Source organism: Patella vulgata, chromosome 6 (assembly GCF_932274485.2).
Source record: "Patella vulgata chromosome 6, xgPatVulg1.2, whole genome shotgun sequence".
NCBI lineage: Eukaryota > Metazoa > Mollusca > Gastropoda > Patellidae > Patella > Patella vulgata.
Genome location: NC_065884.2, coordinates 8,190,514 through 8,242,232, shown reverse-complemented (window position 1 = coordinate 8,242,232; position 51,719 = coordinate 8,190,514). Strand labels below are relative to the sequence as shown.

Genomic DNA, 51,719 nt, shown 5'->3' with positions numbered 1-51,719 from the left:
CTTAAAGGAGCTAAGTCGCTAATATTTGGGACCTAGAAATTGACACAAATGAGTCGCAACGCATACAATAATGTAATATGAATGTATATAAACTGATTTACATTCAATCGTTCTGTTTTTACTGTAATTTCTAATCAGTTAGGTTCGGCGACATACGCCAGTATTCTCAATCGAATTTCAATCTCTAGCTTCTGGTTATTCCAGTCTACGCCGAAAGTAAATATTGAGCATGCTCTCCAGATAAGAATATAGCGTCACCGGTTGACATGACTTGTGGAATATGCCTAGCATCGTTTTTCGGGTCCCCTATTACACATAGCGCTGAAACGCATTATGGTACACGATTCGTGTACCAATTGTAAAATGTTTATTTTGTCTTAAATATTGGATATCACAAAAGGCCATCTTTTCCCGGTAAGATCACAACATCAATGTTGATTTAAACCGACAAATAAATCGTGTTTTCAATGTCGAAGATTTTGGATGATATTGAGTTAGAGACTTAGCTACTTTAAGCATTTCTGAAAATGATAGTTCAAATTATATAGGCCTATCCGTACGGGAATACGTGTTTATTTTATCATAAATTTCAGTTCAAGAGCCCTTCACCAATGACCGAGAACATTTTGTTTTATCTTATAGTGTTTACGAATCTGAAAGTAATGATGTATTGCTTCCGTGTTGGATATAAACACGATAACCTTATACATGTGCTGGTACACACTGGTATGTAGGTAATTCCATGTAAAGCCACTTATAGTCTTAAAAATAATCTGGTTATTTCTCTATCTTACGTTAGCGACTCCTACAGTAGCCCACCTTCGACCACAATTAAAGATCAGACAGAGAGAGAGAGAACTGGGGTTTAACGTCCACTCGACACAAACTAGGTAATTTCGGGACTAACATGTGGTTCAATTTTATTTACATAATTCGCTTGCGCATAGGGGTCTTTAGCAGTGGGAGGAAATCGGAGGACCCGGAGAAAACCCACGAGGTTGGACAGGTAACCCTACTCCTTGTCACGTACAACTGGGGAATCGAAACCCCGCCAGTTGACTCAATGACAGACTTTATGATACAGCGCGCACGTACTAACCATTCAGACATCCAACCCCCCAAGATCAGATAGCGAAAATCCATTACTAGCCAAATTAAAATTTTCCTCGTCATTTAAACAAGATTTTTAATTTATTTTGACCCCTCCCCTGGAGACAACGACATTAAATACACCTAACTTCGTGGTTCTTCAGTTATATAAACAATATACCATAACGGAAACTTCAGAACTTGAAGGTGAAATGGGTGAAATGGTCAGCCATTAATTTTTAGATTTGTTTATTATCGAAAACATTAAAGAGCACACGAATGAACATTTGTGGTGTTTTGTCGTTTATGGTTGCGTTATAGACTGGATTTCATTCGAGTGAGATAATTATTATCCGGGATAACATATCATTTACATGTGCTCCAAATATTCTTTTCTATTGTCCAAAAACAGTAATTTCTGTGATGTAATTGATCGCACGTACAAACTGTGTGCTTTGATGATATATTTGGTTAAATAGAGAATCTCCTACGAGTCATTTATCAACATTCGTTGATGAAGTAAAAAAACCGTGGCTAACACAAGTTGATAAAGTAACAAAAACGAGGCTCTGTCGAGTTTATGTTTTACTTTATCAACGAGTCTTGATTTTATTTATCACCCAATCCACGTGCACAAATAAATACTGAACCTGATTACATTACGGCGTAGTAATAAATCATTTGTTGACAGCAATTCAACCATTGCAAAGTCCTTTATATTGACCCAGCGTTTCCATCAAAGTTACTTTTTGTCTCTTTAATGTACTCATTGACCTTGTTTACTGCCATAGATTGTTTACTGATAATCCAGACTGAAATAAATGCATTAAATTTAACAAGATGTTCTGATTGTCAATTATAAAGCCATGAGTGATGTGCATATGACTGTCGGGAAATCATGCTGTATGTGAGTTTTAGTTTGAGGTAGGGTATTTAAGAAGGTATTCTGAATTTGTACATACATGTACAATAATAAAAGGCTAGTTATTTTTCAATTTTCTAGTTTGTCGATTATCAACAGAAAGCTGGAATATGTAAAAAAAAGTGGGCACAATTGAAATGCTCAGGTGACTTTTATTGCAAATTTCTATAAAATAATGGCAGTGGATATTATGTCAAAATTTTGGGATTAATACTGATTTTTAAGATAGCCGTACACGGTTAAATTCATCTCATGTACGGTCAAATAATCCAGGAACTGACACTTGATGACGTCACTATATTCCAGCCAATCAGAAACGATGTACGGTAAAATAGCGGAAGTAGATACTTTGCCGTATACGGTTAAATATCCACTCCGTAAAATAATAGGTAGGGCTATTGAGATTATTTAAATATGAAATAGACTACTGTAGCCCTGCACTCAAGCAGGAGTTATGAACTGTATACCGGTACCCATATTGACAAACTTTAAAAGTGAAGTTTTAGACAAAGTCAACATTCTATTTCTATACATTACAATATCTGCTGCTCACAGAGTGACACTCGTTAGAAGTCAAATAACTTGAATAAATTAACATAATGTCAACCGTATTTCCCATTTGAGCGGCACAGCTATTACTTATTAATATTACCAATGATTTGACCAACATTATTATCAATAGATCTATTTCCGATTGCAGATTTATAAATTATACACTAAAACGAAAAATATAAACTGTACCATGAAATATATACAGGCAACCAGTTTTCAATACGTGAAACCATTTTTACTAAATTGAGCTTGCCCTAAGGGCAACAATCTGCAAAATTTAACTTTCAGTCTGATTACTTCTTACTTCAAAAAGCCTTATCTTTTATTTTATTTCAGCTCTCCGTAAAAACAGGGAGAATTTGCATAAAACTGGTGGGGGCGAGGAGCCGTCCTGTCAGATGCCTAAACAGTAGTTTTGGAGTTTTTGGTTATCAAAAATAGCTCACAGATAACTGGTGTCAGTGGGGGGTGTGTGGGTAGATATTTTCAGTTGTACTGAAACTATTTCCCAGTCTGCTGCATTAGGTGAGTTTATTTTATGTTTCTTGATAAATTTGCTTTGTAAATATTAACAATGAATGAAGTAATTTGACTGAAATTTTCAACATATTCCATTTTCATTTTCTATTTTTTAAACTATTATACATGTAGCGATAACTGTCAACTCTTTAAATTTAATTTGATAGGAAGCCACATGTATGATACTGTCATAGTACCAAGCTGCACTTCTGCTGATCAAAATTTCAACAATGTAGATAATATTCTGGACTTAAATGAAGGTATGTACATGTACGACTAAACTGGTCTAAATAAAATTTTAGATCGTTTCAAGAGCCATTTTCTGATTAAAATTTTACAATTACAATGCAATGTATTATTTGTAGTTACTTATAATCACTATCAGATATAATAATTTTGATATAAGCATACATATACATATTTCCCACACTTTAAATGCTGAAACCAACAAGAGAGGTATATTATATTATATTTAATATTGACTGTGTACATGTGCAAACTACAACATCGTGAACGTTGAATCTCTATTAGCGAATATTAGTCCAAAAAGGATTCAATTCCGTTCAGTTACAAAGATGTGATAATTGAAATATGACGCAATGGAACTTTAAAGGGTGACAATGTTTTGTTCATAGAGAAGCAAATTAAACAAAATGCATGCTTTTTGTCATGAATTTTAAACTTAATATATGTTTTAAATAACATTGCTATTTTTTAGTTTAAACTGAAGAAAATATCCTGCATAGGCCAATCTGTAATGTGATATATTGTTTCATATCTTTTGCTATTTTACTTTCTCGGTATTTTTTATTTATATTGTATAATTCATTTACTTACAGAAGAAAAGCCTACATCCAGCAGTTCAAATGCTTTGAAGAAAAAAAAGAGCTTTCTCTACATCCTCAACACAATAAACAGTGGATGAAGGAGGAAATAGAGCTTATAAAATTAAACTTTTAGAGAAAAAATTAATGTCAGTTTGACTTCAAAATTATACACTTTACAGTTTTAATGTTCACAAAAAGAAGCAGCCTATTAATTTCCGATAATTACTGACAGAGTTATGGCTCTTGATCAATTTGAAAAGTCTTGTGGATGCTCAAGGGGCTAAAGTTATCAAATTAAAAAAATATGCAAGTATCTCATAAACCTGTAATTAGTTGTTTTCTTTTTTCTGTCCGTTTAAAGATATGTTCCTTCAAAGAAAATTAGGTCAGGTTATTCAATGTATTTAGTTAAATATAAGTTTTTTGATGTGATTGAAACATTCATACTTTTAGTTAAAAATAAGGTTTGGATGTGATAAGAAACATTCATACTTTTAGATGCCCTTATTAACCTTGAAGGAACATATCAAAATGGTTTAATGAAAATACTGCTTTACAAAATACTGGCGAGTAGCCAATCCAGCTGGGGCATCATTCTCCTGGGGTAACTCAGTTTGATTGTCAGGATCCACCTCCATGAAAGGTGCGTAATTATCCCCTTTCTCAATAGCAATTTTATGGAGAGCTGCACAGGCTAGGATTACAACAATTGCTCTCTCTGGAGTCATTCTCAAGGGAATGAGTAAAGCTCTGTAAAATAAAATGTAAATGGTTAATAGTGCGATTCCAAAGAATGCACAGTACATGGATGTATAGACTGTCCTTTGGCGCAATACAACCCGGATGGAGCTGATGTAGCATAAAACCACATTTCATTTATAGACTGTCCACATATTGATTGTTGATCAATCATGATGGGAAGAGAGTATCACCATAGCTTATCTAAATCTTACATTATGCATCTGTGTGTGGCCGAATGGTTAATGCGTGAAAGTTGGATCAATAGGTCATTGAGTCAAGTGGCATGGTTTGGATTCCCTGCTTGTACATAACATGGAGTATGGTCGCCTATCCAACCTCGTGGGTTTTCTCTGGGTCCACCGGTTTCCTCCCACCACTAAAAGCCCCTACCTGCAAACGAATTATTGAAATAAAATTAAACCGTATGACATTGTGCATTTAATGACTTTATTTAGCTTACCCAAATATATTCTTTTAAATCACGAAGCTCTGCTCAATCCGGACTCTTGTCCTGCAATGACTGGAATTGTATCGTTGTTGAGGTTCATTCTGAGGATTCAAAAATGGTGTGAGTAAGTAGCGGCGGTTACCATAGCCTAAATCCCCTAGCAATACACCATGGTCTCCTGTCAATAACAATAAATAGAATATAATTGTTTAATAGAATTTATTATAGCAATATAAACATCTGAAATGGTGCCGTGTTCTAGATATAGTAAATTAGTATAAAAATGGGTAGTTATTATTGTCCTCCGCCTTTCGAAGAAAGCAGGGGACTATTAAAATGGGTTCGTCCGTCTGTCTGTCTGTCCGTCACACTTTTTGGGACACAATAACTCTCTTCCTAATTGAGCTAGAATGTTCAAACTTGGTGTATGTGTTTATTAGGTCAATGCCTTGATGGAGTTCGAAGATGAGCATTTTCCGCTTAGGGTAAGCAGAGATAAGCAATTTGATTGGTTGATGCTTTGGGACACGATAACTCTCTTCCTAATTGGGCTAGAATGTTCAAACTTGGTGTATGTGTTGATTAGGTCAATGCCTTGATGGAGTTCGAAGATGAGCATTTTCCGCTTAGGGTAAGCAGAGATAAGCAATTTGATTGGTTGATGCTTTGGGACACGATAACTTTTAATTGAGCTAGAATGTTCAAACTTGGTGTATGTGTTTATTAGGTCAATGCCTTGATGGAGTTCGAAGATGAGCATTTTCCGCTTAGGGTAAGCAGAGATAAGCAATTTGATTGGTTGATACTTTGGGGCACGATAACTCTCTTCCTAATTGAGCTAGAATGTTCAAACTTGGTGTATGTGTTGATTAGGGCAATGCCTTGATGGAGTTCGAAGATGAGCATTTTCCGCTTAGTCTATTTCAGTTTCTGAGACATCACCATCAACTGATTCTACCGAGGGCGCCGAGGCCATATCCGGATCAGTGTCTGGGATAATTTCCAACTCTTGGGACAAGGATTTGGTGGCCATTTTCTAATTGTATTATTGTCCCCCGCCTTTCGAAGAAAACAGGGGACTATTAAAATGGGTCTGTCTGTCCGTCACACTTTTTGGGACACAATAACTCTCCTCCTAATTGACCTAGAATGTTCAAACTTGGTGTAGGTGTTTATTAGGTCAATGCCTTGATGGAGTTCGAAGATGAGCATTTTCGGCTTAGGGTAAGCAGAGATAAGCAATTTAAATGGTTGATGCTTTGGGACACGATAACTTTAGTTCTAATTAAGTGAGAAAGATGAAACTTGGTGTATAGTTTCATTACATCAATACCTTGACTAAGTTCGATAATGAGCATTTTCTGCTCAGGGTAAGCAGAGCGATAAGCAATTTGATTGGCCGAGACTTTGGAACACAATAACCCTCCTTCTAATTGAGCTAGAATGTTCAAACTTGGTGTAGGTGTTTATTAGGTCAATGCCTTGATGGAGTGTGAAGATAAGCATTTTCTGCTTAGGTAAGCAAAGATAAGCAATTTGATTGGTTGATGCTTTGGGACACAATAACTTTAGTTCCAATTAAGTGAGAATGATGAAACTTGGTGTATAGTTTCATTACATCAATACCTTGACTAAGTTCGATGATGAGCATTATCTGCTCAGGGTAAGCAGAGCGATAAGCAATTTGATTGGCCGAGACTTTGGAACACAATAACCCTCCTTCTAATTGAGCTAGAATGTTCAAACTTGGTGTAGGTGTTTATTAGGTCAATGTCTTGATGGAGTGTGAAGATAAGCATTTTCTGCTTAGGGTAAGCAGAGATAAGCAATTTGATTGGTTGATGCTTTGGGACACGATAACTTTAGTTCCACTGACGTGAGAGTGATGAAACTTGGTGTATAGTTTCATTACATCAATATCTTGACTAAGTTCGATGATGAGCATTTTCTTCTAATTGAGGTAGAATGTTTAAACTTGAAGTAGAGTTCAATGATTAACATATTGAGCTAAAGCTAAGCAGAGATAAGCAATTTCCTGCTTTGAGACAAGATAACTTTGATTCTATCTGATAGAGAGTGATGAAACTTAGTGTATAGTTGATAATCAGTTTGAATGCTTGATACTTTGGAAAAAAAAAATAGATGTGCGATTAATTAATATGTGTCATCTATTTATTTGGGGATTTCGGCGGGGGACATCAGCCTCGCTGTTGGCTTGTTCACATTAATTACAGGTGTTGGAAGTTAAATAATAAATTTTACTATTCTAATAAAATAAAACCCAAGTACGAACAATCCAAACCATTGGACAAAACCAAACCATTAGACAAAAATAGTGTACAAAGAATTATTGGATGTTTTAAAATTTACAGTGAATTTCAAACCACTTTTATATTGGGCTGTATTTAGGAGGTACATGCTTATATTCAACATATCATTTTCCATATCAATTTTCACTGAGGATTCATTGAATACCCTAGAATCGAGGCAACTGCCAGGCCACTTCACTATTATGCTCGAAAAACAATGGTCCGGTAGACAGGTAAACTGTAATAAAATAAATCATTTGTGTTACTCTTGATCAACAACCAGTCTTTTTCCATGGTAATTAGCTACATGCTGTACTCGTAATCTCTTGCAAATTTAAACAATTTCAAATTTTAATTACACAGGCACTTAACTATAGCCTAAATTAGTTCCATGATTAGCATTTTAATACCTGGGTATTCAGTGCAGGATTACCTTTACGACAAATGCATTCATTCGTATTCAACGGTTTTTTTTTAATTTTGATCAAACAGCCATCGATACACCCGATTACATTTGGAAAACCTAAAACAGAAAAGTTATTTTTTTAAATAAGAGTTGAAGGGATTTATTTAAGCCTATTACTGAATTAAAACCAAATTATTTCAATATTTTTTTTATTAGGCTACATTAATCTATTAATAAAAGCAGCCTTTATAATTTTTTTTTTCAAGTAGTTATTTAGAATAACACTATATAGAATTTTAAACATCATTTTGCAAATGACCACAATAATAAATGCTTAGCCGAAAAGTCTTTCATGAAAGACGAAATTGTTAATTTGTCCGAATTGTCTTCTTGCCGATTTGTAACAAAATGAGTGGTCTCCCGTTAGGAAGTATTATCATGTAAAGTTCAAGGTAATGTCAATAAACGTCAAAGACTTTGGGAAGTTTGGCGGTCGTAACAATTCGTTTTGCGATTTTGTATTTATAAAGACAGTTTTGTGTGATTTATGATTATCTTCTCGTTAAACACACTACTAAGACATATAACTTAATAAAGTTTATCTGACTGTATGACTTCACAACTTACCTCCAACGTTGAAAAAACGCCGAGAAACGTCTGCCTCTTCTCGTTCGGTTGGGAATTATATAAAACGGTTGGAAATTTGTTTAAGGGCATTTGCCACCCTGCGGACGGTCCGGCTTACAGTTGGTTGTGAGATATGCAGTGTGTCCGAAACAACAAGCTGATAACTGCCAGTGGCAAAATATCTGAGGGCTACCAAAAGTTGTAGTAACACCGGCAGGGGCGACGACCGCTTAGTTGGTCTAATTAAATTATTATATAAAATCCGAACCAAGTAGAGGGTGGTTTCAGGAAAAAACGATAGCGAGAGCGTATTTCTGCAGGATTTAGTAATTCTAATGGATTTGTTCGATCTCTTATAATTCTTTCCGGTCTAGCAAACAACTGACGTCTGATAAAGTTGGCAGCCATTTTGTTGTGATTTTAAGTTAAGACAGGGTATTAGCTGACTTAACTTAAAATCGATTGTAACTTAAAATCTTTGCAAAATGAGTTTGGTGAATATGACTTATCTTAAGTTAAGGTAGCGATGCTAAACGCCGCTAGGCTGAAATTGAACCATGTGGAATTAAAGGGAGGTAACTCGTGGTTGATCAGGGTTCAGACCATAATTACCCCCCCCCCCCCCCCACAGACTTCAGTGTAAAAAAAATGATGTTAGATTTGGACAGGGTTTTTTATTATATTGAATGTTACTAAAGCTACCAACCAAACTTTAGCCAGACATTTCACTAACAAAGGATAAAAATTGTGAATGTTGTTGACCACCTTGGATTTTTTTTTTCAGGAACTGTAGCTGAATAAGTAAGCTACATAATATATACTCATCCAAATCCAAACATAGCCAAAGGCGATCCCTGATATTACTTGGTACAACATAAAATAGACAAATGATGATGATATATAGGCCTACTCATACAATTTGCATGAGGACTATAAAAAGGGGGGCTTGAAACTGACTGTTTCTCAGCATTCTCAAGAAAGTCCATAATTATTATAAATTTGGTATGAATCATAGAAGTTAGTTTAATTTATTGTTTGAAATCAGTGTTAGTAATCTTATTTTTGTTATTTCAATATTTGTGATAATATTTATTTTATTTTTAACATTTTCTACCTGAAAGCAGTGGCCTGATGCGTCAAATGTTTTTGTTTATTTTGAAAAATATCGCATATGAATAATGTGATTATTTTATATTGTTATTATTGTTTGTTTTTGTAAGATACATGTATTAGAAATCTTATATTTGTTGATAAATGTGATAATGGTTTCTTTTTTTTATCATTTATTTTAAACCGGTGGGTGAACATTTTTAATTTCATATTAAAAAGTAACAGATATGAATTTTGATCTTATTGTGATTTTGTTTTTAATATTTTTATATTTTTATGACATAGATAATGTCTCGGCAAGATGTATCACCATCTGAATGTTTATATCCCAACTTTGAACCTCTGTAACATAAAAAGTATATACTAGAATATTATAGCGACACTTTGGCTTTATCAAGTACATCTAGATCTTTAATTAGTGCAATTTTCATAGACCTATCTTGTATAGTTACTGAGATATTGGCTTCGGTCACTTTTTTGCGGTTTTTTAAAAAAAGACGTTTTTTAGCGCCTCTGGTTTGCCTTCTTTAAAACGCTATAACTTTTTTAATTTTCAATATTTTTTCGAAATTTTTTCAGATTATTCATTCTAGATAGCTCACAATTGCAGTATCGTTGTCATTTTTGAGTCAATGGTTGTATCTGAAAACCCGTTGGCAATGCTAGTTAAGGTCAAATTTTAAGTTACAATCGATTTTAAGAGATTTAAGTTTTCGTGAATAAGGGCAAATTTTAAGTTACAATCGATTTTAAGAGATTTAAGTTTTCGTGAATAAGGGCCCAGGTCACAAATAAAACTTAAAGCGAAGTTGTTTGAAGGTATTAAGGCCCCTGAAACTATTGAAAGTGTAAGCCGTGCAGAGATTCAACATGGTCAAAAAATTGATGTTACATTAAATAAAGTAGGAGATAAGGTCAATACGGGTGAAAGCAAGACCACGGGTAATAATGTAGTTTTCTTTGAAACCCGTAATAACCTAATATAATATCGTATATTTCAGTCACCATCTTTAAAAGTTAGTCAGCTTATAGTGCCTGGAGAGTATCGTAATAGGGTGTTACAACTTGCTCATGAATCGATGTTTGGTGGTCATTTAGGCTTTCGAAAAACGGCAGATCGAATTCTAACAAAGTTCTATTGGCCAGCTTTGCAAAGTGATGTTAGGTGTTTTTGTCGCTCTTGCGATGTGTGTCAACGGACCGTTCCTAGAGGTAAAGTGATTAAGGTACCGTTGGGCGAAATGCCTATAATTGATATCCCGTTTAAACGTATAGCCATTGATTTAGTTGGTCCTATTAAACCAGTGACGGAGAAAGGTAAGAGGTATATTTTAACAGTAGTGGATTATGCAACCCGTTATCCAGAGGCGGTAGCTTTACCTAGAATCGAGGCTGAAAGGGTGGCGGAGGCTTTAGTTGATATTTTTTGGAGAGTTGGAGTACCAGAAGAAATATTGTCTGATAGAGGTTCACAATTTACGTCTGAGTTAATGAGAAAGGTAAATCGTATGTTATCTATCAAACAGTTAGATACAACCCCGTACCATCCAGCATGTAACGGACTTGTGGAACGATTTAATGGCACTCTCAAATCAATGTTAAAGAAAATGTGTGCAGAAAAACCTAAAGACTGGGATCGCTTATCATCGATCTTATTTGCTTATCGAGAAGCTACTCAGGAAAGTTTAGGTTTTAGTCCTTTTGAGTTGTTATATGGTAGGAATGTTAGAGGCCCAATGCAGATCTTGCATGGACTGGGGGAACGTATCGTGTAGTGTTTGTGCTATTCGCTTTACTAGAAATTAAATAGTGTTTGTGTTATTCGCTTTACCAGAAATCCAGTAGTGATTTGTGCTTTTTTGTATGGTGGTTAATCGCGTCAATAACAGAGCCAACAGTGAAACTTGTCTGCATACAGTGGTTCCTGGTGATAAACTTTGTCGACACGGGGGTTGAAAGATAAATTGTTTGTATTTTGTATCTGTATATATGTTTTGTTTTGTTACCGGTAATTAAACTCTGTTATCTGTTTGTTTTTGTGGCTACAGAGGTGGCCGTTCGTCCGTCTTGTGACATGGTTTTAATTTCCCCCGCAAAAAAAGAAAAAAAATACTATCTATTTTTAGTTTGATGAAAAGATAATCAACAGACTTGAAGTGTCAATTTCTATAGACGATAATGATTTATCCAACTACAGAATGGAAATAATAAAAACTATTTTCGAAAATAGAGGTAAGTTTTGGATCAAATCTCTGAACTGGTTAGTCTTGATTGTAATTCCCTTTCATTATTTTATTTTAATACTTTACTGATATGGTTCTACCCCGAGATCTGGATTTTATTTCTAGATGTGGAAACATCACACTAAACCATATGCTAGTTCCGAAATGAGCTACTTTGCGTCAAGTGGATGTTAACTCGCTCCCCTCCCCACCCTCTCTCTTCTCCCGTAGAATATTTGTGTGAATGTGGAAAGCGGTAATTTTCTTCCCGCAAAAAAAATAATTTGAGAAGGATTTCAAGCAAACTTTGGATATATAGATTAGTTTGAATATGAGATCAATTCACACGGTTTGTACGCGGAAAGGTTGTAAAATTTGTTATTATGTTTCTTTTATTGATAGATTGGCTGTGGTGAATGCATGGTGTTTTGGATTCACTATAAATGTATAAAAACAATCCAGAAGTTCTCAAAAATGTCGACCGCGGCATATGTATGCTTTTTATGTACAGACACGTCATAAACTCTAGTTCTAAGCCATTGAACATTGTATGATTAAACATCAATTTATTCATTACTGTATGTGAAGCAGGTTATATTTTATGTGATGATTAAACTATTAAGAAAGCATGTGTATACTAAGGATATCAAAATGTAATCTGTGAATAATATAGAAATATATGTATATATATTAAACAAAGCCTGTCTGCACATAATATAGTAATTGTATACCGATTTTATATATATTATTTCCCCAGATTTACCAACTACACCAGAAGCTACAGAATGAATTCACAGGAAAAGATTACCAATCTCTTCATACCATTACCAGTTCCGCAAATCCTGCTAAAGATAAGATCAAAAACCACCAACATAAGAAATTTGAACATCTAAAAGAAAGCAAAATGTCCACCAATAACCTCAGGAAGAACATAAACTCCAAGAATGACTTCCTAACCAACCTTAAAACAGATACTCAAGGCAAATGGGGAAACTACCACCGACCAACCCAATTCAACCCAAAGGAGAAGTCTACAAAGTTGATTGTTCCTGCGACAGGTCATACATTGGAGAAACGAAAAGACTACTAGACAAACGTATCGCAGAACACAAGTCTAGAGCCACAAACCAGACTGGAACAACGTCCAAACCCTCTACAAACACCAGAAGAAAAAGAGGAAAATCCTAGAAGCCATCCAAATCAAACGTCACAGCCCAGAATTAAACAGAGATACAGGGTTATACATTCCAAGGGCCTACGATGAACTCATAAAGATGGAGAAATGATATTAATTGCCCCCGAACTGGTAGACCACAAGGCGACAAGACAGCCATGTTGTGCGACAGCACGTGCAGAATCCCTTAACACAGGCATCTGGGAGAGCACGTCAGACAGTGGGAACACACGAAAAACCCATCAGTACCGATCCAGTGCGCCGACGTCTCACCAGAGAGAACATCCCTTACCGTGGACCGATCCTCACCCCTTGACATCGACGTCTACAGTTTGCACAACAACAGCAGAACCGGCGACACAGGCAATGAAGAACTGTTCTGTTCACAGGTGAGAGTCGGTATTGCGTATCAACTGCAGATGGCAGGACCAGATCGACGTGGCCAGATTTATTTTGACCATTGTGTGACTCATGGGGAGTTCAAAGCATAATGGTTTGGGATGAAATCGGCCTGAACCAGAGAGTGGGTCTTGTCGTTGTCCACGCCGCCATTGTTACTCGGGACTTTCTACAGCAGAACAGTGTCAAAGTTATGCACTGGCCAATCCTTAGTCCGCACTTGAACTCGATTGAACATATTTGGGATGAAATTCAGAGGAGACTTAATAACATCCTACAGGGACCAAAACACATCCGATGGATTGCGCCAGGCTTTTCTGAGAGTGTGGTTCCAGGTGCCAATGGCGTTCATCAATCGTCTGGTCCACTCCATGTACAGACGCTGCGCTGCTGTTATTGGAACTCGTTGTGGACACACCAGATACTGATGTACAGACTCTAAACCTCCTCGTAATTTCTTGGAGTTGTGATGAATTTATCACGAATGTGTCAACATACTGTTCACAAAAAATGGCTTTGATCCATTTCATAAGTCGTTTTCTAGAATGATTTAATTAAAGTGCCTCTCTGATTTTGAAATTGTACTGACGTTTTTGTTTTTTTGTTTTTGCTGTATAGTTTACTACCATTTTCTGTGTTGACAGATCGTCAAGCCTAATACGATGATATGAATAAACGTATATAAAGTATAAAACAGTTGCTAGCCGATAACAGTGCAATAGAAAAGATTATGTTGTAGTATATGGTCACATGTAATTATAACCGTGGACATCATTGCAACAGTTGTTGACACAACCTAGCCGTGTTGTGAACTTCTGTTATAGGCAGGGACGGGCGGGCGGTCCCCACTGACAATATAAAATTATACTATTATGACTAATTAAACTTACAGGGGTCAATGTAGTGGCACAACTATCGCCTAACTCCAAATATTCGCGTTTAAATTAATGAAGCGTTGATTTTATCCGACATACACCGTCATACATCTCCCGTTAAACAATGGCGTTCCTAGTAACGGCTTAATGCGTCGGTTTTATATACTATAATTTATACCCGTCTCAGGTAGGATTATGCTTAATTGTAGTTGGATGTGGCAGACATATTATAAATAACAACAATCAATCGTTGTTTTGATAAAAAGTATTGTCAATTTTGCTTTCTGAGGCCCTATGTGATTTGCGTTGGGCTTTGCTAAGTGGAACTATATATCACCATCTGTTATCTCGAAACACGGAGGGTTGAAAGATGAGGTTTGTTATCTAGGTCGCCAACAGTCTATTTAGACAAAAACAAATGACCAGGTTTTAAGCTAAGACTCGTTTATTGTTACGTTACGGTTACATCAATAGACATTAAAACGATGGCAAAATAGCAAATAAATTAAAATTGTGAAAGTAGAAATACAGAACATTCCAGTATCATGATTACATGTTTGTCAAGTTAATAATACTAATAATAATAATCTACTGACTAATATAGTATATGTGGTACATTGGTCTTTGAAAACTGAATTATAAGCGTCGTTTTCTTTTTTTTATTTGTAGTGTCCGCAAAGAATCTGACCTCTGACCTTTATGTTTGTGTAATATCTAATCGATAGGAAATGAATAGGCTACATGGTCGGAAGGGAATTGCAAATCAAGTGGACCTTCTTTAAAACTCTTTTTAGGAAAGTTTCGTGTATATTATTATTATTATTATTATTTATGACTTTTCTATACTGGACATATTCACTAAAGTGTTCAGAGTCGCTTTACAATAACTTTATAGGCTATTTATCCGATTGTTAAAATAATAACACCCCTATTATGTGGCACTGAACGTTTAGACGAAATATGTTTCTAAGTGCATGAAAGCTCAAGAGAAATTGTCAGTTAACGGGCTGTGTTACATATGCTACAGTGTGGATTTGGTATTTAGAGGGATGCCATTGCGTAAAATACATGTCCTGAGATTGTTCATTAGAACAAAATAATTATTCCAGGAAATGTCTGTTGCACACTAACACCCCTCTAACTACGAAAAAGGGAACGTGTATCTGTTAATGAAAATGTTTCTATCATATATTTAACCGGAAAGGAATAATTAAATATTACGCATTTTATTAAAGCATAGAAAGTCCTGAAGGAATGGCCTACTTTAATTATGTCCAAACATTTCTTCAGAACTTTTAAATCTTCATTGTTATAATCAACAAAAGAAGCTTTAATATGGTAACAAACTTTTCATTTTCTTTTCCATATCAGTTAGATTATTTTGTCCTTCTAGTATTTTATTCGCCATCTTCGAAAATTTTCTGGCCAATTCATGTGGTTCATCGTTGTATAAATCTATTGAATTAGATATAATAGTTAACACATCCATGGGCAAACTTATGGCTTTGACGACATTGCCACCCATTTTAATGCCTGCAGAAAATTTAGTTAGAATGTTTCCGCAAAATTTCGCAAGACCTGCCGAAACATTAAAACTGCCGAGCACTGATAGGACAGTTTTAGCAACACCTTCGATTTGTTTCGATGTTTTAAGCACCGCGTCTAATTCTTTAACAATACCCTCTAAATCCTCAATTACTTTTTTCAGCAAATTTTGGTCTTTATCCATACGCATCTCAAATTCTTCACGTGTGTTACCAGAAATAATGTAGTTTGCAATGGTCGCACCCAACCCGGTTGCAGCACCCGCTGCACTGATGTAAGACCCTGCTGCTGCAACGGTTAAAGAAGCACCACCAGTGACGGGTGCCGCCACTGTGCCACCTACCACCATGACACTCCCCACAACACCAGCCACACTACCAGACATTTTTTCCCATCTTATTCAATTTTTCGGCTTCGCTTTTGAGCGGTCACACCAAGCGCGTTCTACCCTGATTTAGTTTCTTTACATCAAAAACGAAGGACTCAATTCTGCAAATATATAAATATGAATGGAAATAAAGAGACGTGATGAAAGTATAGAAGGTCATAGAACGTATTTCCAACGCCAATAACTAGAGACTGATGTCGCTTTAAGTAAAACTTGCTTTCAACATCAATACATCAATGTATGTATATCTGCCGGGTTTCTGGTGGTGGGTGTGGTATTCCACGCCCTAAATGCCATGACCCCAAACTAGGCTAGATTAGCTCAAAAGTGTACCAAATGAAAATCGTACAGCAGTGTACCGTACATCTTCAGGTATTATAAAAACACTCTGACAGACATGTCTAGTGGTGTGGTACCCCTGACAGAGCTATGTAATTGCCAGACATTTGTAGTTGTGGAGTATCCCTGACAAGAGTTATCTAATATTTAGACCAAAGCTAGGCTAGATTGGCTGAAATCTGTACCACCTAAAACAGCTTTGGAGTTGTTCAGTACCACTACAGGAGTCATGAATGACCACTGCCAGACAGTTTGTACGGTGGGTTACCCCTAACAGACACGCCCCAAAATGCCACGCCCCAATCTAGGCTAGCTTCGCAGACACTGTTCCCGTATTCTAAAAAATTACATTTTTAGCCAGGATGCGTAGGATACTAATACCTAGCACGTATGGAAGAGGCGATAAACTGCGATTGCAAGAAATTGATTTTGGGGCAAAAACATTTTATAGGGCTAAAAATGCGTTTTTTGAAAAATAAAATTGTTCCTACAACCGCAGTTTATCGCCTCTACCGTATGTGCTAGGTATTAGTATTCTACGCATCCTGGCACAATTTTTAATATTTTGGACCACAGGAACAGTGCCGACTAATCTATCCTAGTTGGGGGTCGTGTTATTTTGGGCGTGTCTGTTAGGGGCAACCCACCACACAAACTGTCTGGCAGTGGTCATTCATGATTCCTGTGGTGGTACTGAACAACTCCAAAACTGTTTTAAGTGGTACAGATTTGAGCTAATTTAGCCTAGCTTTGGTCTGGAAATTAGATAACTCTTGTCAGGGATACTCCATCACTACAAATGTCTGGCAATTACATAGCTCTGTTATGAGTACCCCACCACTAGAAATGTCTGTCAGAGTGTTTTTGTAATACCTGAAGATGTACGGTACATTACTGTGCGATTTTCATGTGCTACACTTTTGAGCTAATCTAGACTTGTTGGGGGTCATGGCATTTTACTCTTGGAATACCACACCCACCACCAGAAACCCGACAGACTTACATTCTGATGATACCAGATATACATACATTGATACCATATAGGAGAAAACTGGTACACTTTTCAGCTAGGTTAACCCCCTGGGCTCCTGCTCTAACAGAGCGCAAATGTAAAATGTAATGAGAGAAATGTAAAATGTTGACACGTCAAAAAACAGCATTTTCCAATAACACATTTTGTTATTTGACACGTTACATTTAACATTGGCCTTCGAGGTATTTTGACTTCATCATTACCGGTATTAGGACTTTGTACATTTTATTTTACATACCGGTAATATAATCAATCGACAAGACATTTTAGCAGAGCATTTATTTAATATTGGCAACGATACCCTTTCATAAACCTATGACTTGGAAACGATTTTTTTTTTTTTTTTTTTTTTTTTTTTGCAAAAAAAGTGTGTGTTCAAGGCGGGGAGAAAGAGAGAGAGAGAGATGGAGAGAGAGAGAAAGATCTGGATCCAACATACAACGCTTAGACGTGTCAATAGGAATTCTAAATAGCGAGATTCAAACGAAAATGATGCCTAATAAAGTATGCCAGTTAGCTTATTAAACTAGAAGGTAAACATGTAAACGTGTAATAACTTTACTATTCTCATGAGGTGCAGAAACCGTGAAAATGTGCATATTGGATTTAAGATTCGGCAGCGCACTGTTAAAGAGCGTATCCCGGATAACAGTATTCGTTAGATTTACGTAAAGATTACGTCATTTTGCTTAGCGTCCAATAATGGTAGAATTTTACTATTAGTTTTATGCCAGAATGTTTATGGGTTACTTTAAATTTAGAATACTTGTCGATTTAATAACGGTACTAGTGTATGTACATTCTAACAATTAATAAATGTTTGGAATTCAAACATAATGACATATGTATTAATGCTTATTTGTAAAATAGTCGTACATTAGTACTCTATGTTTTGCCCGCTCGATATATCGGTCGGGCCATTGTCCAGGTAATCCTTTTTAATGAATTGGTATATAAGTAAACAACGGAGCTTTGTGTACAATGAGCTCTTATGATCGATAATGATTAATGATAAAAACCCACTGTCAGTTCTCGACTTTTGATCTGGACATTAACTTTTTTTATGACCACGCGATGTCCTTCGGGCATCATGATGTTGCAAACTGATCAGGTACCTATATAAGGTCAGAGATAAGACATACCTGACAGTACCGAGCTTCATACCTAGGTATTCGTGTGTAGCAGACAACCAGACTAAATAAGAGAGCTGACGGATAAGAGGACTAACTGATATATATATTGCACAACGTGAAGGATTGATATTACGGTGGTGGACTTTGTAACTTGAGAAGACCTATTAAAAGATATATTCTATATCCTAAAAGAACCTGGCTTATCTTTATTTGCCCTCTACCGTACTACATATTATTGGATGTTAATCTGATAATAACAGACAGCTTTATGGGTAACATTCACTAGGTTTGTTAACTGCAACGTTTCAATAAGGACACTCTCACAGTTATCAAGCAATAAACGTTGCAGTTAATAAACCTAGTGAATGTTATCCATAAAGCTAAGCTTTCTATTATTATATATCGCTTTCACTAAATGCCTTTTAAAGATTTTAATCTTACGTGAGAGAGAGAGAGAGAGAGAGAGAGAGAGAGAGAGAGAGAGAAATGGAGTTTAACGTCCACTCGACACAAACTAGGTCATTTCGGGACTAACACATGGTTCAATTTTATTTCTATAATTCGCTTGTGCGTAGGGGTCTTTAGCAGTGGGAGGAAACCGGAGAAAACCCAAGAGGTTGGACAGGCGACCCTACTCCGTGCCACGTACAACCGGGGATTCGAAACCACGCCAGTTGACTCAATGACAGACCTTATGAATATGATACAACAAGCACGTGCTAACCATTCAGCCATCCAACCCCCCTCAATCTAATTTTGTCGTCAGACTTCTAACCGTTAGTTTATAGTCAGTCTTCTAACGTAAATCTAACGTTAGTTTTATGTCAAGATCCTAACCGTTAATTTAACGCTAGTTTTCTGAGATTTAAGTAAGTCTTGCAATAGTTTTCTAACGTAAAACAAAGGTCAGGAAACCAATGATTAAATTACTGTTAGTTTATAAAGTTATTTAAAGATACATTATGGGAGATTTTTATAGAGAGTTGGCCATTCTTGCTATAACAGTTCAAAGTAGATGATGAAAGAAGAATATATTGAAAATTTCAGTCAAATTACTTTATTCTGAACATAGTTATCATCGTTGTAATATTTGACTAGAAATGGTAGCGAAATGCGTCTTCACCTTGGCAGATCGGTTGATTGACAGGCGTTAACTCCACCTACATATCTCGATTATCAAGTAAAATGGCATACGGAAACGTAGTCTCTGTCATCCAGAAAAATATTCTACGAATATTAGTCTGGACAGGTTGTCAACATTTGAGAAAAATTGGCTAGATAATCCGGTCTTTCACATTATCATAAACAATGTCTAAGGGAGGTAACTCCTCTTAAAACAAGATGTTTACGCCCATGAAATTAATTTAAGAATGTCATTTCAAAAAATCCATTTGATTGCATGCGAGTTCAATATCTAACACTCTTAATTTTTATTGTAAAATTTCTCTCTTCATGGGCCATATCTATGCTTTTAAAATTAATCCTTATTCGTCTCACGATTCATGTTTGTTTATATTAATGCAAGAATTATGGGATTTATTGTGGGAAGGGGCGCAACTCTTACTTGACTTGGCTAAAGAGACTGGATAATCAACCACATTAAAAACCAAACTCCCGGTTACGCATGGGCAATGGACTTTACGTCAAATATTGACAACCTTCCCAGACCCTCCGTATGTTGAAGAATAGGAGGTTCTGGGTGACCGAGACTAACGGAAACGCTCTACAGCGGCCTCGCTAAGTACACTCTATCATTAAGCCTCGATCTAACTGACGTATTTTGATCAGGTTGCCCCATATTTGATTTAATCAATTAGTGAAATCCTATTTAAATCCGAGCTGTAGCCGAGCCATCCGTGGGGCTACAGAGTTGATTTTGGGCTTGTTGTTTAAATAAAGATCTAATTTATAATTTCTATAACATCTGAAGCCTAAATTAAGACTTGCAATAATCAGATTTAGCTCTTGCATAATGTATGTTTAAGGACTCTTCCAATTAATTCATTTAAAAGTGCATTATGTAAGATTTAGATAAAGAGCTGGCCGTTCTCGCTATAATATTTTAAAAATAGCTAATAGATACTTTATTTTAAGCTAAGTGTCCAATGGTTGTAGTTTTGGCAAGATGTGTGTATTGATCGTAACCTCTTTAATGGTCATTCTAGTCTTAGTCGCGCTTCTCCAATTTTAAATATAATCATTAAATGACCGAACCGTTCTAATCTACTTGAAATTGGAGCCATCTAATAGCATCAAAGGTTGATTATGGTCTTGGCATATTAATAAATGTCTAATAATTTATATAACATTTAAGGCCCCAAAAAAGACCTGCAATCGGCAGATTTAGCTCTTGTTCATAGGTTTTCGCAAGAAGCTGGTGTACATACTTCTCACAGTGTTTCGTTTGATCAGGCCTGATCCCACTTAAACACTGCCATATTTAGTGCATATTTCTGTCCCAAAGTATGAATGGTTAACAGTCCGATCAACAACCAGTATTAGTACGTAACAAAACCAATCGGGATTAACCAGAGTTCTAAATATGTTACAAATATGATCATAACTTTGCAGGATGTGTTTTAAGTCCTACATTTTTTAATATTTATATCAATGATTTAAACCAATACTTAGACAATTCTACAGACAGTGATAATTATCCTATATTAAATACTACTGGTCTATCCCATCTGCTCTTTGCTGACGATCTCAATAAAGATAAAAGCAGAGTTATGATCTTTAAAAACAAAAAGAAAAAAAAACAACAAAAAAATTTGTCTTTGGCCACGTCAATTTAGATATTGTAAAATCTTATCTTTACCTAGGCATTTTCATAAATGATAACGGGTCTTTTAAATCAGCTATTGTGAACTTGGAAAAGAAGGCTAGGAGAGCCTGGTTTAGCTTAAGACATAAAGTCTTTACATCTAATCGCCTTCCAACACATGTTCTGATAAAACTTTATGAATCAGTCGTGAAACAAATAGCTTTATATGGTTCAGAGGTTTGGGGGGATAATTTAGTGTTCAGTAAGAACTTTGAGATAGAAAATTGGGATAAAATAAATACGAATAAAATGACCATTAAAATATGTAAATCTATCCTTACACAGCCATTAAAAGCATCAAATATAGGCTGCCTGGCTGAATTAGGAATTTTTCCTGTTAATATCGATATACTCCAAAGAATGGCTATGTACTATAAAAGACTAAACGAAAATAGCAATAACTTAAGTAACTCATTACTGAATTCTGCATACCAGGAAGACATAAAAATTTCGCAATCAAACCCAAAACTCTCCTGGTATGCGGCTATCCAAAATATCTTCAAAAAATATGACATTTCTCCAACAACAATTTCGAGACAGAATATTAAAAGTTCAATAGAAAGTATGTTTAACGATCCCCTTGCTGAATCTTGCGGGTCGAACCATAAACTCAGAACCTTCGGAGTATTCAAAAAGAAATTCAATAACACTCCAAAATATCTAGAGGTTGTTAAAGATGGGTTCCCGCGTACAAACTTGGTGATTTAATGGTATATATGGACCAAAAACATATTCAAATTAATTAATTTGTCATAATTATGCTTCAAATCCTTCTCAAACATTGTAATTGCGAAGGAATGCCCTGCTATTAAAATTCGATCAAACCAGGCCATGTTTACGTCACGTTCTTGGAGTCAGAGGAGAATTCATTGCATACATAAGACGATATTGTCTTTAATCGCTTACTATTTATTACAAATATCGAATCCTAATTAAATTCTCGGATTATCCACTACCCGCGCCTTTTTTCTTCATTTTTATCTCAGAAAGTATTGTACGTCTAACCCTTCATAAAGTTTATCAACTTGTACATCAAGCGCTCAATGTTCGCTTGTGACCTTTGACATCACGCGTGCAGAAGTTCTTAATCGTCGGGCTGTTGATTAGGGGAACCCTTACATTTTTGTCCTGTATACGCTCCATGAATGTTTTTCGGGGAATCCAGTATTTTTCTAGTAAGATTGGATATCTCTACTTTCCATATATACCAAAATTGCCATACTTTTATTGGAAATAACCACCCGATAAATACTTTTCTGGGAACCCATCTTTAATAAGAAGAAGTTCAAAATTGCGATGTCTACCCTACGATTAAGTACTCACCAGCTTGCCATTGAAAGGGGTAGATATCTTAAGATACCACCCCAGGATCGCTTCTGTAAAAAATGCAATGCAAGCAAAATTGAATCTGAACAACATTTTCTTATGGAATGCCAAAAATATGAAGATTTAAGAAAACAATATATATATATATCAAACTCTTGACAATACTGGTCTAACCTTTTTATTTGAAAATCTATTCGACCCACCGAGTATTATAGCCACTTAAGTGTCGCAGACTTTGTCTACCTCTCTTTTCTTAGGAGAGACATCTGAACTGTTAAATATGCATGATATTTTATTTTCTTTTATGTGCGCACGCTTTGTTTTGTATTTTGATATGTTATGTACCTATACTGTCGAGTTATGTGATTTAATACTTTGTACGTTTTGTTTCATATGTAGGTTTCATACTGTTTATTTATGAGTGCTCTGAATTTATGTCCGTCCATATTTTTGTATCCGTCCAATTTTTTGCACCTGTATATTTTGTATATTGTATGTTGTCCTCAAGGGAGGTTCCGATGCACCTGTACTTAATATTTTGTATATTGTATGTTGTCCTCAAGGGAGGTTCCGATGCAATACTGTGTGTCTTATGTTATAATTGTCATATTGTTATAATTTTATGTACATGTTTATATTGTATGCTGTCCTAAATGGATGTTTCGATGCAATAAAATCTTATCTTATCTTATCATTTATCATTATCTCAAAATGCTAGGTTTAGGGTTACCGGTACCATGAAATGAAAAGAAACGCAGTTTAACGTCCCACCCCACCTACTTCTGCACCAATGACAAGTTGAAACCGTGCAGGAAAATCCCCATGAACTTTATCAGCCATCACCGGGATCGAACACCTGGTTCAACGTCTTACTCACTGAGCTACCACACCTCTCTTTCATAGTCCAAGAAAAACAGTATATGTTTTCCATGATTATGTGTTCTAGTTTATTGCTATCCAGTCATAAATGCCTCTAAAATAATATATGCAGATATGAAAACCCAGCTTTTATTTTGCTGCCAGCAAGTAAAGAGAATAAATAAATACGGTTGAGGGTTAAGTTAATAATATTAAAGTTTTATTAAAATCAAACAAGGATGATAAGTCAATAATTAATTACTATATATATAAACAAATTCTACACATTATCTCAAATATTATGACATTATCAATATTTTTTCAAAAAAAACAGAGAAACAAACATAGAAATGGGCAAAGAGACATCAGCAGCACCTTGGAGATTGTTGTCAGTCTGAAGAATATTTTTGGATTTAACGCGATTCGAATATACAGTTATAATAAATGTCTCAAAACATTTTGCGCACGCTTTGAGCGAGGCTTGCAAATTAATCATTGAGATAACCTTATGACCATTTTCAGACTCTGTGCAGCACCTTGAGGTTCTTTGTCGATCGGTAATTTAATAATTTCAGATTTGCAGTGATTTGAGTATCCAGGGACGTTCTGATTTGATTACCTGAAAACTTTGAGGTTGATCTAGTTACAGCGGCTTTTAAGACTCTGTACAAACATAAGCATTGTAACCTATAGTGGTTGTCGACAGTTCATGTTGTCGACAGTTCATTTTTTTCCTCATAGCACACTGCATAGCCCACTGCCCTATTTCATTTCATTGGACTGTCGTGAACAATGCTCTGATATTTTTGTTCTAGTTCAAGGTTCTGAAGCCTCTTTAAATATGTGAAACAGTAAAATAAATTAATAGATTAAAGCTAGGGTGATAAGTTACACTATATGATGTGAAACAATACTCTAACAGTGTTATACATGAGCAATTAAAACAAAACAGATGTATTCATAATACAGTAGAACTTGCTCGGGCGTGCACTCCTAATCAGCGAACACTTGCTTCAACGAGCACCCTGGCCCCGGTTTTACAAATCATCAATCTGATTAAAAGACAGATCTATATTTCGTTTCGTTTTTTTTTTATACTTTCGATGGCCTACACTACATGAAGATCTGACTGGTTGTAGTGAAAGGTCGTGTCAGAGGTCGTACATTAGGTTTTTGACCCTATGACGTCAAACATTGATTAATCAATCAGCCTTGACGTTTCTGGTGGATTACCCACAGTTCCCTAGATCGCATGCCAAGAAGTCGCCGTAACAGATGGTTTCGTTGGCTAATCCCTCATGCCATCCAGAAAGCAGGTTATATACCAACTGTTCGAGATCCTACAGACAAATAAATCGAATTTAAATCTATAAAAAACGAAACAAAATTGGTTCTGTGTTCTAAACAGATTGACAAAACATTCTCAGACTTAATTTAAGAATTTACACAAAATTGTTCGCCTTTTTTATCTAACATATAGCCCTTTATAAAACTTTTTTTTTTATTGTATCAAATACATCAATGAGAAACTATGTGCAAAGGTTTGTGTTTCTAGATCAAAGATATTTCTCATAAACAGCGATCGAAAGTTAAGTAAATTCTTAACTTAAGTCTGAGAATTCTTTTTGAAACCTGGGCCAGGTCGTAGACAGGTAAACAGTATATAAAAAGGGTATTTATAACATTAAAGCACACAGGTATAAAGCAACAAACGTGTCAATTAAACACTGTTATCTTCAAAATTACACTACAATATATACAAAATAACACTAAATATATTCACAGTAAATGAAATTGGATTATTTCTACGAATTTAATGATTTACTTAACATAAAATTACAGTTAATATATACACACACAATTTAATGATTTAAAGAACATAGAATAATGCATAATAGCTAAAACAACTGATAAACAAAAGCTATCCATTTTGTTCTGGTCTAAAATACCTTTTATGGTTCAAACCTCTCAATAAGGCATTAACACTTTGGTGATTTCCGAACTGAATACAAATTTACATCGGTTTGTTTACAAAATCTGAAATAAGTCAAACCACCGCCGAGATAGTAGAAGAGCCTAAAATGTTAATTTTCGGATCGTACAAATTTCTAGTGGTTTTCACGGAGTTTAACTAACATTTGTTAAAAATACCTGACTTTTAGTAAGGCAAGGAATTGGTTTTTTTTTCTGTTATGAATAATGATATCGTATACAATTATTAACAGTCATTGTCGTGTTCAGAGTGACAAGGACAAAGTTAGCCTTCCACGCAATACAAGGGTTAAATCTATTTGTTAAAGCCAGCTCAATTTTTGTCTAGGTCGCTGAGATGTAAATAAGGTTAGGGCATGTGATCATAATGTCGAGATTGTAGTTTAGTGTTAGTGTAAGCATTGGGGTTAGGGTTAGGGTTGGGATTAGCGCTAGCCCTGTTTACATCTTGTGACCTATGACGAAAAGTTGAGCTGGCCTTATCATTTAGCATTATCCCAATAAAAGGTATTTAAGTCAATTTCTATCTATTATTATATTTCATCTGTAAAACTATTAATCTGTGGCCTCTACTTGGTACAAGTATATTATAAGGTTATTTTAAAATGATGTGAATATTTCTCTATTAAAATTAAAGTTTATCCTACTTTATGGTCACAAATTTTGGCACAATTAATACCCGATTCCATTTTGAATGTATTCAGAAACGGTCCATTTTTTAAACCAAATTATGTATGAAGCAACGAGTGTTTGAATCGCGAAACGACATTCAGAAGACAAACTTCAGCCGATTTTATATCTTTGGATATTGTTAAACTGGTTTAGCTATTGTACCGTCAAGAATAAGACGTGTATATGAATGAAATAGCTTTATTTAACATCTGCTTATACCAAAGGCATGAAAATAAACAAGATTAAATATGACTGTTTGCTGCTTGTCTCCACAGGAGATTATTGATCCCTAAAATAATTTTTTTTGTCAACTGAAACCGACTGACAGCTGTCGGATTTTAAGAAATCATCTTCACACTCTATCAGAACAGACTGTTTATAATTCTAACTTTTTTTTTCAAATTTTGACACTGGTTACCAAATACATGATAATTCGTTGATGAGAATATAAAGATATTTTAGTAGAAAAAGATTATTTACATATTAAAAAAAAAACCATTACAAATCTGGTTACGAGGTGGTTTTCTTGCTGCCATGAAATTTAGTTTAAAAAACAAAAATGGGTGGTTTTAAAATGATTCCGCCTACTGTTACCCTTGATATATATTCATATAATCTTAAAACTAAAATATTTTCAAGAATGCCCTCTTTTGATTGGTTTAAAGCTGAAATATTTTAAGAATGCTCCCTTTTGACTGGTTAAATGCTAAGTTAAATTCTCAACCAATGAAAATGCCGAATTATTAAAATATTTTAGTTTACGTTAAATATTCGTGAATAAGAGCCCTATAGACTTAGACTAAAATATTTTCAAGAATGCCCTCTTTTGATTGGTTTAAAGCTGAAATATTTTAAGAATGCTCCCTTTTGACTGGTTAAATGCTAAGTTAAATTCTCAACCAATGAAAATGCCGAATTATTAAAATATTTTAGTTTACGTTAAATATTCGTGAATAAGAGCCCTATAGACTTAGACTTTTATTTCAACCAATCACTGACGGCCACTTGTTATAAACCAACCAGTAGATAAACATGACATATTGAATACAAAACAGCATTAATACATTTAAATAAATAATACTTGAGATGAGAGAAATCGGGGGGCCGGTTTCACGAAATTTTAACTAAGATAAAATCCAAATTTTAGTAATTTGATTGGATAATATTAGATTGATTTCTGTGATTAGCCAATAAAAATTGAAGTATCTACTAAAATTTGGATTTTATCTTAGTTAAAATTTTGTGAAACAGGCCCCTGTTGTCTAGGTTCATGTGAGAAGTGTCATGGTCACACAAAGTGGTAAATATTGGATTGGAATAGTAACAAGGTGATGACAGTTAAAACTGTAGAATGGCGGTGGATGTCATTTGAATGTATGATTAATTAGCGGTATTTGGATACATTGTCAATTGTGACCTGTCCCCAAGTTCACAAAGCATTTTCAGACTTCATTTAAGAATTTACTCAACTTTCAATCACTGTTTATGAGAAATATCTTTGATCTAGAAACATAAAACTTTGCACATAGTTTCTTATTGATGTATTTGATACATTAAAACAACAAAAGTTTTTAAAGGGCTATATTTTAGTTAAAATATGGCAAACATTTCTGAGTAAATTCTTAAAGCGAGAATTTCATATTTTATAAGAAAGTCAAAACATAATTATTTTTATGTCTTTTGCTCAATAGGTTGTCAAGTCACTATTATACGATCATAGGTTATCTTTCTCACACTTAAAAATCTTCACAACGGAAATAATAACACAATTACCTCCCTTGTTTTTCTATTCCCCCCATGGTAGGGTGACCCACCATAAATAAATATCTCCAAATATCTCGACAATTACGCCACAATATTTATAAATATGCCAAGCCTCAAATCAGTTTCACACAATTATAGTCACTAAATAAACGATCATGTTGTACTTAATAAACTATGACCATTAATCATCTATAAATAATAGACTGAAAACTGGTTCCAAGTGTCGCCCATAACATCCAGACACTTTTGAGTAAAAGATAGGTTACGTGTCCTTGTTTTGAAATTAGTCTTGCTTAACCAGTCTATCGACCATTCTACGTCTGATTGACAGGTCGGGATAATCAAGACTACTTTTTTACAAAACATAACAGAAAGCTAGAACAAGAAATTGAATTTAGAAATAAGCACGTTAGCTAGCTCAACAATTGTTTTAAGAAGCTTGTAAAAGTAATATGAAACTACTGCTAGTATCATGTTCCTGTCTAACCCGAGTGTTTCAGAGATATTATTTGTACCTAACCAAAAGATGCCGCTCTTAACGGTACAGTTAATGATAAAGCGATTTAAAAAATGAAACAAACGTAATTTCTAAATCTGCTGTAATAGCTATGAAGCTTAATTTTACTGCTATTCAAAATCGTCAACAATAAATTTTTTACGGCTGTAATAGTTGATAGATTTGTAGAGAATTGCACGTGCCATGGCTATTTATAGTATCATACTGTCAGAAAGTTGGTCTCGAAACGGCGAATGTGCACGCGTCAGTGGTAGTCTCGAACTATCAGCGGTGGACTGTATTTCTGTAGAGTGCATGGGTCACCCTACCCATGGAATAGATATCTTCAAATGTTTGAATTTGAAGTTGAAAATGATATTTTTGCCAATTTCACAGTTGGCAATAGTGAATTATAGGATTAATAGGATTATTCTTTAACAAGGTAGGACTGTTTATGGATACCATCTATTTTAAGGCTTTATTTTAATACATTTTAAAAATATAACTTAAAAATATGAAATTTTCGCTTTAACTTAAGTCTGAGAATATTTTGTGAAATCGGAACCTGGCCTGATGATACATTTTAAATTTAATTAAGATGATTTCAGAAACATGATGTCCTGTTTAAATACGTCTTTAAAATAGTTTATTTAAGATTACAATAGATGTATATTGAGCAATACTTAATTATATAATAAGTGATATTAAAAAATATCTATAATATTAGATTTAAAGATACATTATGTAAGATTTAGATAAAGAACTGGTCGTCTTTGCTATAATAACTAATTCAAAATGAATATATTGAAAATTTCCGGCAAATTACTTTATTCTGAGCATAGTTATGAATGTTTGAAGTTCTGACAAATTTTACCCGAAATAGTCATGATTGTCATGTACCATTGTTACGCTAATAAACAAAATATCAGTATTAATTGTCCATTTTAACATTAAATTATTAAATGACAGTTTTCTATTTCATTCAAGATCTCTGCCACCCGATGTTCTAGAGAGTTAATTATGGGTTTGTTATGTTAATAAATGTCTAAATAATAGTTTATATATGACATTTGACCCATAAAAATCGCCTACAATAGGCAGATTTAGCTCTTACATAATGCAATCTTTAACAGCTTGACAAATTTGGCTTCTAGCAATATTTGTATATGATTCATTTTAATATGCCAAGTCCTTCTGGAAAAACTTCAGCAATTCTTAAATAAATAATGTTTATTTACTATAATCATATTTAAAGATCTGATCCTAAAATTAGTCACAAAATAATAATAATTTTATAAATCGTTTTGTGAAATTTACACAAATGTTGGGTTATTTTTATCACAAAACAACTTATGGGATTTCTAAAGATCTTTTTTTTAACATTTTAAATTTACTGGAGGCTGTTATTTCATAATTTACTGCCAACAGACCCCTCAAGGACCAATATCTGATTTAGACTTGGTGAGGTCCTCCGATATATAAATATATATTTTGTCACAGCTTAAACCTGAACTCCAATTACAAGAAATAATTAAATAAAAAAAAATTTCATACCTTAAACAATCGCCATACTTGTTTTCAAGTTGTACAACAAACATGGCGATTGCCCAGGCTTACAAAAACAGAGAGAGGCTACGCCCACATCCAGTATATGCCTTGTCAAACACAGTATCCACATCCGGCTAGCAATATTTCAACTACCAATTACCTCCTGACTGATGACGTTTTTTCACTTTCAGCTTACTGAAAATAATATTGCTACACAATTATCATGTCTGATCTGGCAGTTTTTCTCTTATTTCTAGAGCAAAAGTACATCGTGGTTGACTTATTTCGTCTAGTAAAATAATATGAACCTGATCAGACATAATAATTAGAGAGAGACAATATAACTTTAAGCTAGAGAAGAGAAAGTTGATAATATAGAGAAAAGGAATTCAAGGCTCGTTGAGATTATCCAGTTGTAAATAACTAAAGTTGAGCCAGTTGTTATCTAGAGTTGAGCCAGTCTGGTCGAGATTATCCAGTTGTTAATATCTAGAGTTCAGCTAATCTGGTCGAGATAATCCAGTTGTTAATATCTAGAGTTCAACCAGTCTGGTCGAGATTTTACAGTTGTTAATAACTACAGTTCAGGCAGTTGTTAACTAGAGTTCAGCCAGTCTGGTTGAGATTATCGAGTTGTAAATAACTAGAGTTGAGTCAGTTTTTATCTAAGAGTTCCTCAGTCTGGACAAGATTATCCAGTCGTTAACCACTACAGTTCAGCCAGTATGGTAGAGATTGTCCATTTTAAACAAACTGGTAGTTTTCTCGTGGAGAGTTGAAAGGTTTTCTGTGTCGTAAGTTATCACTTTCATTTAACTCATATTTGGTCGTCCAATCAACTTGCAGTGGTCTCAATATCCCAAAGATTCGTATTTTTAAAATATCGTTTAAATTCTGGAAAATCCCTCGACTGAAAAGAAAAATTGGAAACACAATGACAATGATTCAAACTAAAGTATTTGTCTGTAAGATAAGACAAATTGTCCTTTTATTGTAAAAAAAAATGTGATTTTTCCGAAAGTTTTTTTTTCAAGATATATTCCAGTGGGTTGTTACTGTTATGGGCAATGATTACCATTATTAAACTGTAGAAAGATATATATTCCTGTAGAATAGGCAATCATTAAAGACACATTATGCAAGATTTAAAGAGAGAGCAATGGAAAGAGAATATATTGACAATTTTAGTCAAATAAGGGCCTACTTTATTCTAAGCGAAGTTATCAATGTTTGAAGTATTGACAAGAAATCGCCTTAAATTGTCTCCTGACAATTCCTGATTGTCAAGAACCATTGTCATGATAATAAATGAGGTCCTTTTATCGAGTATCTGTCAGTGCCAGCTCTATTTAACGCAGATATAGTGGGTATTATTTAATTCACTCAATATCCAAGCCATCCAATATGGGCTTGAAATGTGGATAAATGACAAAATAATAATTTATATAACATTTGAAGCCAGAAAAAACTCCTAGCAATATACAAGTTTAGCTCTTGTATAATCCATCTTTAACATTATACAAGAGTAGAAAGATATTGTGATAGGTACTTACTGGAAAGGGCTGCTTATTTTAGGATCTTTTTGATCATGATGACAATTATCTGAATGTTGATGACTATGACCACCAGCTTCAGGCTGTTTATCGTGAAATATGGAATATCTGTAACTATTTAATCTTTCATTGGATGTCATCCCTAACCACATGATCTATAAAATAGAGAAGAACATTAGTTCAAAAATAAAGTTTCCTGATCAATCCAATTCAAACTATTATATGTCTTGACTCAATGTTATAAGCTCACACAAATTACCTCAACCCAATGCTGTAAGCTCACACAAATAACCTAAACTTAGTATTACTGTAGGCTCACACAAATTACCTCAACCCAGAATTGTAAGCTCATACAAATTACCTCAATCCAGTGTTGTATGCTCAGACAAATTACCTTAACTTAGTGTTGTAAACTCAGTCAAAGTACCTCAACTTAGTGTTGTAAGCTCACACAAATTACTTCAACCCAGTGTTGTAAGCTCACACAAATTACTTCAAGCCAGTGTTGTAGGCTCACACAAATTATTTCAACCCAGAATTGTAAGCTCACACAAATTACCTCAACCCAGTGTTGTATGCTCACACAAATTACCTCAACTTAGTGTTGTAAATTCAGTCAAAGTACCTCAACTTAGTGTTGTAAGCTCACACAAATTACTTCAACCCAGTGTTGTAGGCTCACACAAATTACTTCAACCTAGTGTTGTAGGCTCACAGAAATTACTTCAACCCAGTGTTGTAGGCTCACACAAATTACTTCAACCCAGTGTTGTAGGCTCACACAAAATAAATGAAAACCTGATAAGGTGGCCGAATACCAAAAGTTCTAATGCACAAAAGTGAGGTCAACCAGCCTTGTGTTCTAGTAGAAATTTTATATTGATGAGAATTGACCCAGGTATATAAATACAGGTGTTTTCTATTGTATGTTAATATAGTGAGAATCGAACGGATTGATTTTATATACTGTTTAATCAATTATAAAGAGAAAGTGTGAAGGTTATTAAAATATAGTGAAGTTGATAGGATTAAAACGAAAGTAGAAACTGACCTGATATAATTGACAGATGAATAAACATGAAACCCAGATCATGTGACAGATGGCGTTAGCACCAATCCATCCGACCCATGGTGATACTCTAAATATCTTTCGTAACGAACCAGTTATACCTTCCTCATAAAAATCAAAGGATAGTTCCGCACTAAAAACTGGAAGAAAACAAACAGGTCTCCATGTAAAATAATGAGGGTTGGGTCGTCGAATGGTTTAATGCATTAGATCATAAGATGTGTCATTGAGTCGAGTGGTGTGGTTTCGATTCCCTGCATGTACGTCACAAGGAGTATGGTCGCCTGTTCAACCTTGTGGGTTTCCTCCAACAGCTAACCCATACATGCAAGCAAATTATTGAAATAAAATTGAACCATATGTTAGTCCCAAAATGACCTAGATGAGTGAACGTTAACCCATTTTCTCTCTCTAATCAACCTGGAACTGATTATTGATGCGAATATATTGAAAGGAAATGAGGTTTAAAATTTTACTGTTCTGACTGGGCTAATAAAGACGGGCATACGCCATACAGTGGGCTATGAGCAAAAAACAATCGTTCCGATACCGGATATATTGTTTCAGCTCCTAAAACATATTTAATATATAATGTTGTTTCGGGTCCTAAAGCATATTGAAATGTTGTTTAATACTTTACACATAGGAGCTTTTAGTAGTGGGGAGAAACCGGATGACACGAAGAAAATTAAGCATCCTAAAGCTGTCTGATCCTTGGTGATGACGTAAGTCATATATCTTATTGAACGATGAAATGAAATAAAATAGGGTACCGCTCCTATATTGGGCTAATGAAGACAAGGATACGCCATGCAGTGTGCTATGAGGGAAATTTTGCCCGGGCAATGGCACTAACTGCCAAGGGATCTTTTACGTGCACATCAATGTATACAGAGGGCCTCGGTTTTTCATCCCATCCGAATGACTAGAGAGCTGTCCTTGTCAGGCCCTCCGTCCTGCACCACCGACAAGGATCTAACACACAACCTCCAGGCTAGTGAGTCAACATCTTACTCACTGAGCCAAAAACAACTGTTCCGATACTGGATATATTGATTTGGCTTCTAAAAGATATTGAAATGGTGTTGAATACTTACACATAGGGGTTTGTAGTAATGGGGGGAAACCGAATGACAAAGAAAATTAAGCATCCTAAAGCTGTCTGATGATGTAAATCATGTAACGTAATATAGTTATTTTAATACTTACACAGATAACATCCATATAAACACCATGTAATCATACCCATCAAGAAAAACAGATAACCCAGGAAATATTTATGATTTAAGGCACCTAAAATAACAACATTATAATTATATACTGATTATTTTCATTCGAATGGTCAAACGTACATGTTCTAGATCAGGAGTGTCAAACATGCAGCCTGCCAAGGGTTTAAATGTGGCCCGTGGAACAAATTCCAACAAACTGGCGTGTCGATAATTCTCAGAATCTAACAGAGGAAATCATTTATTATTGTTTTCTGGTTTTAGTAAAACTCTGACTTCTGTACTGTATGTCATAGATATGTAAGAGGTATGGCTAATTTGGTCCATTTCAATGAATTGTGTTGCATTACGTATCGATTTTATTCAAATAAAACAATAAAATTTTCTTTATCTGGATATTTTTGTATATCTCCAGCCCACGTGATGTAAAATTTTAGTTCATGTGACCCCTGGATCGAAATGAGTTTGACACCCCTGGTTTAGATCATATATCTGTCATTGAGTGACATGCTTTTATAATTATAAATAACAATATTATTATCATAGACTGAATTCAAGTTGATATGCGAAGAGAATCTAATTTTAAAGCTCTGATGAGTATGGTGCTCTATCAATGTCTCATCCATATGGAGAATAATTTAGTCAATTTTTCTCACTACTTTGCAGGATAATTATCACTACCCAGTACGATTTATGACTGGCCAGTACCATTTATAATTCTCAAAAACATTTATCAGGGTTGTATAACTGATATCTGAGTCTATGGTACACTGCAAGTTGCAACAAAACAATACTTAATGGAGTTACTTCCCTTTGACTGAGGAAGTAAGCAATAATCTATAATGATGTTTTTCAAATAAAAAGTTCATAAATGGACCTTTTCAAGTGATGCTGTGGTATCCGATAATCAGAACAATAGGTTTATTAATATGGTTTAACATGCTTAAAGGAGTTACTTTCCTTTAACCCCGGAAATATGAAGGAGTAGTTCCAGATTTGAATTCTGTCAATCCCAAAAATAGTGACAATCGAGTGAAAAGGAGTATTTTGGACTGAATAAGAAAATATCTCAACCAACAAGGCAGCCGAAACATATTCGCTGTATTTAATTACGTCACGACTCTACTCACACCACCTCTATTGTTGGGACTGACAGAACTGTGACAGGACTGAATTCCGCGTCACTCGATTGCAATTCTGTGAATCCCTATTGATAAGCGTGTTATGTATGATCTAATAAAGGAGATGACTTACCAACACAGTTATCAATCCAGGGACAATGATGATCAAATTTCGCCACACATTTATTACATATAGAACAATGTTTAGATCTTAACGGTCTGCGTATTAAACACGTGCTACAAAACTGATCTAACGTTAAAGTCTGGGTTTCTGCTAAATCTAATATCGTCTGAAATAAAATAATAATATCGTCCTTTATATAAGGAAATGAAATGGGGTTAAACTTCCTACTGAGCTAATGAAGGTGGGCATACACCATGTGGTGTGTCTTAAAGGGAATTTTGTCCGGCCAAAAGATCTCGGCTGCTTTCCATATTGGCATGTATCGGATCGAAACTTCATGGATTATGGCCCCTGTTTGTACGAAAATCACGTGCTACAGGCTACTCTTATATAAAATTCCAACTGCCAAGGGATATTGTACGAGCACGGCAACGTGTATACAGGACCTCAGCTTTCAATCCTATCCAAATGACTACACATTGTCCCTTTGTCCTGAACCAAAAATGGAAATCATGCTGGAAAATTATGCTTTGCCAGACTGAGAAGTCACATCAAACTTCTGAATATTGGAGTGAAGTTGTCAAACATGGGGTTTAACGTCCACTAGACACAAACTAGGTCATTTCGGGACTAACACACGGTTCAATTTTATTTCAATAATTCGCTTGTGCAGGGGTCTTTAGCAGTGGGAGGAAACCGGAGGACCCGGAAAAAAGCCACGAGGTTGGACTGGCGACCCCACTCCTTGTCACGTACAACCGGGGAATCAAAACCCTGCCAGTTGACTCAATGACAGACCGTATGATACAGCGCGCGCGTGCTAACCATTCGGCCATCCAACCCCCCACACATCCCTATTGTACCACATGTGAAATGTGAATGGAGACAGGGAGAGAGAAATGTGTTCTAACATCTACTCGACACAAACTAGGTAATTTCAGGACTAGCATATGGTGCAGTTTTATTTCATTAATTCGCTTGCGCGTAGGGGTCTTGAACAGTGGGAGGAAACCAGAGGAACCAGAGAAAAGCCACGTGGTTGAACAGGTGATCCTACTCCTTGTCACATACACCCAATGACCACCCAACCCTACTGTACCACATGTAAAATGTCATTGGTACAATACTCTACTCGGTTTTTGTGGATCAACAGATATATAAACCTACCCTTATTTTATCTTCTCTTAATGTATCATTAATATGAATTTTAAAAAAGAATGTCAAATTATGCTTTGCCAGACTGAGAAATCACATCACACTTCTGAAGTTGTCAAATATCCATATTGTACCACATGTGAAATATGAATGGTATAGTTCCAATGCTGTACTCGTTTTAGTGGGTCAACTGATATATATATATATATGTATACCTACCCTTATTTTATCTTCTCTATTATTTTTTAAATAACCTGGATCTGTTTTCAAGGCTTTATAGAAAAAATACGTGAGTAGTAAAATGTTGATCATAAAAGCTACATGTTGATTTCTAGAATGTATATCTATATATAGTTAAAGATTAATAATAATAACGAAATAATAATAATAACAAATTTTATATTGAGCATCAATTCATCCCACTTGGGGATGCTATAGACACATTAAAGTGTTCACGTGGGTTAATTATAGTGACTAAACAGCCAGGGCCCTGTTTCACGAAATTTTAACTAAGATAAAATCCAAATTTTAGTAATTTGATTGGATAATATTAGATTGATTTTAGTGCTTAGCCAATCAAAATTGAAGTATCTACTAAAATTTGGATTTCATCTTTAGTTAAAATTTCGTGAAACAGGGCCCCGGTTCTTACACTTTGTTTGAAGATAGGAGGCAATGCTTCACATTTTTGAATACAAGGTGGCAGCGAATTCCATAGAACTTATATAGGCTTTGCCTGTTGTTCAATCCTTTTCAAATGAATAAAATATAGTTTAAACTAATGCTTCACATTTTTGAAAGCAAGGTGGCAGCGAATTCCATAGAATTGATGCATTGTCTTAAGTCTAACGTATCCCTAGTGGTATCATTCCATTCAATTCCACTAACCCCTGGTCCCATTCACAGGGGAGACACATAGTCCAAAACTTCAATAAATAAAAATAAAGGGAAGTAACCTGCATCTTGTTCCAACAGGACTAAGACTAGTAATTATTTCCCCTTATTTCATGATGGACGAATGTAGTGCGAGTTATAAATAGACAATTTTTCCCTTAATTTTTTTCTCCCCTCTTCCTGCATTTTTGGGTTGACTTTTTGGTCTAGAATTGGAGAAAAGGGATCAAATTTGCAATTTCATAGCAGTTTTGGGTAATACTGATGATATTACAGCGAAGGGATAGGGGGTGTAAAGTGTCTTTCTGCAGAGCAATCATTGTGTCGGAAGTGAGATTTTCACCCCTGTCAACTTCAAATCCGTGTAGCAAAAAATCTAAACGGTCAACCCCCTACAAAATTATGATGAGGAGATTGCCAAATGTTGTCCCCATTGTGCCTATAAAGATTGGAACCAACGGAATGTTGGGCAAAAAGCTACAGCCTGTGATGTTACAGCATTTAACATTGAAGTCAATGGGCAAATAATTGCTAGTCTGAGTCCAACAATCTGAATCGTTACTGTACACTTTGATTTGTTTTAGGATTGGACTGTATTGTCTTATACTTGGACTCTATTGTCTAATTTCTAATTTTCTTATAATTGGACTGTATTATCTCAATGGACTTGATTTTCTAATAGGGAGAGAGAGAAATAGGAATTAACGTCCACTCAACACATACACTGGGTCATTTTGGGATTAACATATGGTTCAGTTTTATTTAAGGGGTCCTTAGCAGTGGGAGGAAACCGCAGGACCCAGAGAAAACCCATGAGGTTGGAGACAAGATTAGAATAACGCAGGGACTAATCGTGAGTAACTGATTTGTAGCGGATGCTATTTATACTTTGTTTATATTATGATAAACGATAGTCTCGGTCACCCAGAATCTCCTGGTCTCATAGCCTTGGAACGTTGTCAACATCGTAGAATATTTTTCTGGATGATAGAGACTAGATAAAGGATACATGGTATTAGATAGAAAATCCACGTATATACCATCCAAAACTTGGTGGCTAAATAAATAGCTACAGGCATTATATGTGTCACACTCTCATCTAAAAACATCCTGTCAAATAAAATAAAATAATATCAACATCTTTTGATTCAATCCTTATCCAAACTAGTGATTGCCATGCAAGATACGCCCACATTTTGCAAGAGATGGAAAAGGCTCATCCTCTCATTGTCCCAATGCTTCACAACAACATTTCATCTGAATGGATCAAAAATTATCGCCTCTGAAGGATCCACAAATTCAATCCTTATTTCCAAAAATAATACACACAGAACTATAGCTAAGAAATTTCCAGGGTATGCTGGTCCTTTTTTGAACATTTGGTACCAGATTCAATTCAATATTAGAATTGTTCTACTGTCTACTAATTTCATTCCTTAGAGTGGTTTGTTGAGTAGACACTGGCTCACTAAGCGTTATTTCCGCTTCGGCCTACTCATATTTCCAATTCCAACTGTTAAGAGATCTTTTAAGAGCAAGTCAATGTCTACACGGAACATCGTTTTTCTGTCCCATTCATACAACTAGACAGTTGTTCTTGTCAGACCCTATTTCCTGCATCACTGACAAGGGGAAACCACACCGGAAAATCCCAATAAACTTTCTCAGCCAATACCGGGAGTGAACCCGTGAAATCCAGGCTAGCAAGTCTGTTGAGGTGTGGGATTGAGTGGTTATGATCTATCACACAGTTGTATTTACTGTAGTTTAGAGATCTAGATATACTTATGTTTTTATAAATCTAAATGCTATAACTGCTAGAACAGCTAGACATAGTTTATAGAGATTTAGACATACTTATGTTTTTATAAATCTAAATGCACCACTGACAAGGGGAAACCATTGTAGCGTTTACGATCTATCACACAGCTATATTTAATATTGTTTAAGAGATCTAGACATACTTACGTTTTTAAAAATCTAAACGCTATAACTGCTACAATACCTAGACATAGTTTAGCATACCAGTCTATATTACTCTCAGGTATATAACCAACAACAAATATCACAAGAAACGGAATTATATACATTATATATTTCTTTATCACCTGAAAAATATCAACACACAAAAAACAATTAAAGGGGGATTATGGGAGATTAGATCAAGTGTTGACAGTTCTCGCTATAATAGTTGAATAATAGATAATGTAAATAGAATATGCTGAAATTTCAGCCAAAATGCTCAATCATCATTACTAAAGATGGTACGATAAAAAAACAAGTCTCGATTATCCATTTTTTGATTTAATGAGAAGCAGCAGACCGGGTTCTAATCCAGTAAACATCGCAGTCTAGCGATGCCATCAAGAGTGGATTATGGCCTGGATAAGTTAATTAATGTGTAATTAATAATTCAGATAACATTTCAGGCCTAAAGAAAGACCTGCAATAGGCAGATTTACCTCTTGCATAATGTATGTTTAATACAGGTCTTAATTCTGCATCCACTGAGGGTGATATCGTAGACAAACCACTGTCCATATATAAGTTGAAGTGTGATATATGACAAAGTTCTGCCATCAATGGAAAATATTATCTATTCAATCACCTGAGCCACAGTGGGTAAGATGCTGGCTCGATAGCCTGGAGGTCGCGTGTTCGATCCCTGCATTGGCCAAGGAAATTTATCAGGATTTTTCGACGTGGTCTCACCTTGTCAGTGGTGCAGGGCCTGATAAGGACAGCTGTCTAGTCGTTCAGATGGTATGAAAAACCATGGTCCCGTGTATACAATTGCAAGCATGTAAAAGATCCCTTGGCAGTTGGAATTTGATATAAGAGTAGGCCATAGTGCCGCTGTTCCTCATAGCACACTGTATGGTGTATGCCCGTCTTCATTATCCCAGTATAGGAGTAGAACAGTAGGACGTTAAACCCCATTTCATTTCATCTATTCAATCACCAGTCTGTCGGGATTGACAAATAGACCAGATGTAAGAATCTTCAGTTCGTGGGGGGGGGGGGATGCATGCTGTATCATAAGGCCTGTCACTGAGTCAACTGCCATGGTTTTGATTCCTCGGTTGTATGTGACAAGGAGTAGGGTCGCCTATCCAACATCGTGGGTTTTCTACGTGTCCTCCGGTTTCCTCCAACTACTAAAGATCCCTACGCGGAAGCAAATTATTGAAATAAAATTGAACCATGTGTTAGTCCCTAAATGATCTAGTTTGTGTCGAGTGGATGTTAAACCCCATTTCTCTCACTCTTCAGTCTGTCGAAGATGAATTAAAACCTTACTTTATCAGTAGTTAATCTGCCTAAAACTCCACCTTTTTTAGCCAATCGAGCTGCATTTTCTTCTCGTAATTTTCTTACTAACGGGGGATTTTTAGCTTCCAAAGCAAAATCGACAGCAGTCTGACCCTGAAATACAGAAGCAGTTGAAATAAGAAATCAAATGAAAGTAGGACTGACAAATCAATGCTTGATTACTTCACGATACTGCTCACACATCTTCTTTGGGATTGGCTGATCTGTGTCAAAGAGCCATTTGGTTGGAATTCTGTCGTATCTGAGCACTTCCTACTTTAGCATTAGTGTTGAATCAAGGGTAACCAACTTCAGCCTTAATGGCATACAATTTTGAAATCGGGGGAGCCGACTGCCAAGTGAGCGGGAGACGTTTTAAGAAACGGAGAGTGGTCTACCATTAAGTACAGTAAACAATGACCCGGGTATGTATAGCCAGTTATTTTACAAGATGTAACCTGCAACAATTCCATATGTTTTAAGAGGTGGGGGCAAATGGTTTAACACATGCACGTGAAATCACAAGGTCTATTATTGAGTCAAGTGGTAAGGATTAGGGTCGCCGTCCAACCTCATGGGTTTTCTCCTGATCCTCCTGTTTCCTCCCACTGCTAAAGACCCCTATGCAAATTATTGAAATGTCCAAGTTTGTGTCGAGTGGGCATTAAACCCCATTTCTCTCTCTCTCTCCCCCTCATGTTACCCAGGTAAAAATTTCAACACAATGGCTCAATGAGTAAGACATTGGCTTGCTAACCTGGAGGTTCCTGTGTTTGATCCCATTTCATTTCATTTAACTTACTTTTGTATTGGTTATTTCTATTTCTGCTCCATGGTTCAACAACAATCTGACAACAACATGGTTACCCGTTGAACACGCATACATCAGTGGCGTATTACCCAGGTTCTCGTCAGGTTTATTAACCGAGGCTCCGAACGTCAGTAATAATCGTGTGGGATCAAACCTGTCAATCAAACAACAATAAACTTATTCATTTTAGAAATATCCCCAAATATGTCGCATCTCTTACTAAATGAACGGTGTTGCCTATTTTCATGCTAATCGTGGGGGTGGAGGAGTGAGAAAATTGTCTTTAAGTAATTCTCGTTTAAGGATAAGGTTAGCATTACCTAACCCTAACCCTTATGGTGCGTAACTCAGCATGTAGGAATTTTTATATTTTGACTGAAATGACCAATAATCACTGCTTTCAGTTTTTCAGTTTTGTTGTTTCTACGTCAATCCTGCCAAGAGTTATTTCCCTTGTTTCAGTAACTGACTGGCAATGAATTCCTGCAAGCAACAACAACTAGGATCCTTTTTCACCAATGTCACGCAATGCTGAAATTTTATTGTGAATTCTCTGAATTTGTTGGGTTCTTTTATTGAATGATATCAAGTGGTATGTAGTAAAAATTTTTACATTGCTGACATTAGGTAAATTCTTATGTGGAGTAAAGCTTAAGGTTTCAAGACTATGAATGTGTCCAGAAAATCAGTTGCCTCCCTTGAGCTCCTATTTCAAAACCATGAAATGGCCTATTCCAACAATCAACCATATAAAAAATTATTTTCAAAAAGTCATTTCAGCAATTTTAAACAGAATACCCATAGGTAGGTTGTTGGATAATAATATTTAAAGTAATGCCAAGATTTATTATAATATAAATTATTATACCCAAAGACACGTTGTGATGACCACATTAAAGCGGTCATACCATTTCTATCAACCATATCCACCTCTTGACCTTTTGCTATTAAATATGCCACTAAAGCTGTGTGACCAAACTGTGCTGATAGATGTATACAGCTACAACCTGTAGTAAATAAAATATGCCACATATTATGATTATTTCCGAAGAAGAAATGGTCTTCACTTTACGTTTGTGAGAGAGAAATGGGGTTTAACGTACACTCACAAACTAGATCAATTATATTTCATTAATTCGCTTGCGCGTAGGGGGCATTAGCAGTGGGCAGAAACCGGAGGACCCGGAGAAAACCCACCAGGCTGAACAGGTGACCCTACTTCTTGTGATGTACACCGGAGAATCGAAACCACATTAGTTGACTCAATGACAGAGAGAGAGAGAGAGAGAGAGAGAGAGAGAGAGAGAGAGAGAGAGAGAAATGGGGTTTAACGTCCACTCGACACAAACTAGGTCATTTCGGGACTAACGTATGGTTTAATTTTATTTCAATAATTCGCTTGCGCATAGGGGTCTTTAGCAGTGGGATGAAACAGGAGGACACGGAGAAAACCCACGAGGTTGGACAGGCGACCCTACTCCTTGTCACGTACAACCGGGGATTCACTCAATGACAGACCTTATGATACAATGCGCATACGCTAACCATTTGACCATCCAACCCCCCCCCATCATAAGTAGCACTTACGACCTTTCAGGACTATGGCATTGCTATATCTGTTGTAGTGGAGATAATTTGAGATGAAGCGATCACAATCCTCTTGAATAAAGGCTCAGTTATCAGGTCTAGAAGCCAGCAACTAGACGCTTTTCTTCAATATCTGGCTTCTTTTCGTTTAAAAAATATTGCCCCAAAAAATCTTAATATTTTAGCCTATTCATGCCCATCCAAACCTTATATACACTTCTGAATTCCTGAGATGTAACTTACCTTCCCCATCACGTAAAGACGGGTCTGCACCATACGACATCAATAATACCAACATATTTAAATGACCTTGTCTGAAATAAATATCAGAACCAGTGAAAATAAAATAATAAACTTATACATGTAGACCTTATTTGTAAATCATACAAAATAATAGGTACATACATTTTTTTTCCATGACCATTTGAATGTAATCATTGAGATTTTCCCATGACTAATTGAATTTAATCCTATACAACTTTTCCCAAGACCAATTGAATGTAATCATATTTATTTGTTCTCGTGACTAATTGAATGTAATCGTATATACATATTTTACCATGACTAATTGAATGTGATAAAATAGAGCTTTTCCCCATGAATGTAATCATACAGATTTTTCACATGACTTATTGTATGTAATCATAGATTTTTCACACAACTTAATTGAATGACTTAATTGAATGAATCATTGAGGTTTTTCGCATGACCAACTGATCGAATCATTGAGGTTTTCCGCATGACCAATTGAACGAATCACTGAGGTTTTCCCATGACCAACTGATCGAATCATTGAGGTTTTCCCATGACCAATTGAATGTAATCATATGCAGACTGTAATCACACAGCTTTTCCCCATGACTAAGTGATATCACACACCAGATCATCCGAATTCAAGAGAGATTCAGCTGTTATTTGCATCTTAGCTACCATATTGACTGATGAATACTAAGATATAAACAGTATTTTATAATTTACCTTGTTGCCCAATGAAGAGCAGTAGAATTTAAATCTCCACCAAATCTATCTATTATACTACCTTTAGATATCAAATACCTAAAAAACAAGATGATCATTTAATTTGTTTATATGGGCGTTATTCAAAGGAAAACAATTATGGAAAATACAAACCTGATTAAATAGAGATCTATATTTCGTTTTGTTTTTCTATACACTACATGAAGATCAGACAAGTTGTACTGGAAATTCGTGTCAGGGGTCGTAAGAGCGGCTTTTGACCCTATGACATCAGGCATTGCTTAATCAATCAGCGTTGGCTAATCCCTCACTTCAACCAAAACGCTGGTAATATAACAACTCTTTCAGATCATAGTGTAGTAAAGACAAATAAAACGAAATTTTGAACTATAAAAAACAAAACGAAATAGGATCTGTGTTTTAATCAGATTGGGAAAATAAGAAATAAATGCAACTATTAATGCTAATATGAGGTCATGAAGTTAATGCTGGTTTACAGGATCATGAAAATGATGCTGATTTCCAGGATAAATATGGTATCCAGTACTTTAAATGTTAGAGAATTGAAGTGTTTATGGTTGTTAATTTGAGTGTTGATAAATCATAAATTATTATATAACAATGATTCCTGGTTTTACCACAGGGCTAGCCGCTAGACAATATTACAAATAATCTTTATCGCAATATCGATAAATTAAATCACGATATACTGTGTATGAAGATAATTCATAAAATCCGGTGAAATCTACAAATAATTTTATTCCAATTGACATTTCTTCATCACCCCCAGCCATTCCGAATCTTGTTGTGGGATTGAGAACAGACCATTTTGTGTAAAAAAAATTATCATTTTTATTCATTTATTTTTAATAATTTAGTAGAAAAGTATCTTCATATATTGTATAATAAGTGGTAGTCGCGATAAATGGGATTATCGTGATTTTTATCAAAGACAAAAAATATTGTCCTATAAATTCATATCTCAATATATGACATTATCAAGAATATCATTCAGCCTATCTTAAATTACACATTTTATATGTTAATTCCTTGTAGTACATATTATTTATATTTGCTGACAGCTATACAACGTCATTCTATAGTAGTGCTGGGTATTGCCACTGCAGCCACAATATGATACGTATTGTGATTCACGTGCTACGATACGATTCATATCACGATTCATAACCAAGTCAATATTTACCAAACAAAAAAAAAAACCAGGATAAATGAATAATTGATATTTTTAGTCCTGCCGATGTCGAAGAATAAAACTGTTTTATATCATGATATTGATGTGGATCAAAATAAGGACCACAAGCCAACAGTGAGGCTGATGTCCCCCGCCGAAATAGGAAAATAATTAGAGGACACATATAAATTTATCACAAATTATCTTTTACAAAGTATTGAACAATCAAACAGTATATCTTTACTTATAGTCTAAGCATACAATGTTTTTGATGGAATAATTATAGCATATTAAGGGGAAAACATGCTCTATGCCTACAAATCTAGAGTTTGGTTGTATCAACGGGTCTATTTTCCATCTTGCTGCAAGTTGTGCACACATACACCAAGTTTGAACATTCTAGCTCAATTAAAAGTTATCGTGTCCCAAAGCATCAACCAATCAAATTGCTTATCTCTGCTTACCCTAAGCGGAAAATGCTCATCTTCGAACTCCATCAAGGCATTGACCTAATCAACACATACACCAAGTTTGAACATTCTAGCCCAATTAGGAAGAGAGTTATCGTGTCCCAAAGCATCAACCAATCAAATTGCTTATCTCTGCTTACCCTAAGCGGAAAATGCTCATCTTCGAACTCCATCAAGGCATTGACCTAATAAACACATACACCAAGTTTGAACATTCTAGCTCAATTAGGAAGAGAGTTATTGTGTCCCAAAAAGTGTGACAGACAGACAGACGGACAGACAGACGGCAGACGGACAGACAGACAGACGGACGAACCCATTTTAATAGTCCCCTGCTTTCTTCGAAAGGCGGGGGACAAAAACAATTTAACAGTGTTTGAGTTTGTGTACCTATAAATAATGTGTGATGTGGATAATTAAAAGTGACAGGTTACTTACTGAAGAGACAAAAAAAAAAAAACATAAAAAAAGAATTGCATTACATTGATTCAGCGTCACACAATTCAATACAAGAATCGTGAGACGGTAAATCGCAATACATTGATTCAATGATATATACTGCCAGCACTATTCTTTAGTGGTTGTACCTTGAAATATTATGAAATGAAATGAAATGAAATGGGGTTTTAACGTCCTAATGTTCTGCTCCAAACTGGGCTAATGAAGACGGGCATACGCCATACAGTGTGCCACGAGGGAAATTTTGCCAGGAGAGCGGCACTACGGCCTACTCTTATATCGAATTCCAACTCTTAAGAAATCTTTTACGTGCACGGCAATGTGTACAAGAGACCTCTGTTTTTCGTCCCATCCTCATGACTAGACAGTTCCCTTGTCAGGCCATCCGTCCTGCATCACACTTTAAAATATAAATACACCTGTCAGCATCACATACACCTGTACATCAAATCAAGGTGTACATTAAGTTTGATTAATAGCCCTCTAACCAATATACATCATTGATCATCATCATATGGACTGTAGTATTGATAACATCAATCAATCAATCAATCAATCAGTCAATAATACATGTTATTTCTACATGGTTTATGACATTAATGATGTGTGTCTTTTCCTTTTAAAACCCACATGTCAGTGGAACATGTGGGAACATGTAAATACTAAAACTCAATCAATTCATGAAGCATTGAAAAACATAATTAATTTTGACTGACATGGGATTTAATGTATAATTTTCCATACTAATAGGGCTAATGAAAACAGGTATGTATGAGGGATATTTGGCCCAGACAACGGCGTTTTCGCTTATTTTTTCTAACATGACTCGAGGACAACCCTTATGACGTAAAAGACTACTCGACCTCTCAACCCTTTGTGAAAAATAAATGGACCTTACAATGTTATGGTCTCGTGCTGTACAATATTTTTGTCGATGGAATGCAATAATTGAACTAAACCGCACATACATATTACCCTTCTTTATTCTTTAATCTCAAAGATGCATTATTCAATCAAGAGCTAAATCTGCCTATTGCAGATCTTTCTTTAGGCCTTAATTAGACATTTATTAACATGACAAGACCATAATCAACTCTCAAGGCCATCAGATGGCTCTGATTTTAAGTAGAATGGAACGGTTCGGCCATTTAAGATTTAATTTAAAAACAGAGAAGTGAAGCTAAGTCTTGATGTAACCAGAACCGTGTTTACGATAATAAATAATTAATGTACACATCGTGTCAAAACTACTACGAGTGATAACTTCGATCAGAATAAAGTACCGGTAATTTGAATGAAATTTTCAATATATTCATTTTGCATTATCTATTTTTGAACTATTATATATGTAGCAAGAATGACCAGCTCTTTATCTAAATTTTACATAATGTATCTTTAAGTTAAATGAATAGAAGTTTTTAACTTTTAAAAGCACCAACTTACTTCACAATGTCAGCTCTGTTGTTGATGGCAGCCCAATGAAGAAGGCTGACATTTTCTTTATCCATTTCATTAACATCATATCCGGCATCCACCAATTCCCGTACTCGATCAAACACCCCATATTGTACGGCTCTAACTATATCAAAATTCTTGAAATCATCCACACCTGGTTGCATAAAGGGAGGAGGTGGGGGTTTCTCCAGGTCCACCCTGGTTTCTTTCGCTTCCTGACCTCCCTAGAAAATAAACAAATAGTTGACACATTAATTTCTATACCACTGAATGCACAGTTTTATACATTGGGTTTTATACTACAGCCCACGTCACCATTTGTTATTATACTACAGCCAACATCATTTGTTTTTATACTACAGCCAACATCATTTGTTTTTATACTCATTTGTTTTTATACTACAGCGGCCCAACATCATTTGTTTTTATACTACAGCGGCCCAACATCATTTGTTTTTATACTACAGCGGCCCAACAACATTTGTTTTTATACTTTATACTACAGCGGCCCAACATCATTTGTTTTTATACTACAGCGGCCCAACATCATTTGTTTTTATACTACAGCCAACATCATTTGTTTTTATACTACATGTACAGCTGCCCAATATCATTTGTTTTTATACTACAGCCCACCACATTTGATTTTATACTACAGCCCACATCATTTGTTATTATACTACAGCCCACTTTGTTATTATACTACAGCCAACATGATTTGTTTTTATACAGCCCACACTATTTGTCACATGTTTTACGTCTATGATGAGTGCAGACTACACCTTGCAGACAGATTTCCCCTGTGCATGCGCGAATCTGTGTCTAATTTTTGTTGACTAATCTGCACACGGGCATGGAAATCTGTGCAGGGTATTTAATGAATTAGGCCCCATCATTAAATGTTTCATCTGTTGTGTACATATATATTTAAATATTTCTTTAATCTGTTCAATTTTTCGCTAATCACCTTGTAAATATTTTAATTTGTATATCAGCAATATCTGTATGCCAGCTATATGATTTAGGTGGAAACAGACTTTATATAAAGCTATTTCACACACTGATACTTAATCCACCTAAACCTACTCGGTATTCATCATGGATCACTGCGCTATTTTTTTTCGTTTAATGAATTTTTTGTCCGTCAGTTTTAGTGCTCCTACGGTTAAGACTTTTTTTTATTCGAATAGCCGTAGCTATTAACCGGTTAGTAACTGTTAACTGTACGGTATCAATTTTAAACATAAAACAGAGCTTGTCAGGAGGTGCAAGTCATTACTCGTGCGCACACTATACTCGCCTTATAAAAGGCATTACACGCGCAAAAATTTCAGGAATTTTTTTAAGACATGTACAATTCTTTAATGAAAATTTAAACTATCTAAGGTCGTAGTTATTTGTTTACCTGGTTAACTTGGTTCATTTGAGACATTTTTTAATTCAATATAACGCTAATATACAAAACAATACTATATTACGATTACACAATGTTACTAAGAATAGAATAAAGTAAATTGGAAGGCGTCTATTGATTGGACAATAAGGAAATAATTCCTCGCTTGCAAGTAGAATTTTTATGATTGGTTAATTTAACTAAAAACCAAAGTAGAAATCTTGCGAGAAATTACGAGATATGAAACGTGTTCAATGTCGTAACGAATCTAGTATAATGTCATTTTCTAGCCTTTATGATTATATTTTGAATGGTGGTTACGTTTTGAAGTAAATAATAAACAAGGTAGAATATAGTTAGAAATGCCGAGAAGTATTTAGATTGGATTAACAATAGCTAAAGTCAGAACAAGGTCCGTTGACTTTGCCGTATGACTACGACGAGTGCTATTAATAGTATTATTTTTTAGCAGTCGACATCGTAGGACAACTGTTACATTCTAAGATTTTCAAACATCAAATACAAAATGACAACGGGCAAGTTTTGTTATAAAGAGGAATATAATCAGACACAACTCTATGTAATGGGGACATCTCCGAATAACCGTACCGTTGAATTCGAACCGTTTAACCGTCCAGTTCTAACCGTTTACAGCTATCCGACTAGTCGTAGGAGCACTAGTCAGTTTACTGGTATAAGTACGAGCAAGGGGATGCAAAGAGAAAAGTATGATCGCATAGTTGATTACTGGTACCTGAAAGGAAGACTTTTCTATATTTTTATTGCTAGCATGCCACTGTTCGAAACAACCATCAATTCCATCAAAATCTTCAAAGGGCATATTTATGTGGAATTGCGCATACAATAATATATTTTGGTGGGAACTGATGACAGCCCTTTGAAAAAAATTGGGCCTGCACCATACGCATCCACATATCTGCGGATTTATGTCCACGTAAAAAGAATTCAGAAACAGGTAGGCCTACATTGCACTTGATAAAATATCTAAAAATCTGTCAACTGTTTAATATTAATGTATTTATTTCAAACAATACAAAACTAACATGGAAGTTTACGGTAATGAAAGCAAATATTTTTGGACATTCAGTCATGTAATTAGTTGAGGTATAGCAAAGATTATCTGTGAACACGAACGTAAATCTATTCTGAGCACACCACACACACTATGTAGTCATAAAGTAGTACTCCCACCATTAAAACCCTTAGTAACAGAGCTATGTCTCTGCCCTGCTGAAAAAAAACAACTTGATAATGATACCATTGATACTAACAACAGTACCGGTACACAATTAAGTTACGACTGCAATTAGGATATCCACATTACGAATTCAAGGAATTATAGCATAAAATACTATAAATTCTAACACTGGGCAAATATGTGTTCTTAATCCTTAATGTCCATACGCTATTACGAAATACTACATATCGGAATGTCACTCCTGTTCCTGTTTGTTTATCAAAACATGTTAGAGCAATCTCAAAGAACATTCAACAAATCGTGTTACCTTGTGAAATATTTGCCTTCCTGAAAACATAATTTCCCAAAAATGTTGCCAAATAAAATCCGGGGTCAAATCCGAACTATTACGATAAATATTAGAAAGAAATAAATAGCTACCTTGGTTAAAAGGGGCTGGATTGGATTGCAATCGGGATCGACTTCCGCCATTTTCTTTTGATTGTACAGGAGAAGTTATTATAGGAACGTGATTTGATTGGACGAAATAATAACACCGTGTTACCTTGTAGCAGACGACGCAAAACACGTGCAGACTTAACAATTTTCTCTTGTAGAATTATATTAGCCATATAAAGAAGCAATGATTCAAGAGACATACTAGCTGAAATGCCAGTTTTAACCGATGAATTTCAATTCTAGTCTTGCATTAAAAATTATTTGGAACATTAGGTGACAACTTTCATTATCCGGCGACATTGACGGATACGGGATAGCCAACAGTTCTTAATCTTATAATATTGACACGCAGCACTCTTTATAAAGTACTTGGAACATTTGGTTTTGAGATATTTACCCTGGCCCCTAGTCTTCGCCCTTAAAAATTAATAAGCCGCTGTCCTTACAAATAGAACAGGCTATAGTTAGGGGGGATCACGTGGCTAAGTGGGTAAGACGCTGGCTCGCTAGCCTGGAGATCGGGTGTTCGATCCCTGCATTGGCCGAGAAAGTTCATCCAGATTTTCCGGCGTGGTTTCCCGCTTGTCAGTCATGCAGGACGGAGGGCCTGACAAGGACAGCTGTCTAGTCATTCGGATGGGACGAAAAACCGAGGTCCCGTGTACATAGGCTATTGGCGTGCACGTAAAAGATCCCTTGACAGTTGGAATTCAATATAGCCTAAGAGTAGGTCGTAGTGCCGCTGTCCGGGCAAAATTTCCCTTGTAGCACACTGTATGGCGTATGCCCGTCTTCATTAGCCCAGTTTGGAGCAGAACAGTAGGACGTTAAACCCCATTTCATTTCATTTCATTTCACTTTATTTTAAAAAGCGGTCTTAAAGAGACCGGAATGAAGAGAAAGAAATAAAAATGAAGCAACATGTGAAATCGTGTTTCGTCATTCGTTATTTTGTATCTATGAATTGGAATGAAATAAAATGGGGTTTATCCCTATGTCCTACTGTTCTGCTCCGACTGGGATAATAAAGACGGACATACGCCATACAGTGTGCTATAAGGGAAATTTTGCCTGGGCACCGACTCTATGGCATACCCTTAGCCTATATCGAATTCCAACTGT

At 35.5% G+C, this 51,719-nt stretch overlaps 1 protein-coding gene, 1 long non-coding RNA gene and 1 pseudogene across 2 annotated transcripts; 1 reads left to right on the top strand and 2 right to left on the bottom strand.

The window, feature by feature from the left end:
- The first annotated feature begins 2,092 nt into the window (after positions 1-2,092).
- On the top strand, positions 2,093-3,318 carry LOC130013247 (uncharacterized). The gene is made up of 3 exons (XR_008788626.1): positions 2,093-2,156; positions 2,900-3,088; positions 3,250-3,318. It is a non-coding gene; the product is annotated as an uncharacterized LOC130013247 (long non-coding RNA).
- Positions 3,319-5,124: 1,806 nt separating this feature from the next.
- On the bottom strand, positions 5,125-8,869 carry LOC126824212 (uncharacterized; annotated as a pseudogene).
- A 15,000-nt stretch (positions 8,870-23,869) lies between these two features.
- On the bottom strand, positions 23,870-50,638 carry LOC126824920 (palmitoyltransferase ZDHHC17). Its single transcript, XM_050554370.2, has 15 exons — positions 50,580-50,638; positions 47,536-47,771; positions 43,972-44,049; positions 43,237-43,307; positions 42,275-42,413; positions 41,398-41,560; positions 40,584-40,709; positions 39,252-39,391; positions 38,293-38,393; positions 36,609-36,733; positions 35,244-35,400; positions 33,970-34,053; positions 32,743-32,900; positions 31,692-31,846; positions 23,870-31,048 (listed from the first exon to the last, which is right to left on the bottom strand). The coding sequence occupies exons 1-15, from the start codon at positions 50,628-50,630 to the stop codon at positions 30,883-30,885; spliced, it is 1,950 nt and encodes a 649-aa protein (XP_050410327.2). The 5' UTR covers positions 50,631-50,638; the 3' UTR covers positions 23,870-30,882.
- Between the last annotated feature and the right edge of the window lie 1,081 nt (positions 50,639-51,719).

Excerpts from the sequence above, each read along its gene's own strand:
- LOC126824920 (XM_050554370.2), bottom strand. The coding sequence starts at position 50,630 with ATGGCGGAAGTCGATCCCGATTGCAATCCAATCCAGCCCCTTTTAACC. Across the intron at positions 44,050-47,535 it reads AACAGAGCTGACATTGTGAA|GTATTTGATATCTAAAGGTA; the intron begins GTAAGTTGGTGC and ends CTTGTTTTTTAG. Across the intron at positions 42,414-43,236 it reads GTCTTTACGTGATGGGGAAG|GTTGTAGCTGTATACATCTA; the intron begins GTAAGTTACATC and ends TATTTACTACAG.